General features: G+C 38.2%; 2 long non-coding RNA genes across 5 annotated transcripts; both read right to left on the bottom strand.

The window, feature by feature from the left end:
- Window positions 1–6,346: 6,346 nt before the first annotated feature.
- On the bottom strand, window positions 6,347–7,768 carry LOC122832995. 2 transcript variants are annotated; one of them, XR_006370913.1, is made up of 4 exons: window positions 7,732–7,768; window positions 7,125–7,161; window positions 6,685–6,790; window positions 6,347–6,588 (listed from the first exon to the last, which is right to left on the bottom strand). It is a non-coding gene; the product is annotated as an uncharacterized LOC122832995 (long non-coding RNA). The 2 variants fall into 2 exon arrangements; XR_006370912.1 differs by lacking the exon at window positions 7,125–7,161 and having other exon boundaries at window positions 7,732–7,767.
- A 14,319-nt stretch (window positions 7,769–22,087) lies between these two features.
- LOC122832994 lies at window positions 22,088–40,314 on the bottom strand. 3 transcript variants are annotated; one of them, XR_006370909.1, is made up of 4 exons: window positions 40,209–40,314; window positions 39,699–39,821; window positions 34,965–35,069; window positions 22,088–22,927 (listed from the first exon to the last, which is right to left on the bottom strand). It is a non-coding gene; the product is annotated as an uncharacterized LOC122832994 (long non-coding RNA). The 3 variants fall into 3 exon arrangements; XR_006370911.1 differs by having other exon boundaries at window positions 40,174–40,280; XR_006370910.1 differs by having other exon boundaries at window positions 40,030–40,251.
- Window positions 40,315–60,604: the final 20,290 nt, after the last annotated feature.

Raw genomic sequence — 60,604 nt, 5'->3', positions numbered from 1 at the left:
TTGTAAAATCTTTAGTAGATTTCAAAATATACAAATAAAATATGAAAAATATTTCATAAATAAAGTCCCTTTTACTCTGATAGAAAGTTTCCTTCACAAGGTGCCTAAATTAGTAAATTGGGTCCAACTCTGTGTTATTTAATCTCAGTGTAAATATATGAGGTGAGGCCTCAGAGATTTGTTATAGAACATTAGTGAACAAACAGACCAAGGAACACAGCAGAGAGATTAGGGATTAAGTCACCAAGAAGTTTAAGGCAAAGTTTGGTTATAAATAAATACCCAAGCTTCGGAAAATTACAAGGAACACTGTATGATCGAACATCCAAAAACAAATACCACAAACCTTCCAAAGCACCTATTCTGACAGGTCAGACATAATTAATCAGAGAAGAAGACAAGAGGTTGACAGTAACATTGGAAGAGTTGCAGATATCTGCAGGCCAGGCAAAAATAATTCATTTACAAGACATTGTACATTCGAGACAGCTGTCAATTCAGTACTCTATATATCTGCCTTTATGGAAGAGAAGCAAAAAAGAAAAAGAACCTATAAGAAATCACATTTTCAGTTTGTCCACATGTTTGGACACAACAAACATGTCAAAGAAGGTGTCTTGTTCAGAGGAGTTCAAAACAGAACTTGGTTTGAGCTACATCTGAAACACAATGAGCAGTGGAAAACCAACTATGCATAAACTTAAATACACCCTTCACAAGTTAAAACAAGGCATTGATAGCATCAAGGGGTGACAGTGCTTTTCTTTAGTAGAGACAGGAACACTTGTCAAACTTGATGGAAAGATGGATGGAGATCAAACCTGTTAGAGTCTGCAAAAGACTGAGAGACACTGAGACAAGAACACAAAAGCAGAATCCAAACTATACTGCAAATCAAAGCAGGTATATATATATATGCACCCTGGACAGGCTGCCGGTTCATTGCAAGGCAACATATATACACACAAGATAGTCTGGAATTCGAAAGCAGGTCCTTATGCAAAAGACATCAATGCTACTGTGCACCATGCAGACCTAGACATTGTACATATGAACCTTAAATAGTATAGAGAGACCAGTGGGAAAGCAAAAAATATTAAGGTGAAAAACTTTTTTTTTTTTTCAAAAGTCTAAACAACCAACAGTGATGAAATGACAGCAGGAAGGAAAGACAGGAAATTAGAAAGAAAGACGTCAGGGAAAACAACAGGGAAAGATTTCCAGTGTGAGTGGAAGGAAAGAAAGAACGAAAGAAAGAAAGAAGGAAAGAAAGAAAGAATGAAAGGTGTTGAAGAAGCGGGGAGGATATCTAGGTGTCAGGAGCTGATGCCTGGTCATTGCGTGTCATTGAGAAAAGAGACAGAGAGGTAATGAGAGCTGTGGTGGAGCAGAGAGAGGCCAGAGGGCTGGACGCAAAGGCCAAGTGAGAAATTGAGAGGTTGAGTGTGGAAGGGTGGGAGAGACGGATGGCTGGGAGAGAAGACGACAGTGCAGATGGGTGAGGAGGGGAGAGGAGCATGGTGGAGTGCACAGGAGGGCCTCTCCATCATGAGGAGTAGCTTGAGCCAATGACTCTGTGTCACACCCCAGACGGGTTCTCACGCAGCTGCAAGCAAAAAGAAGAGGTGCGTACCAAGAGATTACACATCAGGCAAAGCTTGGATGAGGATCTGATGACAGCTAACAGGAGGATTAAATTTCACTGGTTGCAAGCAGAGATTCTGACGATCACATGATGTAACAAAGGAAACAGAGGGGGCTGATGAAAGAGAGAAAAGACAGAAAAGAAAGAAGGGGTATTGTAAAAGAAAAAGTGTGATCTATTCTGAAAGAAGAGAAAATTATAGTAAAAAGATCAAAAGCATTTAGATGTCAGGAGTCAGAAACACAACTGCCAAGAAGAGAAGAAGGTTGTTAGAAAAACAAGAATGCAAATGTGGAGTAAACCACAGTCCAAAAGTGGAAAAGGATTATTTGCTAATTCAGGCTTCAAAGCAGCATCTGGCAGCAACAAAGACTAGGTAGACTGAATCAAAACAAAATCATGTCATTCCTTTTTTTAAGCTCAGTTTTACAATATAAAACTCCAGGAAAACATGAGTCTGACAGTAAATGCTGCTGAAATCTGGGTCAGACATGACATTTAATAACCAGGGAACAAGCTGATACTGTTTGATCACATCCTCTTATTGTTTTGTTGTAGATTACAGTGACAAACAATGGCAGGACCACGATTTACCACTTTTCTACCGCTGAAACAATTTTCAGAGATAACACAGGTAGAATTAGTCCACATTACCTTATATATTACTAACCATCTTCATCTCTCTGTTCACACAACCAGTTCTACACAGAGACACAAACATACACATATACATGCGCCGTTGTGAAAGCTCATACCCAATGTTGAACTGTTCCTCCACTGCCATCTGGAGGTTGTGCGTACAGAAAAGAGATCAGAGCCATAAATCCAACACCTTGCACTTGTGATTTTCTACATGGAGGTTTAAGATGGTATGGAAAACAGACATGCATTTAAAACAAACTATGTTTAAGAAAACACCAACAGCAGTCAATTTACTCTATGATCAAGCTAAAACACCAGCTCTTTACATCAGGCAAAGTGGAGCTTCCTCAAGTCATCAGTGTGAACGTGTGTATGAATGGGTCAGTGACTAAATGGAGTGTAAAGCATTTCGAAGTTCTTGAACTAGTGCTGTTCAAATGCAGGCCATTTACCATTTACTCAATATTTGCATGTATGTGTTAGGTATAACAAAATTTTAGTAGGACTACAAACTTTTCATGCACAACTGACAGCCCTTGACCAACTCCATTTTATTTGTATCTGGTTTGTTTATGTACATGTGGCTAAAATAGATTAGTCTTCAGTAGCATTTTACGTAATCTTATGTGACCTGGTATTTAGGAGGATTTTGTCAAACACCTAAATTTTGTATGGTAAATGCTGTTGAACACACAGAAAAATAGAACCATAGAGGAGTCCATAACCCAAATTTGAACCCAGAAGGCTCGAAAGGCTTTAGCTTATAGTGTGACGTTTAATATAAAGACTGAAAGCGGGGAGAAAAAGGATTACCCAGCTGGCGTCAGACTTCCAAAATCCATTAGCTGGTGCCTCTGAAGCTAACAAGTCTGTACATAATGCCTTTTTTCCCCAAGTTTATATATATATATATATATATATATATATATATATATATATATATATATATATATATATATATATATATATATATATATATACACACAAAAAAAAAAAAAATTAAAACAGAACGAATTGCACCCTGGTGCAATTGTTACATTGCTCTTGATCTGGAGAAACCCAGGACTTTCTTGCGACAAGTTCCTTTCTGTATGGTCTGAATATTCTCCCTGGGCGTATTTGGGTTCTCTCTGGGTGCTTCAACATTTCAACTTCATTCCATAGTCCAAAGACATGCACATTTAATTAAATAGTTTTTCTTAAATTATCTTCTATTCATTCATCATTTATTTGTATGTGTTTTAACCTTTGAAGGCACCAGCCTCCCTCAACCCTGCAAAGAATAAGTGGATATAGAAGATGGATAGGAAACATTTACAACTTCATAGGTTAACATGAACCACCTTCAGCACTGGTGGACAGCATGTTGCTTATAGGACCCAAATCAAGCCTATTGGGGTAAAAATTTTTCTACTGTTCCATTATGGGCTTAGGCTGAAACAGATCACCTCCGTTTCAGCCACGTACCATGTGGGACATGGTTACAGCTATGTTTCTGTTGTCCAAAGACAAAGAAGAAAGAGGCAAAATGGCTCAGCAGATAGAGAGAGAAACTGAAAGGCAGAATGTTTTGTTTGATTCTGAAGATTTCAAAGAGTAGATTGAACCTATCCATCCATTATCGAAACATGCTTGCAGGGTTGTGGGGGACTGTCTCTATCTCCAACAGTTAATGAAGCGAGGTACACTTAAGACAGGCTATCAGTCCATCACAGGACAATAAATCTCCCTCACCAAAGTCTGAACTTGTTTTTATTGATCAGATACATGATATGTGGCAAGTAGAGTCCTTGTTTGGACTACATGTCCATGTAACCTCCTGAAATATCTTGGAGACCAACTCTCCATTTTTTATTTTGAAAACATTTTAAGAGCTGCAAAGGGTATCAACTCTGTGGGGAAAAAAAATATCTATAATTGTTCTTGTGGCTGATCAGACCCTATAAATGATTATAAGGACATGAGTGATATTACACCCTCAGTTCTAACTTTCTCAGTATTGAAAGCTTTTGACAACCTGATGCAGACATTTAAATGCATTTATGAAATAATCAACAGGAACAGTAAACTATTCACCTCTGAGTCGCTTTTTGAAGCCTTTTAAATTTTGGCTGGTCCAGAGTGAATGCAGTATGGATAATCATAAGAAAGTGTCTGAAAATTATGAGTTTGAAGCTGAAAAGGTAAATTATCTAAATGTTGTCAGTATGTATGACCAATAAGTTGGAACTCAGAAGAGGAAGAAAAATACTGCAGCAAGCTGGAGAAAATGTTAGTGATGTTCCCAGGGGGCAGAGTGATTGAGGTAAACTTTATTGGACGTGTTGAAAGGCATAGAAGTCATGAGCAAGTGTTAGATAGGCACAGTGCTTAGGACAGAAATGTGAAAGGACAGATGTTGTTGGATTTTGCCAAAGGGGTGTAAGTGGCAGAAAAAGGTACATACTTAAATAAAAAAGAATACTGGAGTGATGCAAAAAAGTGGCGAAAAGGGCACACAGGTAGACTGTATCCTGTGCAGAAGAGGCATTCTAAACAAAATAGGATTTCTTAGGGAGAGTACAGCTGATAGCATTGCATGATGGTGTGTAATGCCACATACACTAGTGATGAAAACTGAGGGAAGGAGCTGGATATCAATAATTTAGATTGTGAAGGCTCTTGAATATAAGGAAAAGCTACTAGATTACTGAAAAAGTTCAGTTGAAATCATGAGGGGAACTTCTATGAAGCTGTTTCATTTGTCCTTTGGGCAGATTATAAAAGACAATCTGACTTGGTGAAGGAAAGCTAAAGTGAAGGCAAATACAGAGAAGTAGTGGAAGAGGCAGATAGATATAGAACTGCTAGGCCTGTTGTGTGGAAAAAAGAGCTATAAATTGCACAGGTTAAATTTTATAGTGAGCTGGATGTAAGGTCGGACATGAGAGAAGGTGAAAAGTAGCAACAGTGAGATAAAGTTAGGGTTGTTGGCAGCAGGTTAGATCTGAAGGATGTAATTAGAAATGTACTAAAAGCAAAAAAAGAAGGTACGCTTTCAAGCGTAATTGAATGAGAAGACTGTTGGAGAAAAGGGAGCAGATAAAAGCAAATTATTGAATCAGGATGTGCAGAGGATTTGTAAGAAAGAATTAGGCCAATAACGAAGAGGCTGTAGAGTAGCAAGGAGTTGGTCAAGATGTACAGTTCGGGTTGTTGAGATGTCAAGGAGAGAAGGAAATGGCCTTTTCAAAAACTTCTGACAGGTTCTGAAAATGTCTAAGTGGAGAAGAAATGTACAGATACCAAGAACAAAAGTGATGTGAAGAGATTGCAGAAAAACACAACTGATGAAAACATATAACCAACAAATAGATAATGTTGCTTACCTTAGAACAGTGAACCAGTCATATGTTTTCTTAAAACATGGTAAAGATGAAATTCTGTTTTGAAACTATTAATAGAGTTCTATAGAGAAGGTGTAAAACAGTGTAGGTGCTTCTTTATGGATGTAAAGGAAGCAGTGGTGATATGTGTGAAAATGCGTTCAAAGTGGAGGTGGATTCAAAAACAATCCACCTTTTTCCAAATTTAAACAAAATTTAAATTTGGCAAAATGAGCAGCCTCCAGCCAGGAAGGACTGACCACAGGAGTCTGTTATGGGAACCATTAATCCCATAATGCACCACATTAACCTACTTTCAACTTCGACAGGAAAAAGAGGTGTTTCACTGGATGAATATGTATAAAATCAAGGTACTAAAAGGAGCTTGTCCAAGGGGTTTGATAGATTTTGGCAAAACAGCTTTTTCCTACCATGCATCATGACTGTGGAAGAATATATATTGACACTAACCCAAGCAACAACTACACCAAATGGAAAACATGTGCAGTGATAAGTTCTTCTTGGTTGTAGAACTACATTACATAGAGGGACTAGGAGGGAAGGTAAGTAGTTATAGTTTGATAATTGGATGGAGTGAAATAATGATCTAACAAGGAGTTGAACATAGAGCTCACTGGTGATGAAGAAAATAGAGTATAGCAGCAGAAGGTTAGTATAAAAACAGAGGCTGTGGTTGGCAGGTGATTAGTGTTTATTGTCTTCCTTTTCTTTCTCTATCAAGACACTGTGGAGATATGGTGACATGTTGGTGGGTGGACATGGAGGTGAGTGAGAAGAACACAATGGTAAGGATTCTGGGCAGCAGTTTCCAGGAGGGCCATCGAGGGATTTGTGAGGAGATTCAAGACAGTAATCTCAAAGAGACTTGCTCAACAAACACAGGGAACGAGGAAGCCATTCACTGGGGTCTAAGTACTAAACATGACAAGAGAAGGAAGCTGCTTTCAAAAAGCGACAACAAAAGGCAAATGTTACAACTCAAAGCACATGACACATGGAGGAGATAAGAACCTGATTACAACTCATCTGACCAAAACAATATGGCATCGACTTCATGGCTCCTGCTAATGGGCCTTAACAAGTTCCAGCTGCAAAAACTCCACCTTCCGGTCACAACCTGTAATGAAAGTACAGCAGGAAAGAGACTAACAACAACCTGCAAACAGCTCTGTGGATATAATATAACTGATTTCTTGATAACTGTAAGTTTGAGTTATTGGCGTTGTGGCCTGTTAATAGGGGTGATCAGACCACGACATGAAAATAATCCATCCACGCCAAATTCAAGCAACTCACAGCATGTAGTTGGACAATTTTACACTAATTTATGTACAAGTTGTTATTTTACTTTAGATTTTGATGATATTAGGGAGCTGGATGTAACTTCAGAATGCACTCGCGCCTTAGACAATAAACAAAAGGAAACCATCAAAACGATTAACCAAACTTACCTATGCAAATGAAGCAAACCCAATGACAATTTACCATCTAAACCAAGACAAACAGGGGAGGATTAAGATGCAAATAAAAGGCAGTCCGCCCATGCAAACTCCTTGACATAACATACATATTTAAAGGTGTGATTCATTAGGATGAGCATAGGATGAATGATGGGCAGCCCATAAACATCTTTTTATGAGTCATCTCCTCTTAGGTGAATGTAATGGAAAATTTTATAATGTGCTCCTCATCCCTCTTCTGCTTTAGGTTATCTGCATAATCTTATCATGAGACTGGTCAAGCTGCTCTCAAGACCTCTGCAGAGTCATATAACAGCTGGAGAGAGGTCCTTGATCCTGGAGACTAAGTGTTACTTCCCCAACCTAAAATGTATCTGCCCTCTTTAGCATCAAAGAACAACCCCCTTTCCTTAACAATAGGCAAATGGCAAGACCATCTGTGTTGGGCTCCAGAGAATCCCTGGTACATAACAATCAGGGATTCACAACTACAGTCCAATCAAATCTCTCTTCTCTGACCAGAACCTATAAAAGGAAGTCAGATCCACTGATAGAGTAGGCTTGACAGACTCCTTTGACTCTGTATTTCTGTTCTCACCTTGCAAGGCTTTAATACATTTATTATTTCTTCTCATCCAGACTCTTGTTAAAGTAATTTCTTCAATGCTTTCTTGTCCATCCTCTGGGTCCACCAATCACGGGGACTCACCTGCACACTCAGATTTACAGATTTAACCAAATACTGCAGTTCTAACAAGTATTATACTTGTTTTATAGAGCTCTGATTCATGTGGCTGCTAACTTAGCTAGGTCTTCCTTGTAAAAGAAATTTAATTACCCCATGAGACTTTCTAGTTAGGCAAGGCTACGAATAATTTTCAAAAAGTGGTATTGTCAGGAGAAGAATGAAAACGCCAAAACAAGAAATGTAGATAAGTTGAAGGATATAGATACAGCGCTTTACTGCACTGGTGCAGTAACAATCGATCCAAAAGGATCCCTGAACAAGTACTGCTTTCCTTTGCTGTACAGCAGATAGACACAGTCTTCAGCAGGTCAACACTTCTGTAGTAAGAATACTGCATTTACGGTTTGCTTGTAAATGTTGTATAAATTAAAATTTTCTTAGAAACTGTTTTTTGAGTTTTCATTAGCTGTGAGCCTTAGTCATCATAAATACCCTAAATAAATATATGTCACTTGGTTTTTAATCAATCTATGACAAGTTTCATTTTCTGAATTAGTAAAATAAATTAACTTCTCAGTTACGGTAATCTACAAACGTTTATAGAGATGCACCTCCATAAGTAAAGCCATTTTACCACCAGCTTCCTTCTTTCAACTCCTCCATTTCAAACCCTGGAGTCTTAACTACAGCAGTCTGATGTGAAATCGTCGGCTGTTTAATTAGCTTTGTTAATCTGTGTTCATTTACTCAACACAGAGAGTAAACAATCCTGATTTTATCCCCTGCATCAGATGACACCGCTCAGATACTGATTATTTATGGATTAATGGGCATCTAAACAAAAACCACACATGCAAGCAAACACCTGGAAAAGTCCAGACACATACATCATTCCTCTTTTATCCACACTCATCATCGAGAACAATATGTACAGACTCACCCAGACATGCATTGTAAAGTGCATGTATGCATACACTGACACAGTACTTGGGATGGGCAGTTTCTGTCATCGCAGCAGTTCCCCAAACAGAGTCCTGATTAAACAGCAGCTTAGAGCGCTTTAATTTCATGGAAGAACAGACAGACTGCAAAAGAGAGAGCAACGAGGAGAGAAAGTGGGGGAACTAGCCGAGGCAACAGATGTGCAGGCAGGAAGAGGGAAAACGGTGGAGGTGAAAGACTGACAGAAACAGACAGAACGAAACAATTTGCTCCAAGAGACCAGATTGAATTGATGGATGGAAGATAAGAGACAAAGAAGGTGACAAATTAAAGAGCGAGATTATTTAAGTGTTGAAAGACAGCTTTGACTGGATGGGATGTGAGGGGGAGTAAAAGGACATGGAGCAGAGGAGAGGAGATGGAAGATAAAGAAAGAAAGAGAGAATTAAATAAAGGACAAATCTAGAACTTTCCAGATTACTGAGGAAGAAATTAAAAAGGAGGTGGAGCAGAAAGGTTGGAAAACATACATGCATTAGGCAGGTGGAGGGTTTCAATATTTTGGTGACATAAAATAATTCAGATTCCGTCTAAAATCTTTGTAAACTGCATATTTCTGATCATCCCTCTCTTCTGCAACAGAGCACCCTCTGTCCTCTCACCTTCATCAGTACACACACACACACACGGACAGATTTAGATATCTACCCATATTAGGAGTATGAATTATCTTTAATTCATTTTAGTAACTGCATGTATGCCTAACCCTGACATTTTATCTAACCCTGACCATTCCTAGTCTGTTCCTAACCCTAATCTTAACCAAAGCTTAATTCACATCGTACCTCTTAACCTAAATTTTAACTCTAAACAAGAAGATCGGCCATATTAGGACTGGGCTTACGTCCCCATAAAGATTGTGGTCTTCAGAATAAAGTAAATATGCCAGAAATGGTGCTAACAACAGTAGCTAAACAAGTACACATATGCACACACGCAAACGCACGCTCACAAAAAAAAAAAAAACATGCAATGCTTTCACAAGACATTGATGCTTCAGTTAACGGTTGAGTGGAAAACTGAGAGAGATTATTAGGGGATATCAGGCACAGGGAATCTTTGAGTTTATTCTAATAATCTTTTTATGACTGATGGAGCTGCTGAAGGACTCTCCACGCCACAAGGGGATTTTTGAATGGATTTGCTTTACAGCCCCCTCAAGGTTGCACTTTTTCCTGATATACTTTTTCCTTCCACTCAACTTTGGATTTGATACTCTGTGAACCACCAGCTTCTTTAGCAATGACCATTTGTGGTCGCCCTCATTGTGAAAGGTGTGGAAGTCTGTCTTCTGGAAGTCTGTCAAGCCAGCAGTCTTCCCCATGATTATGTCGCCGTTCAGAAGCTCAGGAAAACTTTGCAGTTAGTTAATTTGCTGTGACTTTCTACTACTTGACATTTTTTTATAATATTAAAATTTTCTGAGACACTGAATTGTAGGCTTTCATACTCTCTAAACCATAATCATCAAAATTACAAGAGTTAAAGGCTTGACACATCGCCAACTATGTGTAATTTATCTGTTTATATGGGGTTCACTTTCTGAAATGAGGGACAAAAAATTTTAAATTTTGTCCCTCATTAAATCTTTTTAGATGCACTTGTATTTTAATTGTCAATGAACAATGTTGGCAATTCAAAAAATTATTAGAATATCCAGCAGAGACCCTTTTCTCAGTGTTGTCTCTGTCTTTAATACAATATGCACTACGCCTTAAATATCTGTTTATGACTCTCACATTTTGGAGAGTGAATTTCTGTGAAAGCGACAGTCATGACCACTTTACTATTGGTGACTTGCAAATCTGACATGTCACAATTGTTTGATGATTCCACAGTTACTACAAACAACCAACTCCTCCTAAGAACGCCATAAGTGGTATGAGATATAATAATAATCTAAATATCTAGTTTGAATCTCACTGCCTCAAACCTTTTCTCCTCTCTCTCGATGTTTAACTACAATTTCTTCTTTGTTCATCTTTGTCTCACCTCTGCTCTGTCACCTCATCTTTACCTCTGAATTTCTTCCATTTCTATATACCATTGACCTCCTGCCATTTTCATCTCTTCATCTACTAACTTCAACTTCTATCTTCTTTTCATCTCCCCCCTCCACACACTCTCACCCTCTGTTCTCGTCCTGTTTGCCCTTTGTTTCCTCTGTCTTCTTGCTTTTTTTTATTTGTTCCCTTCTACTTTCTAAAAAGCATTTTCTCTCCATGTTTCCTGATCTTTTCCCTCAGAGCTGTGAGGGTATTCTTATGCATACCCTCTGATCAGTGTGTGTGTGTACCCTCTGATCAGAAGCACCTACAGAGAGTGGAAATCAGAACACAGTGTCAAAGTGGATTTATTGACCTACACCTTCCCAGCATTAAGACTCTTTAAAACGGCTGCTTAGCATTCTAATAGCATGCGTCTTTCGGCTTTGAATCAAATGTTTTCTGACTGATTTATACCAGACCCATTAAAAACAGGAACACAAGTATGGACAGAAAGCACTTGCATCCTGCTTCCTTCGGCTGAATTTTATTGCATAAAGATGAATACACTCGATCTCAGTCGTATGTTTTGTGTCACCATCTTTCGATTGCAGCTCTGCTCCAATTTACCACACTAAAAATGATGCATCGACTGATGCGCTGACCACCCACTCTTTCCGGCCGTATCTGCTGCCTTATTGTCCCCTCTTGAGGGAACAATGAGCAGCACAAAGACCTGATTTGAATAATGGTCTTTCATTATGCTGTAGTTCCTCTGTATAACTTGCTAGGATGAGTTGAAATGCCTCTAAAATTGTAAAAGATTCACTGTCCTCCCTTGACTCTGTTGCTCTCATAAAACTTGTAATATGGAGCCATTTTCCAAGTTTACAAGTGCAGCAGTAATCATAATGCAATTAAAAACGCATTCAGGCAGCATCCCCATTAGATGAAATGCTGTGGGAAAACATAGATGGAAAGACAGGAACCAGTTAGTTTGAATTGCTCACATTTTGCATGTGGACAAGCTAATTCGAATCTATACAAAATGATACACGGTTCCTTTTCTGAAAAAATCTGACATTTTCCATTCCTAGAAATATGTAGCAAAAAAATATAGAAAATGGAAAAACTTTTGTGTTCCCACATCTTTTCCTGTCTCAGTGTCAAGAAGTTTTATCCTTCTGTCCGTCCCTCCAGAAATGTGTGCCATGTATTAACTAAAGAACGTTTCTAATAAATAAAATTAAATTCAAAATGGTCTGAAACAACAGGAGGAAAAAAATATAAAACCCTTTATTTTGACATGGAACTATTTTAATAACCCCAAAAAATAAAAGGGCAACCTTTGCATATCATGTTCAACCATCACTAATCCACTGAGGACTTTAGGATTGATTTGATCATTTGTATTTCATTCTGCGTCGCTGTACAATTTCATAGCTGAGAGGTTGTCAGTTCGCATCTGTAGCTTGGATTTCTTCCATTAGCACGTGTGATTTAATCACCTTATTGCCTGCTTCATTAGGAGGTACTTTGCTTATGTGATTAGATCAGCTAATTATTTCCCCAAGTTCTGAAGGCAATTAAAAACATTTGAAACAACAAAAGCATTACGAGACATTAGGCCGATATGGTTGTGTGGCTTGTAGTTTTACCAGTATATGTTCGTGACAGATGAGATGAGGAAGACACGACACCTGGTGTCTCTGGCTGCTAAGGAGGAAAAGTGAGGATAAAAGGATGAAAAGAAGTTTAGAAATACTGTTGTACAAAATAACTAACTGTCCACTATAAATATGGTTTTGTTTACAGCTCTGCAATATAAAAAGCAAATGTCAAGTACTGAATGCAGCTGGATGTTTCTCAGTGGCTCAGCATGGATTAAATATGGAACAAAATATCTTATTAGATTTTTTTATACATAATTTATGCTTAGCATTCTTCGCATTTACTTTAGGTTCAAAGTATTTCAAAATGTTCAGCATTTAAATGTGCGTAGGGACTTTCCATCAGTTAGCAAGGGGGCAAGAACTCATTTTATAAAATGGATTTGCATCAGCCTCTTCCACATCTCACACTTTTTACTAAAAGAAGAAAGTTGTAGTATGAATTAAAGACTTTTGCACTGGGTCTTAAATACAAACATGCTATGCATACATTCATTCTATCATTCAAATTTTTTATGCAGATGACAATTTTTTTTTTATTATTATTATTTAAAGCCATAAAGCAAAAGCAGCCTGAGTGTAGATATTAGCAAGCATTTACATTAGACATGCATGCAATTTTGAAAAAAAGCTTCTAAAATTAGAATAAGAAAGCGGTAACTGCTGCTGCACATCCTTCTGAGAGTTGTTAGGCCATTTCAAACCAGTTTGGATTTTGTGATTTTCTAGAGAAAGTTTAATCAGAAGCCAGGGAGGGATTATTTACAACAGTTGTCAAACATTAATGACCATATGTAATGTATTTCTCTACAGACAAAAGCAAAACACTACATATTAGTTTCAACACATAGCTACTATGCATGGTGGTGGGGGTGTAATGAACTGTTTTCTGTTGTTTTTTTTTGTATACACAGAATCATGTCCTTCAATCACTGAGTTGAATGTCAGACGTTTAACTCAGTGATAAACACTTTGCAGATTCATCTTTAAAGATGATCAAAATGTGGAATTTTACTTCCACTTCACAATTATACCCGATCAAGTTGGTCTACCACATAAAATACATTGAAGTTTTGCAGCTGTAAATGTGTGAATGTTTGTGCAACTTCTGCAAATTATGCAAAAACATCAGGTAATACTTTTTTGCGTCATCAAGTTACATTTACTGTTTTTGGTGAATAATTCCTCATTTTCCAGACCACAGATGAATTAAAGCAGTATATCTGTACCATTCTTTCATTCTAGGCTCCAACACTTTAATTTAAAACTCATATTGCAAAATATACAATAATGTAAGGTTTATTTCCCAAGGGCTTTAGTTCACAGCTGTAATGTTAAAATCTTACCATAGCATTCAATTAGAGATCTAAGTTTAGCTCAAACACTTTAATGTCTCAATTTTTCTCTCTGGGCTGTACCAGAGAGAAGTGTCTTCTTTCTATTGCTGACAGGTATCTCAGTTCAAGCTCTGCAAATAATAAATAAATGAGCAATGTACACAACCTTTCTTCAGCGTTCCAGTCAGGCTGAAGTTATTTAAAGATTTTTAGTTGGTGTTTTGCCCATTTACTGGCTTTGCTTTTAGCTCCACTTCTTCTTGATTTTTTGTTCCATGTGCAGCTTTATAAGCATGTCTCGGTAAACTAGTTTTCTTTTCTCCAAATTGGATTTAAGATGTTTCTGGATTACCTTTACTCAATGCACAAAAGTCCACCCAGTTTATCAGATAATACATATAGATGGGGCAACTCACAATTAACAGTAAAATGTCAAAGTCAGCTCATCTAATTCTAAATGTTTCAAGTCAAATATATACTTTGGATACACTTGAGCAGTTCACCCAACTTTGTTATCAAAGCTATTTGTAATAAATTAGATGTTGATTACAAGGGGGAGAAATGCCTTGAGAAAGCAGTGGCCACAAGAGCAAAAGTGTGAAATATGCGCACACGTTGTGTGTGTGATGACAACCCCCCAGAGATGTTTGTAGGAGGAACCCATGTGTACGTGTGTTTGTGTTATTAATATAAATGACAATAAATCTTGCATGCAGTGGGCACTAAAATTAACCAGGCAATGCCAAGATGAGAACTAAATTATGTGACAAATGTAAATTTGATTTATGGTAATTATGCTGCAATCAGGCAGCTTGGACTGCAGCGTGCATACAGACTAATTCACCTGCCACCAAACTCATACATACAAATGAAGCCGTCTTAAAAAAATATGTGCTGTATGTGTATATATGAAGAACAGAGATTAATACACAATTGAAAGAGATAAAACAATACCATAATCTTGGGTGCTCCAAGCTAATTATTTTCTTCATTATCTATTTACATGGACTTACATATATGTTTATACATACACATGCACACAATATTCTGCAATGTCTACAGCAACCTTAACCTGAATTGTGAGTGTAAATTACCAGCAAGTTAAATTGATTCTTTGGAGGCAATACATGAGAAATCATACAGTGGAGATTTTTTTTTTATTGATTACATAATTTAGTTTGTGCAAAACAGTGTGCAGCACATTCAGAAGGATTTATGGACAGAATAAAGAGGTGTATGCAAAGTTTGAGTCCATACAATATGAAAATGTGAGTTGGACATTATTTTTTACAATGAACCCAAATGACTGAAACTGGAAAATTGAAATGAACTGCGGCATGCACATTCTCTGAGCGCACCAAGAGACACATATAGAGCACTTTAATCACAGAGTTAATTTCCTTTTCTCTCCTCTTTCCTTTATCACAGGCTTGGTTCTTATTCATCTTCATATATGGAACAAAGAGAAGAAAAAAAATCACCCCTCCTCTGCCCCCGAAAAAAAAAAGTCTGATTAACATGATTAGAGTTCAGCACCATAGATAAAAGTTCTGGAAAAAAAGAGCTGAGAACGTACATGCACCGCTAGCGTACCTTCAGACACTTTCTAAGCATGCACATTCAGAAATAGCATTTGTTTTTATACTCATATGACAAGGAATCTAAATCAAATTTCACACACATGCAGTGAAAACAGTCTCTGCGCTTCTTCTCTACCTGTGTGCTAATAACGTTACGGTATTTAAATATGGCAAATTTTGGCAAATATTTATACCTGTGTTCTTTCCTCGAACAAACACACCTGCACCACAGGCTTCAGAAGAAAAAGACACTAGAGAGCAGAGGGAGACCATGTCACAGTCAGAGGAACGGTGAAATACGTGAGTCCCAATTTGTCCTACTGTACTTCCTATTGATGACTAAAATGATTATTTTACTCTAGTTATTTGTAAGAAGGCGTTCTATTTGTTAAAAAGATGCTGTAGAGTATTTAATTATACTGTGTAATAATTGTAAAAAGATAAATATAACTACTTCACGGATTTCGCCAATCACGGTTATTTTTGGAACCTAACCCCCGCGAAAAACGAGGGTTCACTGTACACAGATTTCCTGTGAAAACAAACTTTAGAAAGAACAAACAAGGCAGGCCCTGCAATAAACAGATGAGTTAGCACTCACGTGGCGCTCTGCTTGTTTAGCGTGTAACTCAATTTGAAATGCTAACACGGCCGTGCGCTCAGGGGCATGCAGCGGCAGGCCGACACCGTCAGCCCACGTCCTCATAATTCAACTCCAGTCTTCCAACACCGTGGCGCTGAGCAGCAGTGCCCCTCCACCATATTTTACACACGGTGAGTAAAATTAATTGGGAATTTCTGGGCACACATCATTTGCACGATGGACTTACTTTGCATTGCAGATGAAAAGAGGGGTGGGGGGCGACTAAATGTAGCATGTGCAAAATGTGTGGCCGTGTTCCTTTTTCTGTTGCTGGGTGTTTAAAACGGATGTCTGCCTATGTGCTTACAAGAGTGATTATAACCTGTAGATCCATCATTGGAATTCATCTTCATATAGTGCCAGTCACATTTATTGGCCACCTTAGTAAAGATGTGCAAAAAGTCTTAAAGTTAATATTTTTTTATGGCAGCAGTATGGTCTACTAAAAACTGTTTTTCACACAGAAAAAAAAAAAATTGTAGGTGGAACAATTGTTACCTCTGCTGCTCATTTGTCATACAGCCGTCTTTTTCCAATAAAGTTGGGGACTCACCTCAAATTCTTTTTTCTTATTCTACAGTTGTTTCTTGGCCAATAAAGCTCGCACCAGCCTGCACTTGTTGGAGACAGTCGGTGAGTTGTCAGGAAAATCTATCAGGGTGAGAGAGGGTGGAGACCGGAGCCTGCAGGTGCGTGAAGAAAGCCGACCCAACCTCAGTAGTAGTCAGTTATACAATTTTGGAGTTGGCTCTGGACATAGTTGGGTGGTTTGACCTGATCACTGATCCAACTACAAACGTATATTGCACACACCTTTAAAAATTACATATTGGGACACAGCATTCATTGCAGGTTACTGCTTTTTGTAAACATCACAAACAAAAATATGAGTCACTGAAGGAAATTTAAACTAAATAGTTAATTACATTGCTATGAGAGTGAGCAGAAGACTTGTTAATTAAAATAAAATCTCAACATGAGTAACACAACTCACATTCATCCATCCATACATTATCATACATGCTTATCCCATGAGGGGCCGCCAGGGGTGCTGATGCTTATCTCTAGTGGTCAAGGGGCGAGAGGTGGGATAAACTCCCATCCAACACAATCTAAGTCAAATTTTAACTTAACCTTAACACTAACGAGTATAAATACCTTTTACCAGTCAAGAGTTTAATGGCTTCAAGTAGCTTTAGTGTTTTTTGACCAATCCTGTAGTCTGCGATCCCTCAGCAGGAACACTTGTTAAGTATGTGATCCTACACACTTCTTTCAATCATAAATCAAACATCAACAGAAAACCTGTCAGTGTGAATTTCAAGCTCTTCTAAAATCTGTGAAGGCTGTCAAAATTGTGTGGTGTGCTTATAGATTTATAATCACTTGTCCTGTTAGATATTTCTCTAGGTTGGAATACAGAGGCAGAGATGTTTGACCATGCCTCTTTGCACGTTCTGTCTAGATGACCCAGAGTCCAGGATTCTTTCTTCTCTTCAGTTTATGCCACATATTTTTTGGTAGTCTGGAAAGAGGTATAGTCACAGAGTAAGGATGTGGTATTTGTGACCACAGGTTTTCAATCAGTATCCTACTTGTTTTGAGTTATCTTCTGGAGGGCAAAATATTTTAATTTATAGTGTCTTGGTATTTTGAAGACCTCCTGATGCCGTTTGTTCCAACAAGGTTTACTCTTTGAAGACAAACAAATCTGCAACAACACAGTTCCTAAACCACAGTAGGCATGCTTTCTCCACACACTGTAGTCGTTTTGCACTACATCCATCTGGAGTGTTCTTTGCTATATATAAAAAAAATTCAAAACAAAACCAAAAGTACAATAAAACATTCTAGTTTTATGTATGTTAAAGGGATTTTTCCTGGTTCCAGTAATGACTGTTTGCAATTATGTTTGTAATGATTATTTTTTCCTACACTAAATAAATCTAATTATGCTCAAAATAAATCAATGATTTTTCAAAAAATCTTCAGTGTCGCATTATTCAACTGCAATACAAGACGGATTAATGTTAAGGCTTTTTACACGTCTTTTGCAGGAACAATGCATGTAGCTGGAACTGCATACATACCAACTGAGATCTGGCACAAAAAAACAAAACTAAAAATAATGTAATGTAATGTATAATGTAATGTAATGTAATAATTTCCTTCACACAAAGCACACTGGGTTCATTTTTTCTGCTAACACCCACAACCACAAGATGTCTTTATATACAGTAAGTAGTACCCATTTATAAGGGAAGCTACATATCTGAAGCTCCTGCTACACCTGAATTTCCCCTCTGTGGGACAATAAAGGCTATTTCTATTTCTAGTATTGTAGAGTAGAGTAAGAGTAAAGGTTTTGTATGACGTGCCTTTTACGCCTTAATGACTTTTACTAAGTACTGCTTATAAGCACCTTGCACTATTGCCGTTCATGTAATTTATTAGCAGAGCTGGGGTGGGGGTGGGACTGGTGATTAGGCTACAGGAATTTCGATTAAGCGGAGTGAAGACATTCTGCAGAACTGTCAGCCCCACATTTATGTTTGCTGGCTGTCGACTATAACAGGTGGAACTCGCAGCGAGGGCTCCAATTAAAATCAAAATCAACCTGCCTGCTTGTAATTGCTTTTTCCATCTCTGCATTCTCTGTGTGTGAAGACGGTACTAAATATAATGACATTAAGATTTCACAGATTGCTTTGCCTATTAGACACTTTACCCCTTTCACTCTTTAAATCTTGTTTGTTACAATCTCAAATGATTTTTATAGTCATATAAAATATGCAAAGAGTAAATCTTGTCTGCATGGGTGTGTGTGTGTGTGTGTGTGTTTTAGGATATTTCACCTTGTGAGGTCCATTTTCCAACAAATACTACAATGTGAAGACCCTCTCCTCCTCACAGCATAAAATGGTTAGTTTTAGGGTCGGGGTCAGAGTTAAAATGAATGAAAAGTGAATAGAAGTCAATGCAAAGTTCTTGTGAAGACACAAATACATACACATTGTGATCCTCCATCGCAGAAGGCCCGGGTCTTTCAGTTGACCTCAACAGTGTTGAAATACCAGGATTTTGAATTGTGAAAAAGTGGAGACATTGGTGAATAATTTCAAAACATGTTACATATTATGTAGTAATCCTCTTGTACAATTCAAATTTAAAATAAACAAATGTGTTGGAAGAAAAAGAAGTACAAACAGGTGGAATAATGTGTTTGAATCAGTGTGTATATTATTTTTTAGAACATTTTGGTATTTGGGTAGGAATTTTGACTTGGTAATATTTGCTTACCCTGCCTTAAAATTAAGATTACTTAATCTGGTCCCTTTCAAGGGACTGTAAAGATTTTCTGTCAGACTTAGTTCTGGGCTTTGGTTAGGACATTCTAAAGCAAGGTGGGCACTCCTGGTCCTCAAGGGCCGGTGTCCCGCAACTCCTAGATGTCTCCCTGGTCCAACACACCTGAATCCAACAGCTGAATCACCTCCCAAGTGCAGTCAGGTTCTCCAGAGTCTTGCTAATGACCTCATTATTTGATCTAAAAGTTGCAGGATACCGGCCCTCGAGGACCAGGAGTGCCCACCCATGTCTAAAGCATCTATTTTCTTCTCTTGAACTCATTTTCTATAATATGTCTAACTGGACTCTGATGCTGGAAGATAAAATCTCTCATCGTTAGTCTTCCAGTGAACAAATGAAGATATTAGGGGAGGCATTTATTTGCCATACTCTGTAAATCTTGCTTTGGAATATTTTAATATCCTTTTCTTCACTGATACATTTGCCCAAGGACATAATTTATTACTTTGTAACCATTATGTAAATTATTTAGCTAAATCACAGGTGTCAAACTCCAGTCCTCAAGGGCCGGTGTCCTGCAGTTTTTAGATGTGCCACAGATACAAAACCCTGGAATGAGATGGCTTAATTACCTCATCCTTGTGTAGATCAGCTCTCCAGAGCCTTAATTACCTAATTATTCTATCCAGGTATGGTGCAGCAGAGGCACATCTAAATGTTGCAGGACACCGGCCCTTGAGGACTGGAGTTTGACACCCCTGAACTAAATCATGCAAATGAGCACATGTCTGGAAAATCATACAAAAGCATCTTAACCTTAAGTACAATCAGACAGATTCTCTGTAATTGGTGTGAGCCTGAATGCTACAACTGAATCAAAGAAGTGTTTCATATATCTTACTTAGTTGTCTTTCCCAACAAATTTGTTTTTCACTTGAATTTTTCAGGATATATGCCACATCATGCTTGGTGAAAAGGTTTAAATTATTTATCAAAGTCGCCTTTTCTACATAACTAAGCATTCCATTTCAACAAGGGTGTGTACACATTTAAGATTTCTCCTGCCGGCGCCAGGGTACTTTGTGTTGCAGCAGAAATTAGGCTGAGCACCCAGACCCATCAATATCCATAACTCTTGCGTTTCTCACAAACACACACTCATGCACTGTGATGGAGAGAGCGGAAAAAGCTGACACTTTCACTCACGAGTGAATTGCTGCTCTGATGTAGTGAGGCTATTCACACACATACACACACTAAGCTGGTGATGGAGTGAAACCATTCCCTCTCCTCACCTCATACCCAGTAGCTGGCTAGCAGCCAAGTCAAGACTTGCTTATTGGCGGCTCCACCAAAGCAGCCGCAGAAACTTTTTTTTTTTTTTCTGATAAGCTCACTACAGCTTACACACTCTCACTCACACATAGAGAGAGATTAACACAGTCCGTATTGACTCCCCCCTGCAGAGACCCGGTGGTCCCACTCCCCACAGTTCCTTCCTTCCTTCTTCCTTCCATGCATTTCAAAAACTGATCACCAATTTAAAACACAGAGTCCTTTGTAGTTTTACTTGCCCTTGGGTTTACAGTGACAGTTAAGTTTCCTGTCGTCCCCACATCTATCATTTTCATTATCATTCTAAAGCTGTTCTCCTCTGGAGTATTATTGCATTGTCTCTCATTTCTTGTATTTTTGCAGTTACGTTATAAAAATCTTAACTGTTAGACAAGAGAGAAAAAAGCAATTTTTTCTACTGTTCTAAGGGATTTATTATTCCAACCCCAGCCTTTCCACCTACTACCAGTTAAACAGATTTTAGTATTATCCCTCATCTCTTGCTAACATTTTATTACATGCACCCGAGGTATTGTGTTTTAAGAACTTATTGTCAGTGTTGAAATACGGATGATGATTCCTCGGTTAAATCATCCTTTTCAGGGTCATAGAGAAGGCAAAGCCCAATTCATTTGTCAACAGAAAGAAGTGTTGATTATGGCGAGAACCTGCCTCAAGTACAATTCCAATCAGAAATTAGCCACAAAAAGCAGTATGTAACTTTTATAAAAACTATATTGTTTGCATATTTCTTAAAATTGCCACAGATAATATGCAAAAAAAAAACAAAAAACTAACTCTTTTGCCTTCTTCTATGGTCCTGCTGTAATCTACAGGAAAAACATTGCTCAGAATCAACCAATCATAGCAAAGAGCTGCTCAAACCTTCTCCTTTATCTCTGCTATACTACAATTAATTCACCACAACAGTCTGTAATGAATGCTCAAGCTAGTTAGCATGGCCACCAATGTGCTATTAACGCATTTTATGAGTGCATACACAAGGATGATTGACAACGCTAAGACCTTCCTCTGGGCTCTTACATGTTGTTTTAGACACAGAAGAGGTGCATTTCTTACTGGGAGGTGGAGGAGCTGGATCTTTTTACAGATTATATGTTTTATATTACGCTGTCGCGACATCTTGACACATTCACAAGTAACATTTTTCTAAAAGTTAAGGATTGCGCAGTTTTAACTGTCACCCTCAGAACATTTACATGTTAGTCAATGGTTCGATGAGAAGACCCATCATGACATGACATGAAGATGTCATCATGACAGTTACGGTATTAATCAAATGTACATGGTCAAAGAAAGAAAGCCGCGCATCCAGTACCTTGGAAAAATGTTATTTTTTAAAAACTTTTTTACATTTTGGAGAACACAAATTTCAGGACAACACTAGTTTTCATAGTTTTATTTGCGTAAACTTTTGAAAGCCATGCATCATTTGCCTTCCACTTTAAAGCAATGCACTGCTTTGCGTTGGTCTGACTGCTAAATTCTCAATAAAATACAATGAATATGGCAAGCTAACTTTGAGGGAACAAATAACAAGGGAAAGTAATGGCGGTTAAAACTTATGAACCATTCTGAATCTCGAAGGGCAATTGAGAACAATTTCTGCTACAATGCACATCAAGCTCTTAAGTTACAGAAATAAAATTTGCACTTTTTTGTTCTGTCCTTGACAGAAAAGTCAGTTCAATTCATGCAAATATTAACAATTTAACAAAATTAAAAATTTTATTTTATTTTTCCCCTCTTTGCTCTCTAGCGACTGACAGATCAGAGCTCCAAACTGCTCTTACACTGACCCCAACATTTTAATACCTCGCTGACTGTAGACAATAAAATGATGCATAAACAAAACAAAAGGTGCTGTAAAAGTTAATACTTCTATAAACACTGTAAGGGTAAATGTTTCAGTTGTTCCCTTTCAAAACATTGCTGCAAGCATTAAAGGCATTAAAATAAAAGGTAATGTAGAACACAATCATATTTACTGTACAACAATTAATTTATGTAGATACAGATTTCTGAGCCGATGCATCTCTTTTTCCTGCAGCTTGTCCTCATTATAAGATTATATTTCCACTTCCCCTTCCTCTGCTGCAGGATTGTGCACAGTTCTAGCGTTGGTCTCTTGTGTCACATCTCCTCTTATCTTCTCTCTTTAATGTTCCCCTCGGTTTCCTGTCCCACATGTATTCTTTCCAAAGTCCACTGGTTCTTCTGCAGACTATGAAAGTGAACGGCAATAAAAACAACAACATTTAAGTGCTGATGAGAGAGACGACCTTGCAGCCCCTTAAGGTTCCTACTGAAACACACAGATTAAGTGTTTATGTGGATTTGGAGACATGAAGCTGCAGCTTAGCCTCAATGATAATTACTACACTAATTAAATACTAGTGGAAAGCTCTTTAATGTGAACAACGGTGTCTGTGTTGGTGTCCTTGCCTTAATAATTAACATCTGACAACCTGGTTTGCTGGATATGCATGCAGTACGTTTTCTGTTTAGGCTAACATGAGTAATTCAAAAGCATAAAACGAGACAGAACAAAATAATTAAACATGGCATAAAACCTTTAAAGAAAATCAGTTGGAATGTATTGCACATACATGCCATGCTGTAGGTCCTGCACGCTCTTCTCTGGGCTGGGGTAAGCTAATTTGAATTAATTTGTTTCACTGTGTGTTTGGGGGAGCCTAAGGCAAGCTGAAATAAAGAAACACTCAGCAGCCACCGCCGCAGGCTACCTTAATGTGGTCCCCCTTTGAGACAAGCACACAAACCTCTAACTGGGCTGACGCTGGGTTTCACACTTGTTTCATCAACAGGATGCTGCCACCCACCAACATGCTGCAGAGCGGAGGGTCAGTCTTTGTCAAAGCCGAAATTTACAACTGTACTACTGAACTGTAAGCATCTAAGGCCATTACTTTGGCAGCGTGATGCTGTAAAGAACAAGTCATTGGGAGCATTAGGGTTACATTTTGTCATTTAAGCTACTGTGGTGCAGCTAAATGTGATGCGTTTGTTCACTTGTCCAAGCAAGACAACTGTCTCTCCAGGGAGGAGAGATGTGGGTGAGCCTCACTGCAGTCAGAGGATGATGAGAGGAGCAGAAGCCGTGGTTTTTGACATTAATCAATCAATCACCGTGCATAAATATATCCAAATGAGTTGCATGATCAAGGTGTTGAGAATTCCTTGGCTACTTTTTTAATTGATTGTCTGGAGACAGTAAAACAAAGGGATAGAAAAAACAACACTTAGGGAAAAAATGTCACGTGTACAAAAGCATGCAGTGATGACGCACCGTAAAATAATTTATATCTCAAACTTTTTCATATACAAACCGTGTTTTAAACTTCTGCACAGCTTTATCTTTGTAGTGTCTGCTATTGTCCAAGGCCTTAGGAGAACGGCTGAATATACTGATTAATTTACACACAGGTGGACACTATTTACTATCTGTTCTCATATGAAGACAATTTTTGCTCTGGATTAGATTCAGGGGTATATGAGTAAAAGTAAAAGAGAAGTAAAGCCACACCTTTTATTTTTTTTACCTGCAAATAATTGGACAGGACAGTTTCCATTCTTTCACTACTTTGTTTTGGTCCATCACATAAAATCTCAATAAAATGATTCAAGTGATGTTCACTTTTCAAGACAACCCCAAAGTTTCTTTTTCTATTTTATATTGATATCGTCTCTATAAAGTTCTCAAGGTTTTGTCTTTCTAATGGTGAATTTTTCCATCTCAATTTAATAAACTCATAATAATGACATTATTGTATTATCTGCAGAAATTTGAAATGAAATGGATGGATATTGCTTACAAAATATTTTCAGATTATAACAACAGAGGTGCTGAAATTGTAGACTGTCTTCTTTATTTTAGCAAAATTTGGTATGAAATGCCGCAGGCAAAGTTCGTACTGACATAAAACTGACCTTTCAGTCCGACAGGAAGGTAACAAAGCTGCAAAGAATCCATCTTAAAACTCCTTTGGCTTAACACTTTACTGAGAGTTCCGACCCGACTGCCATTAGAATATAAAGACCAGATGGCATCTTCCAAAGACCTACAAAGTACTGCTAAATCTTTTCTTTGATGTGTGAAATCTTGGTTTAATCATGCGCTTCCTTTTTGTAAATTCAAAAAAGTGTTAACTGAAACTTTTGCAGCTACACTTCTCTTTAATATTTTCAGCAAAGAGAAATAACCCAAAAGAAAATAAATGTGACATGGGTGCTGATAGTCCTAGACCGAGTTCTTTGTTTTCACAAACTATAAGATGCATAATTGAAGGGTCAAAGCCTGTGTCTAAATTGAGAGCTGCTATGCTTGAGCACGCAAAACCATACGCTGCAAAATGATGTTAGTCATCCATCCGATTCAAAAGCATGCTCCACACTTGCCACAGGACAGGATTTCGACTAGAGCACACGGAGTTCGCCCCAACTTCTTCAACTCTGCTACATATATACATAAATCTCCATAAATTAAACTGGAAGCCAAATGAGACATAGCCATCTGAATTCATCCCCTTTTATAAACTGTGACAAGGAGCTGAGCTGGGTATATTGTGGCAATAATACCCAAGAGGGTCTTCTTTTACTGTGATTATGAGCATGACAGTGATGCAGCTCCACCTCACACCAATGGCACAATCCCCGAGTCTCAGTAATCCAAGTCAAAAAGTCAAAAGTTCTCTCTGGGTTATCAGAATCATTTAAATATGTGAGTTGGATAAAGTGAGCACTAGCAGATGGCAGTAATATTAGTAGTAATAAATACACATTAAAACATTTCGTAATTTATCAGCTTCTGGCGACTTTTGGAACATTTTAGTGTCTTCATTTAGAAAATACATGTTGCTTCTTTCAGTATTTCAAATTGAAATGAAAGTCTAAATAAGATTGGTGAATTGCTTTCATCTGCTAATAAATCTGGGGGGAATTTTCTAAATGATTCACTGCCCTAGTTGCACTCCAGCAGCTGAGGCCTTAGAATGACAGCCAATGTGAACAACATGTCTGATCTAATCTACTCTATCCTCACTGTTCATTACACTACTTGTCTCAATCTGTGTCACTCCCCTTGACTCCACAAACTCCATCACTGTCTTTCTTTGCTCTTGCTGCTCTCCCTCCAAAACTCAGAAAAGCTGCGGATTTAGTGTGAACTATGACGTCGTCTGCTCCAATGCATGTGTCACAAAAACTCTTACCTCAATGTTTCTCTTCTTGATTGCTCTTTTTCTATGACTAAATACTTTTCACACGGGCTGACAGACTTGACAATGGATCCCAAATCTCTGTTGTGGAACTGTTCCAGAGTCTGACCAAACCCAAATCACAGCAAGAAGCCAAATCCGCCCCACCTAATTGAAATTGAGAGACTGTTATTCCTGATTGGTCTCATTTTGCTAAGACAAAGTCCAGTCAAATAAAAAACAAACAAAACAATATATTTCATTGTACAAACAGTAAAAAAGTGTTTGCACAGAACTGGTATCACACAAACGTTTAGTAAAGTAAAAAAAAAAGAGAGCAAAATGTATGATTTCAGAGATTTTTCTGGCTTTGATTTAGTATATAGTCTTATATTGTTCAGTTGAAAAACAAACCAATGCAATAACCCAACTGCAAGCTTGTGAGCACCCTTAAACTAATACAGTTAATACGGTACATTTGTCCTAGAAGAATTTTTCTTAATATTTTAATTTTGTTGAAGCCCCTTGTGTGGAGATGTTCTAAACTATCATATCCCCATTTTGGCCCCACTGAACCAAAACATTTAACAAACAGCATAAAGTTTTACTTTGAATCATGAACAAGCTGCCTTATTGGCGCTTTCCCCTCAGAGGCTATGAAATCATTATTAGATCAAATATACACTTATATTTATAGTAAATAATTAACATTTTCACTTGAGGCATACCCATTTTGTTTTATGATTAAGCATTAAACCACTTTAAAACATCCATGTGTTCCTGAGCTGTCATTCGTTCCAGCACTTAACCTTTAACTAACACCTCAAGGTAAAAAGGGCTTTTCCTGTAATCTGCATTGTATCTGTAGGATTACGTGAGCTTGTCAGTGTGCGCTTGTGAGTGAGGATTCTCATCGGTTGTCCTGATAGTCAAATGGTCTAAGAGAAAAAGATTTATGAGAAGTGTTGAGGCTATGTGTGAGGAAGGGGGGTGTAAAGTTTATGAGAGGGTGTAGGTCATCTACATTATTCATGAAGCCCAGGGCCAGCATCGGTATTTCAGGCAAGTTTTATCATGTTGTGTGAGAATGTGTGTCTGTGTGTGTTTGCAATGCTGTGATGGATATTGAGAATGAGAGTGTAAATTTCTGCAGCAGCTATACAAGGTTAAGCTTAATTTGCCTCATTAAGTCTCAAAAGTGCCCTAATGTACAAAGCACTGGCGATTGCGGTGAGAAATATACCTCGCATATTAAAGTGCAGAGGATCATTTACACAATCCAACAAATATGCAAATCCTGTTGGAGCTCAAAGCAGAAGTGTTACGGGCAAGGATATAGACTTTTTTTTTATTCAGCAGCTTCTTCCCCTCATAACCTGGGGACATCTGCATAAAACTGTGAGTAGTTTTATGTTTGAATTCATGTTTGTGCAAAACCAGCAGGGGAAAAAAAATTTATGTGGATCTTGGATTATTGGGCTAGTTGAATGGTTCCAATTATCATTAACATGATATTATACATACAAGCCCAAACTAACTTTCTGTGGATGGTTTTAATCATAAATCTGTGAAAAAACTCCACTGAACAAGGATTTGTGAGTATGACACTATCCAGTGGTGTATTTGTTTTATGTATATTGACTATAAAACACAGCTGGATAATGAAACGTAAATTTCTACTGGAAGATTTCATAAAATAAGAAGCCTTTTGGAAGTGCCTAAAGAAAAATAATCCTAATTGTGCTTTTTGTTTATTTAGATGGATGCCATCAAAAGTGGCAAATTTTTATCTTTCTATCTGATTAGTTTTTTTTATTTTCATAAGTTGTATAAAGAGCAACTGCTGTACTGTGTTTCCATTGCCTCATACGCGTCATGATATGCTGGTACAGTGACTGAGGTGATTCTATTTTGCTGTAACTAACTAAATTATTGCCCACCTCCTAAATGCCCAATGATGGTATTTTCTTGTACTTCTGTTATCTGATGTGAAATGGAAGGATGTCTCTGAGTGCCACCGTCCTGCAACTTTTGGATGCTTGCCTCAATTCTCCAACACACCTGAAAGGATGAATGACCTCCTTTACATGTCAAGCAGTCTTTGCAAGACTGGCTGAACTGAATTCACAAGTATGACTGCATGAAATTTTTTACAGGAAGTTGCAGTTGATGCAACAATTCGTTTTGAAGCTGCGTATCTGCTGTAAATGTAGCATCTCTAAGCAACAACATTCAGGCTGGGGAATTCTTAAAGGTAAAATTTATAGCTCTGGCAGTCTAACCTTAACTTGACACCAAATGCTATAGCATCAAAGAAAAAAGCAATGGCAAAACATTTTTTGAGCGTATTGAAATGGACTGCAGGTAGGTCATAGTGTGAACAGTAACCAATCACTATGAAACAGCCCCACTGATTTTAGCTTCATTTTAATTTGGTCACATTTCTATGTTACCATACTAAGTTCAAATTTTCACTGGAATGCATGTGTGCAGGCTCTCTATAAAGGAATTCTAAAGTGTGCACATTTTAAACTCAGAAATCTTTCCTCATGAATAACAGTTTGCATGCACAAATACATCTTTCAGGCTTTTGAATGCATACATTGTTTATTCATTTGCCCCCTGGATTTGTTCATTACCCACAATTGCAAATCAACCAGTAAGAGTTTAGCCTGAGATATGAGTTTGCTGTGCCAAGAGTAGTTTCTACAGCCTGGAGGCCAACAGATGTAAGCTGACACCATCTCCAGAAAAATTACCCCGGGTAATTTATTGGATTTCATGGACCTCGATGTGGGAATGCTAAAAACTTTGTTCAACTCTTTTCATACATGCCCAAATACTCTCCAAGGTCACATTCACTGCTTACAAACAGAAATAATTGTTGCCAAAATATTTGGACCAAATTACTTGCCATACCATTTGCGCAACATTTTGGCCATCAGTCAAAGTTCAGATCAGCTGGTGCCTGTTTGCTTCAAAGTTATTCAGCCACAAAGGATTAAGGGATCTGAGGAAAGTCATAAAAGCTGGGTTGTGACTAAAGTAGGTGCACAGTACCCCTGTGTACATGCACCCTGATGTGTATGTGTGCGCCAGATAGTGTCTGTGAGTGAGAAGTCAAGCAGAACCTTGCAGAGACTGAATATAAATGAGAAGGCTTGGTCCCAAATAAAGCAAATGTTCCTGCAGCAGCTGAAGACACCAAACAAACAGATACACATTTGAGCGAGCACACACACGCACACACACACACACACACACACACATATGAGCACAAACTTCTTGAGCATGGGAGAGTCCAAACAGAACTTGAAATTGACTTTTGTCACTAGTGGCCACGATGCCACCACTGTTTTCGCTTGGCAGCATTAATGCATGACTTTGCACAACATGTGCTCCCATGTCGAAACCATACGCAGCCCTGAAGAAACATGGTGCCAAAGCCAACTAATGGACTATTGCTTTTATTTTGGTCAGGCTGGGTGGATTTGTGAGGAAAAAAATCTGGAAAAAACATATAATAAAGGACATTGTGTGAGCAAAAAAGAAGTGTACCACAAAAGACAAGGATATGAGATTGATTTATCTCATACAAAAATTAAGATCATTCTTTTTGGACCTAAAGAGGATAATTAAGAGTCAGCACACAGATTCAGTTGTTGCATTGCCAACCAAGGTCATCTGTTTTCAGGAGCTTAGAGAATCATGTTAAGTTTATAAAAAGTGTGGCCAGGCTTTGTTATGACTAAGCCAAAAATGACAACATTTATTGTGCTCATCTTCAGGTGAAAAAAGTCAAGAAGCTGTCCAACATATTTACATTGAACATTCAGCAATACCTCCATCACGACTATCTGGATCTATTGGTGGACATTCAATGACACATAAAGACAAGTACAAAGTTGGCCTTCGATTCCCTGAAGAACATTTTTTATGATTGAAGGACTAATGTCTCAACAAGATATTGAGAAACTCATCCATGCACTTTGTTTTTAGCCCAACTGCATTACTGCAACATTTTCTTCCACAGGTCTGCTTAAATAGTGAATCAGACAAGTGCAGTTGATCCACGACACAGTTGCTCATGTTCACACTAAGACCAGGAAATTACCGTAGAGTACATCATCCTAGATCCAAAGTCTTCACACTGTTCCCTATAGCTCAGGGAATAGACTTTGAAATACTTTTGTCAGGTTATAAATAACTGAATGTTGTAGCACCAAAATTTGCTTTAAAGGTCTGTTGCTGTTCTATCAACTTTTCAGACACTTAGGTCTTTGTTTCAAGTCTGCTCTGCATCCCTTATGCAGAGCAGAACCATTATGTTTTTATGCTCCACTAATCTGGTGCAAACTTCCAGAAAACTGCAAAACTGCTGAAACTTATTTCTTTTCTATTATGGGTCCTCAAATCCAAGTTTTGTCCTGCAACTTTTAGATTTGTCCAATGTCCAACACACTTGAATCAAATGACTGAATTTCCCCCAATCAAGTTCTCCAGAGTCCTGCTAATGACCTCATTATTTTATGTAGGTGTGTTGAAGCAGAGACACATCTAAAATATTAATAACACCGGCCCTTGAGGCATGGATTTGAAGACCTCTGCTTCAAACTATTTTGTTCAGAATTGCCTCTGATTAATAATAACTAGAAAATGGATTTATTCTAGTCCGGAGAACAATCTTGCTATTAACTCTCCGGAGTTTTCCACTGTAATGTAATGCTTTTTTTGTCTGTCTTTATTGTGTCATGTCCTTTATTATTTAAAACACTTTGAACTGTGTTGTTCCTAAGATGTGCTATGCAAATGAAGTTGACTTAAAAGATATCGCTTTAAATTAAAGCTGGAATAATGTAACTGATGCCTATTAAGTGCTGCTAGTACAGGTGTGAACAGGTTGAAAAAAAACGGTGGAACTGCAGTCTCCTTCCTGTGTACCTGTACTCCTGAGCAATCTGCTAAACACAGTTTGAGGTAGTCAGTTTTATGAGGATTGCTGGGGGCATTCACTTTTTTATTCACAAATTGTGTTTAATAAAGTACTGAAAACATAAAATGGTCCCACCAGTCCTGCCTACTTTGACTACAGTGGATTCTAAAATGTTTTATTTGCCTATTTGGGAGAGTCTATTACTGCACATCCAGGACCTTCTTAATGTAGAATGCTGGAGCAAATGTGTTGTAGTCATTCGAGCCAGATGGGGGGAAAGTTACTTGAATGAGAAAAGAAGTCTTTCACAGCAGTAGATCCTTCTAATCCAGGTTGACCTTAAAGAGGCCTTGAAGAAAAGTCGAGCCATTTGTGGCACTCAAGAGCCCACGGCTGGCATTATCTGATCCTGAAGCTTTGCTTTGATTCACCTGGAAAAAAATAAAGATGTGGGCAATATGACGATGTCATACTGAGAAAGGATTGTTGACAATATACTAAAGTAGAGACAGCATGTAATGCAATTCAGATTTTCTCCTTTAGCATTATGAAATAGCTTAATGGGATATTAATAAAAATGTTACTGGTTTTTCTAATTGTCCTGGTAAGTGGTTCCCAAAGTGTGGGGGCGTCGTGCCATTGCATGGGGGCCGGGGAAGCGGTATGGATGAATGAAAAAAAATTAAAAATTAAAAACAGTTACACAAAAGTGTTTCACTGTAAAGATGGTTTGTAGTGTGTTTTGTTGCAACCTGCAGTGTGAAATAAACTACAGTAGAGTTTGAAAACAAAATATGTTTATAGGTTTATGTCTGGTTGAACCATGTGTGTGCCCAGTTGATTTTTTTTTTCCTTTTGAGGGGAATTTTATTGTAAACCATAGGGGAACCCAGAAAATCTTTGGGAGCCACTGGCCCTGGTAAAATTTAGAATTAGTTATTTATGTTGCCATGAGGGATTTTGAGTTCACTTAGTCACTTTTGTTGTGAGTTTGCTTATCATATGCTATTTTGCATTTCCACGAATTCTTGCTTTGCATTGTCGGTTGCTTTAGTGCAGGGGTCTCAAACTCCAGGCCTCGAGGGCCGCAGTCCTGCAGTTTTTAGATGTGCCACAGGTACAAAACACTGGAATGAAATGGCTTAATTACCTCCACCTTGTGTAGATCAGTTCTCCAGAGCCTTAATTATTCTATTCAGGTGTGGTACAGCAGAGGCACATCTAAAAGTTGCAGGACTGCGGCCCTCGAGGCCTGGAGTTTGAGACCCCTGCTTTAGTGCATGTTTTATTAGTCACTGTTTCACTTATCTATGTGTTCACTATTGCATAAACCACCTCTCAGCAGAGACCTTTTTTTTCCCTCAACCTCCCTGTTTTCCCTACAGCCAGTTAATCAGACTCATGATTTACATCCAGTAATGATCCTTACCGGGATTTAGCAAGGAGCTAAATCCTTTCCATCCAGCAACTGTTTCACTCCTGAGGTTTCATGCATTGTTTCCAGTTTTTATGCTTTTTCTGTTTTGACTCTGAAATTCTGTAGTCATAAACTCAATTAATAACAAGGTGTTAATCCCAAAAATGATTATTCATTCGGCTTCCAAACCACAAAAGGGAAAATAAACTCCTCCCAGCAAAGCGTTTGAATGACATTTCCTGAGTAGAGCTACTGCAACACGAGCCCCATTCAATCAGATGTTCAATTATAAAATAAACTACAATTTATGTTTAGTTTAAATACACAAACCTACCTTGTAGTTGAACAAAATGCACATGAAGAGGAAAGGAAAAGCAAATGCATATTAATTTTTTCCTATTTTTACAAGTTTTGTAAATTTGACTTAAACTGGGCATTTGAATGAAACTGGAGAGAGAAGAGGATGCATGTGCACATGTGTCTGTGTGTGCAGATGGAGAAATGAAAGTAGGCTAACCTTCTGGGATGGCAACATGAAAAAGTAGAAGAGGAGTGCCAATCTGAACTATGGGGAAGAAGAATCAAATGCTGGAAGAAAGGAGCTGAAAACACTGACAAGAAAGTTTCAAGAAGTTTACAAGTTCTGAAAGTAGCTCCTGAACTCTGCTTTTATTCCAGCTACCACTTTTTCCATTTCCTTCCGAGCCACTTCCTCACTTTGGCTTTGAGAACGCTCTCATCTGCTTTGCTACATTCATCTCTCACTCTATTGCTTTCAGAGCTTACCTCTGGGGTTGATCTGTTGTGGAAAGCCAGAGAAGGTCTGCAGTTGTTTTGCTCTCTGACTTGTGAAATGAATCAGTGTTTTTGGTATTTAAACCAAAGTGATGCAATTGCACAAACAAGGAAAGAAAAACATTCCAGGTCACATGGGGCACAGAGTGTTTGAGGGTAATAAAAGAGGACCAGTGACTGGAAGATTGGCAGTTGTACCACCAGATCCTGGGAAATCTAAGAAAGTAATGAGTGCTGAGGGGTCTGTTGGATTTTTAGAGTACACTCGCCTTTTGTGGAAAAGTCTTTAAAAGTCCCCCGTATTTTACACGTGTTTGTAGGACACTCATTTTCATAAATTCATTAGATTTTTGGTCAATAATATCCAACAGTCCTGATTTGCTAAGACGGGTGCAAAAGCCTCTGCAAGACCCATATAAACGAAAAAAGTTTTACAATAAAACAGACAAACTTTGGATATATGAGTCTAAAAAAAAAATCCACATAAGTTTAAAGAAGCTGAATAAAAAGCAGAATGATTGGAAGAGACACGCTGGCGCCATTAGCCAGAGGCACACAGTGTGTCTGCATTTTAATATGTGCTGCTGTGATTTTAGTCCTCTTCTCTGATTTTCAAAAAAAAAAGAAAAGTGTCAAGCATTTCCATTTCATACCATTGAATCTATGCACTTATCAGCCGCCTGATCCTTGTGATTGTAACACCAAATAGTTTTGTCCGTATTATAATTCTGTTAGGTATTTTTTATACCCTATGTAAGACTTTTGCTACAAAAAGAACATGCAGAGGTTCACACTGATTTCTTGTTCTGTTAACTATAATGTTAACGGAACCCCAAAATGACTGCCTCCTTTGATAAAGAAGTGTAAAAAGACTTCAAATGAAACTCCCCCTTTTTTGCAGAAGCACATCCGACACTGAAACATTTGCTGCAGTTCGCTAACAGTTGGAAAGTTTCTTTTTCATACCAACTCTATTAGCAAGATAAACTGTTACTGTGCAGTTATTTTCACCACTTTAAATTCTTGCTATATTGATATGAGCAATAAAGGATCAAACTATTATTTAAACTACATCCTGACCTATGAAGATCAATGCCCATCTGCCTTTGTTAGTTGGCATGTTTTCTTGTCAGTAATAATTTTAAAAAAACTAATATTTGAGTTTTTTTAAATATTTATTTTGTTTGTGTTTCGTTGGGACATTTATTTATTTGATGGAGTACAAACATTGTTTATTTGACTTTGAATGAAAAAGCTGAAAATAACTTAACTTGGTCACTGTTTTCAGTAAGTGAAACCAGAGATGAGACTTAATATCTCGTTCATTTAATAGATTTCTTTTGGAGACTCATTTTTATGTTGCTGGCCATGGATATCTAACGATTTCACATAAGTTCAGATGATTTTAAGACACCATTTTAGGGGTGTATAGTGCGCTTGCAAGCAGTTATTCTTTCAAATGTGGCTTCTGAAAAATATTTCTTCCCTTTCTGCCTACATGTGTAGGCAGATACTCAAAACACAGAGCTATTTCAAGCTGAGAGAAAAGTGCGGTGCTCGGTTTCCTTTGATAACAACACCACTTGGTATAATCAGCAGATAACTGCTCCAAGTTATTTTTTCATCTCACTGAAGTTTCTTTTTAAAAATTCCTTTTAATTCCTTGCCTTTGTTTATTTTTCTCATTCTATGCATCTCTCTTATTCTGAGCTAGCATTCTGCTCCCTTTTCTTCTACGCAGCGAAAGAAAAAAGGAGCACATGAAAATGTAAGCTTGCGCGGGTTTGGTTATGAATCGCTGCACACTTTAGTTTGAATGCAAGTGGAAAATGATTTTTTTTTTTTAAGTTTATAAAGCTACTTTTTGAGGTAAAGAATTAATGACCACAAAATCACTCACCTGTGACAAGAATGAGTGCAGACTGAAGGACATCACCTTTATGAAATCCAGACGTCCACGCAGAGGGCTCAACATTAGCAGGGCAGAGGAAAATTTGTTAACATCCTGTAGAGATAAACACAAAGAGAAGACAGTGGGAAGAAATGCCAGCAATCATAAAATACAACCCTTATTTTTTATTACTAAAATATACAGTCATGCTTAGCAGTCGTGGCAAATGATGCAGGTTATTGTCAATGTTTATTTGTCATCTTGTGCGTTTATTGTTTATGAATTTGTACGGCACTCTGAGCTGCTTTCAGTATGACGGGTGCTCTACAAATAAACATTCATTAATTGATTGAATTAGTAGCAGATTTGTTTTCATGAATAAGAATAAAAAATTAAACAATGTGTTGGAATGGAGAATTAAGAGCTGCTGTAAATGGGTTACTTAGAACACCAAAATCAATCAATCAATCAAGTTGATCTGAATAGCCATTTCAGCAACAAGGCAGTTCAAAGTGCTGTGCATCATAAACACAAAAATACAAAGTCATAAAACACAAGCAGCAGTAATAGTGCTGGTAAAAATACTGATGGAAATATAACCTTTAAGGAATTAGGTTATATTTCCTTATTCCTTAATGTGGTTCAGTCAAATAAAGATCATGTCGTATTTGTGTGCATTCCTTTCTCTGCACCATGTTTACCATTTTTTTTGTGATGGGAAGACGGTCGTTGTAATGAGCAAAAGTGCTTCCTCTTTTCTACAAATGACTGTGAGATGAGGGGTTATGCATATGCAACACTTTAATATTCACTTTTTCTGGAGGCCATTCACTGCACCTGAAAAGATCTTTTTTTATTATTATTATTTACTTACGCTTTTTTCTCATCACAGCACTTCTGCCCCTGGCTGCTGTGAGTATAAGAAAAAAAAATTATGATGCACCGTTTCTTCAAACTGCGAAGAGAATCTGGCTGTGCGATGTGGATATTTCAACCTACAGGAGATCTTTTGGGGCAGCAAAGGGCAGAGGGAGTTTAAATCAGACACCATGCAGGACATGGCTGCGTGGGAGCTGAAGTCTGCTCTGCACATAAACCTGGGAGCCAGGTTTATGTGAAGTAGCAGAAAATTAAATGAGTGATGAAAGTCACAATGACACTATTTTCTTTTACTGCTGCTGCTGATCTGTCGCCTCTGCTTTTTTTTTTTTAACCGCTGTGACACCCCTGAGAGCATGTAATTGCAAGTGAGGGAGTAAGCAGGGGGTGGGGATTACTCATGATGCGGGGGCCTAAATTTGTTTACACAATCATGTTACGAGGAATTTGGCTTTCTCTTGAGACAGGAGGGCAAGTTCAAATAATGGTAAAGACATCTTTTGAGATTACAGTAAACGTTTTGGTTAAGGTTAAAGTTAGAAATGGGCATGTGAGTTCCATAAAACGAACCCACTGTAAGTCACTGTGATGTCCTCTGAAGACATGGAAATACAGCGGTATGTGCGCTACCATGTGCATGTGTGGAGACGGGAGGGAGAGACAGAAAGAGTGAAAGTCGTATAACTTGATGATAGCGCACCACTGAGTCCAGCTCACTGGGTGTGAAATGATGATGATGATGAAGAGCAGATGTGATGCGATTATACAAAAAAAGTGCGCGCACACATCCTCTCAAATCCGTAGCAGCGATAGTAAAGTGAATGTGAGAGCCCTGGAGCGTTCTGACTTGTTAGGGTCCAGATGTCTGGTTGGCTCCGAGTTGTTGGCAGGCAGACGCAGCAGGAAAGGACAGACAGAAACACACACACACTCCTTTGTTACTCTACCGCTGTGAGGACAATCTCTGAACGGCTACCACTGAAAATAATACACACTCTAACCTGGTTGCCTTTTCGATGCTTGCACCATTAAACACCTCCTAATGTGCTAACTTTTTACGTATATTTTCGACTGCAAGGTCACTGGAAAACACAGATTTCAGGGACCATAAAGATCGTGTTTATGTTCTATCTTTCAATACAAAAAAACTAGAGCTATACACATAGCTGCTGTACTTTCCACCCCATTGCCAGTAGTTTCTTCCTCAGCAAAAAGACCTGCGAATTAGCCAATAAGCATGACACCACAAACTTGCATGGTTATTATTGGCAGTCTTGGGTTAAAATCAAAAGTTAAAAGTTGTAGCTCATATTATTCAAGGATCTTCAAAGGGTTGCTGTAGATATGCTGATGGGAGAGAAACAATTTACTCTTACGGGAAAATTGTTTTTCTCCCCTCACCATTGTCTGTGCTAGTTAGTTTGAGCATTCACAAGAGCTTTCAGGAAGAAGCTGTAGTGTAGAGAGCAAGGGTGAGGGTGGTGAACAGCACGTACACAAGTGAGATTGACAGTACTTACATCGTCTTCCAAAAATACACTGCTGACCAAGCCGTGTATTTTTGCAGATGGGAAAAATACCATCTGACCTTAGAGAGAAGGCAAAGGAGCTCAATTTTTTTCCACAAGTTATCTGCCATTGCATGGCAACAGCTTTAACAATATGTGGAAAACATCTTTATTATAAAAGTTACATACCGCAGTGTAAACTAAATTCTACCATATCTGAAAGAAAGAGTGACCAAGTATTTTTTCAGACCTCGATGGCTAAAAATGTTTGCTGTTTCTCATGAACTCACAAAAGAACATTAGATCAAATATCAGTGGCTGTATGTATATATTTCTACTTGGGTGGACTAGAATTATCCACACCACTTTCATAACAATTAGCTTATTTAGAATTTAGAAAAATCTGTAAAATTGTGTGTTGTACAGTCAATCAAAAACACAGCTTCTGTATTGTTAAAAACAAAAAGGAATGTTTTTCATTGTCTTGATGACTGCAGCTCAACCTCATACTACAGTATGTTTAATCTCTGATTTACAGTTGAAGGATACAGGTGCTCAGATTTTTAATGAGTGATGAAAATAGATGAAAGTTTGGTGAAATCATTCTTCAGTATATTAATCCAGGGTGAAAGCTCAGTTGGTGTCTCTCCCTGTCTTGCAACAACTTTGCATGATGACGCAGTTTGTGCCCGTGTTTATGGGATTTGACAAAGGAGCACTGATTGGCTCAATGGGAACACTGTAATTAAAAGGTCAGAATTTTAAATTCTGACTTGCATTAACAGCTACACCATGGGCTCGGTGTTGATGAAAATTGGAGAGAAGATGCTTTTTGCTGCTAATTGGCCCAAGGGGTGCCAGCTCTTTCGCAGACAATGACATAAGGAGCTGTTTCAAATGGCAGCGTGAGTGTATCTGACGCCGCACGCACATGTGCTCAATGCACACGTCGGTGCTCTTATGAGAGCTCATGGGGACAGAGCTGATGTGGTTGATTATATTGATTAATTACAAAATGCATAATTATTCTATTTATTTGTTAAGGCTGGAGTCATTATGCAGAGCTGCAATTTGTAAAACAATAGAGCATTTGTACATTTATACCAAACAAATTGAAGATGCAAAGAACAAAAATGATTTGCAAAATGTAATTTTTGTACAAAGAAATCACATGTTCCACTAGAAGGTATATTAGCCCCATCAATGTAAAACACCTCTATAGACAGACATCTCTTTAAAAAAAAGCAAGGAGTATTCTTGCTGATCAAAAGCAGCCACTCTTTACTGCCTTAGTACTGTCGGGTAGAATGTACTGCTTCCCAGCCCCTTTCAAGATTTATGCTGCAAAATTACTTCACACTCCCCACTGTCACAAATCACCCTACACTTTTTACAACCCACTTATATGAAATTATTTTTACGACCTACTTAAATAAAATTAGCCAGTGTGAATTTTATGAATTCTATCCCGTTTGAGTCTATTTGTAGAACTCAATTGAATGGAATAAACAGAACACAGATCTTTAAACAGACAGTGATCAGTTTATTAAACAAATGTATAAAAAAACTTTCTTTTTATAATCAGCAGGTTGGAACAGACCTATTTCTTTTACCACGACATGTTTAAATTGATTCTGTATTTTATTTTATCTTCAGAATCTGGAAAACCCTTGTGCATTAATGGGTTGCATCCCCAGAAGCCATGAGTTGCAGAGGGTGTTGTTTTTAATTGTCTCTTAGCATGGTCTGCTGTTACTTGTGTCTTGGTGGAGATCATAAGTTTTATTCATTAATTTTTTCCTTTGTTTGTTTGTCTACGGCCAGTGCCATATTTCATTCACTAAGCAAAACTTCCTCATGTGTACTTGGAGGGTCACAGTGCCTACATCCAAAGGTCATAGGACAAAAGGCTGCACTCTCTCTGGTCTGGCCTTCAGTCCATACCATAACCTTGATAAACAAACATGAGCAAACGCACACGCACACTCATGCCTAAGAGCAATTAAGAGTAATCAATTCACCTGTCATATTTTTGGGCCGTGGGAAAAAGCCAGAGAACTCACAGGCTGAACATACAAACTCCATGCAGAAAGGACCCAGGCCAATACTCAAACTCTGCAGCTTTTTTCTGTCAGGTCCACAGTGCCAAAAACTGAACCACCATGAGCTGCTTGGCATCAAACATCAAGATGCCAAGCATCTTGATGTCAGAATCATGAAGAGGAAAAGTAAAAAAATTATTCTTTGCCATAGCTATAAATATTTTTCTCCCCTTTTATCAATTCATAATATTTGTGTTTTCTGCTTTGGTTCACAGGCAGTGTGTGTATGCAAGTGTGGGTGAGAGTTCACCTACTTTGACTTGTCTATCAGTGTCTGCAGTAAACAGCTGGGTTTGTGTACTGTCCAAACTCATGGTGGAGATCTCTGCATTGTCATGGCAACGGCTGAACTGTTAGACTTTTTGGCCTGTGTCATCCTGCCAGAAGATCACAGAGGAGACAGTCACAGATGACTACCTGCAAAGAGCGGCTTGGCATCAAACGTCAAGAGTTTGATGTCATTCTTTTAAGATTAAAGAACTTAATAGTGCTAATTATACCAACAAATCCTGCTGCTGAAGGGAAATGAAAACTAGAACAAAAATCACATTTACAGTTGAAACCAGATATTTATGTTACAGTTACCGGTATCCTGGAACTTTCCCAGCGGGGGCTGGCATACTGACAACTTTACCCTCGCCTGATAAAACTGGCAACTACTGGCAAAATGGTGCACAAAAACCGCAACGCACTGCTATATACTTGTCAACTAAGAGGTAAACATCTTACGGAGTAGTTTTGGTGTATTTTCACCGTGTGCTGACCTGAAAGATAATAAAATAGACATCAGCAAGGACGACCGAAGCGCTGCCGTTAGCCTCTAGATTGCGTTTGAGGGAAACCTGAACTCCGCCCGAAAACCAACCCGGAAGCAACGCCCCACCCAAAAAGGTTCCGCTTCGCCGCTACTCCTCCCAATGCCAACCTCAGGAAAGCACTATAGATGCAGGCAGATTAATATGCCGAAATGCAAACAAAATATAAATTGTTCATTTTTGTTTAAAAATAGGATAAATTCTGCATGAAAATATTTCAAAATTATAAAGCAACTAAAATAGTGTGGTGGCATTTTTAGGTACACCACATTTACGTAGACTGAGTAAAAAGACATCTTTTTCTCACTGTCTGAAGTTAAATCTGACCAAACTTTTCTTGTTTTAGCTTTGTTAGAATTACCCAAATGATTTCTAAATGCCACAAAACTTTAGTTTGAACAATGTCATGAAGTCTAAAAGACAGTTCGCCCGAATAAATGTATGTAAACTTTTGAATTTAAGGAAGCTTAAAAACGAAACAAAAAAAATTGTCACCAAGTTGCCTGGTATTTAGCAAAGAGAAATAATATTTGTTATAGCAACTTAGCTAAACCAAGAAACGTTTGGTCTAATTTAACTTCAGACAGTGAGAAAAGTGTGTTTGTGTCTTTTTATTCAGTGAATGTAAATATCTTGTTCCTCTTACATATGTATGCTTTAAAACAGACATCCCTACTAAGATCTCATGATTCTGTGTCATCAGCACTTCCAAATATAAACAGGAAGCACTGTACATTATTAATGAAGGACTGCAAAAACAAATTTAAAAACAATGAGTGTTACGTTGCATCTTATTTGATCTTGGATGCTTTCAATTCAGAAATGATCTAAATTGATTTAACTATTTTCTGTGGCTGACTCAAACATAAGAACAATAATACCTATGGAATAAAATAAACCATCTTTTATTGGGTTTGAAAAGGTCACTTTCAAACCATGCTATTCTTTGATAACTGGTTGTTGTATCGCTTGAATCTGTTGCTGCACGTCACAGAACTGTTTGAATCCACATCTGTTGTTATTGGCCTGCATGGTTTATAGAGTTGGTTTATAGAGTTCCTTTATTTGTAGTCAACATAAACTCTACTGTATCTGGAGCATTCTTTCAAAGAAAATGTAAGGCAGAATCATTTTACAAACACACTAGGTTAAACTGACTATTGCAGAGCACACACATAAAAAGTTGTTTGTCCTTCTCCTCCTTTGTCTCCAGCAGGAGAAGCTGGGTGTTGAATGTAAACAGAAGTTGATTTTGCTACTCTTGTGGAAACAGGAGTGTTTCCAGTGTGTCCGTTTGCATGTCAGGGAAGACACCAGTTAGATGATGAACGTACATCCGACTAGACACATCCCATAAGCATAATGTAAAAGGAACTTTTAAATTATGCCACAAAAGTGGTGTGAGCACAAAAGTGATATGCAGTTTATGGTCCAATCATTTGGCACCACAATAATTTCAGTAGTAATAGCATAATTTGCACATCTATACAGTCATGGCCATTAAGAGTTCTGTTTTCAGCTATGCTAAATGTTAGTCAGAGGAACTCTGCCATATTTCTTTATTGTGCAAAACAAGACAACTGCTGCTGTTTTATGAACTTTTCCTCATAAATTGGAGGTAAAGCCTTTGGTTTCTTGCTTTAGCAGATGGTGTTTGAGGAAAGGGCAGATGGAGCATAAATCACCTCTAAAATATTCATTCTCTTCAGAGAAACCAAAGAGTAGGGAAGCATGCAGACTGCTACAACAGCAAGAGGAGGAAACGCACAGGCACCAACATCATCCCCACATCAGTCAGAACAACGATTTAAAGGAACATCTGAGCTCAGAGAAACTCCTGTTCCCTTCTTTGGCAGCACTGAGGAAACCAGAAGGTCCTCTGAATAAGCTAATATTCAGGATTGGAAATCCAGGATTGCTCATCTTTGAAAGACTCCTACCTTGCTGATCAGCTGTTGTTTGTTTTGCATGAAATTAATTGCGGTGACAGGGCTTGAGTGGTCGATAAGTGCACTGTCTGGCTTAGAGGTCACACAGGGGTTACACCGTAAGACACGATGTTCCAAACATAACCAATACCAGGAAATAACAAGAAAATTACCTCTCCCATCCTCCCATCTCATAAAACAACAATTTAGTACTCAATGAGGCATTTGACAGCTTTGTCCATTTAATTTAGATTGATTGAGAACTATGGTGACAACCAGGTGCTAAAAAAGGTAAACAATTATGACACTTTTAAAGTCAAAATACCATTTAGAAAATTTTAACTTTGAATTTTACCTCAGGGGGTGTTTCTTTTTGCTTAATTGTTAGCAGAGAACAGCAGATTATCACTGGGAGTAAACATATTTAAGAAATTAGCTAAAATAACTCTGAAGTTTAGAAGTCCTTCAATAAAATAACCCTTAAATGCTGGAAGAAAACAAAAGGTCAGATCGATGGGAAATGCATGATTTATGAAGTCAATACATGACAAAAATATTATGACAGCAGTACAACTGGTGCATTAACAGCTAATCTGGACGTCACAGAACAGTTTTTCACTGGTTTGATCCAGATATAACGTCTACCATTCATACCCTCTGAACCTTTTCACATTCTGTTATGCGACCCACACAAACTTTAATGCATGCTTTGGGTATTCTTATGAAATAGGCTTAATAAAATGTGTGACACGTGTGCCTCCTGGGGTATGTCTCCAACTTTAAATTATAATTCTGAAGTGTTGCGTCTGTCATGATTTGTGGTATGGACCCAAACGCAGAGAGACAGAGGCAGCATCTGAGTCTGAAGATTTAATGAAAATCTCAAGTGAGTACAAAAGTCCAGGCAGCACACGTGAGCAAAAGGCTAGGAGCTCAAACACTGGTAGCAACTAGCAAAACCTGACAAGACAACGACACGACATACAACAGCTAAGACAAGAATCCGACGGGGAAACAGACACAGGTGAGTGTAAATACAAGAGGAGACAATCAGGGGAACACAGCTGGAAACAATGAAGGGCAAGACATGCAGACACGGGGGCTAAACACACTCAGGAATCCACATCCTCACAGCATCAGTTTCTGAGTTAGATTTAGACCTGCAATGTTACTGGGACATTCTCACACATAGACATCCTTTCTTTTACACCGTACCATTGTAGCTCTTGGTCCATGTTTAGGCCCTCTGTTCTGCTGGTAGGCCCCCTACTCTCAAGTTTTTTGAAGAATCTAACAAGTTTTCCTTAAATACTCCTCTGTATTTACATCACTATTGACGTGGGGTTGAGTTCAAGGTGATGTTCAGTGGTAACTTTCTGAAACACAGCAATTTGAAAGTAAGCAAGAAAGTTAATTTGGGTGTGAGCTGACCAGGCATCTTCTACATATTTTTTGTGTACCCCACATGAGATGTCACAAACTGTACCCAGTGTTTTTCATTGTTTTCTTTCAACACCAGCTTTCTTCTTGCCACTTGTTCAGCATGTCACTAATAGTTGTCATGCAACAGATTCTCTCAGAGGATTTGTGGATCTAAGTAGATCCTCCAGGGCTTCCATGGGACTTTTAGCGGCTTCTTTGATTGTAGTTTTCCCTGAACTAGAGTCAGCACACCTGGACCACATGTCCAGTTATGGTTTACAGTTGTGCCATTTTCAGAGAAGCTTGGAATACTGCTTACAACTCAACACAGCTTTAAACCATGACTTTCTTCCCAGCCTGCTTCCTGTTATTTGATTTGTGTCATGCTGTTTATTTCACTTACATTCTCTAAAAAACTTCGAGACTTTCTGGGATACATTTTTCCTTCCACCTGTCAGACCAACTCCATAACCCACATCCCACACATTACTCTTTGTTGCAAAGGAAATGACTCGCCATCCTTCTCCTTCCAGCCAATCACCGTGCTGCTGTTTGGTCTGGTGCTGCAGGATACAAAGGCTTCAAGTGAGGCCAGGGAGCGCACTGCAGGCCACAGTCAGGGACAAAAATAGGATCTAGACTGGTGTACGAAGAAAATCTTTTGTAACACGCAGCAAGATAGTGTATTTAGAAGACAGATTTAGTCTGAAATAATAGCTAATCTACAGAATATACATTATATGGGCCAAATAAACTGGATTTATGCTAAGGGGTTTCCTTTTACTTCTTTGAAATACTTCATATGTTAAGCATTACATGTAAAATATCCCACTGACACATTAATTTAGGCCTTTTTAGACACTATTTTCAAACACCTGGTTCAAATAGATGGATGATTGACAGGCTTCTGTAGCACTTTGCTGTTAGTAATGGTATTCTTTGAATCAGATCTGCTGGGGCAGAGACACAACCAAAACATAAAGGACGGTGGATTAGGCTTGAGAACCGCTGTTCTGCAGAGACTTTCATTTATCTTTCAGAGAGGAATTATTTCTGTCTGAGCTTTCAACTATGGTGGCTTGATTGCTAAGCTAGTTTCTTTGATCTAATGCTTTGTGAGTTACTTTGATTGTTGGGTGTTTGTCCTTAATCTCAGACTGTTGACTATGTATAACCTCTATCTCCTTATATTTTTATATAAGAGCAAATGTTAATGTACAAAAGAAAATGACACAAAGCCTAGAGGTGGCCTGACTGATCCAAAATATCAATACAGTTTATATTAAGTCAGTATCAGTGCTGGATCAATACTAGTGTGGTGAAATGTTTTAGTTTCATATTCTCTCCTGAATTTTTATTTTTGTATCAAAGCTTCTCAACTCTACTCCAAAAAATATTGTTTTGAAATTGTAATTTTTCTATATGAAAAAATACATACAAATTTCTTTTGTTTTTCTACCGCTTTATCATGCTTATTTGTTATTAAAGTATTTTGCTAACCCTTATAAACTTTGTCCAAATTCTCTCCAAATACACAATTGTTGTATGAATTGTGGTATTTTTTTCTCTAAGGTTGATTTTAGCATGCTTCAGTTTCATTGGTGTGAAATATGGTCTATGCAGTGATAGAGAAAAACTATGAAAACACTGAATCCATGCATTTATTATCAAGATCTCATTTCAACTGTATTTATAAACTCATTGTAAGACTATAGGTGAGGAAACAACAAGGAAATGCTAGACTGGTTTCAGCTTTAACCAGTCGAATGTAAATGAACTCTGCTCAATTTTCTTTGATGTCTTTAATAGACACCTTTCACCTCATGAAAAAGGTGAAAGGAAGGCGGGCCAGCCACTTTATAGAAGAGCTGTTTTCAATGTGCAATGACCGCAGCCCTGGTGTAGGGCAAAAACGAACCAATTTGCTGGCGCTCAGCACAGCATAGAATTAGGCAGCTTTCATTTGCTCACTGCCATTACAAAAGATGTAATGGATCTCGCATCACCATCTATCTCAATTAACATGTTGATTGAGAAGAGTTAAATTGGATGCCAGCGTGTCTCTATCAGAAGCTGCTAAGCTTTCAAAGAGGGTGAAAAAAGGGCTGCTTGTGAGACGACATGTGACAGTCTCATGTCAAAGATCAGCCGCATAGCTGGGGCAAATAATTATGTCTGATTAGACTTCATACATCTGGACTATTCTCATTCATATACATCAAAATATCAGGGGCAGTGATGAGACTTACTTTCTGCTTTGCTTACATTCACAAATCAAACTGGAACACAAAGACTGGTTAATAACATTTGCCTTCTTTAGTCACTGTTCCAACTAATCCCTCACTATAGCTGCTAAGTTCAGTTGACATTGGAGCTGAACCAGATATCTACATCAAAGAGAGTCCTTTAGGTTTTGGTATCTACCTAGATGCTCATTTTTACTGTTCATTTAAGACTATTTGGTTGGATCATACAAACACACACACATACACACATGACTACTTCCTGCAGCTCTCCTCCTTTGTCCTTGCAGCCTCGTGTCCATCCTAATTTCCTTCTAATTTCTTCTCATTCCCCCCAGATTCCATCAGCCTCTCCATTTCTCCTTTCCTTGCTTTTGTGTCCTGGGAGCCCCAAGGTTTGTAAGTCTGGACAACCAGCCATGTCTAATGGTACACAGCCCACTCATACTGAAAGGCAGAAACTTCAAAAGAATAGCACCAGCACCCCAGAGGTATGGTAGCACACATATATACACTCTCACTGGCACCTAGTTTTTTGTACTTACACTCCAAACGCCACACACAGACACGCACACCCACACACAAAATACCCTTTGCTTATGCTTGCCGTTGCACATGTACACGCCGTCTGTGAGATTACATTCAGCCTAGACTTTGTTTTGTCTCCTTGGTTTTCCCTTTCATTTGTTACCCCTTGGTCTCCCAATTTGTTGTGTTCTATCTACAGTATATGCACACAATTTTTTTTCCCATTTTATCGAGATTTCAGCCAAGCCGGTCTCAAAACGAAGCCTCGGCTGGATCATTATCAAACAGCCCAATTACTCTTCAGAGAAGCTTTATTCCAATGATGCAATTGAGATAAAACCGAGCATCCTCTTTGCTGCACACACAGAGCTGAAAGGGGTAATCTCAGTGGGCCAAGCCTCATGTCTGCAACTTTATTTCAACAGTAAAAAATGTGCCTCTGAAGAAGGTGACTCAATGTGAATACAATAAGAGACTGAGGCTGCTCCATAGCTCATTCCAGGTGTCAAGGAAGGTGAAAGGTGGGAGGTGTGCCATAAGCATCCCTGACACCCAGAGTGTTGATTTTAGCAGGCAGAACTACTACTGCCTTTGAGTGGTATCTATTTTTATTATTATTATTCTTTTCTGATAAATACGGGGCTTTTTTCGGTTTGAGATTTGGGATGAATGTGAACGTGCACAAAAATATGATAGACTGCATTTGTATCTCCATAGAGAAATTTACAGTAACAGTTGAGTGCTCACTGTTTGTCATCATTAGTAAATTAAAGCTGTTGTATGTACTTTTTTATAATATATATGTATATATTTTTTTGAAGCTGTCAGTATGTCATGACAGTATGGTATGTAAATACAAAACACTGACCTGGGGTAACACACAGGGATGTACCGTATACATGATGGATAACATAATAATGAACACAAACAGATCATGCAAGGAAATGGGAGGCCATGACAGTTTCCTACATTTCTTTGTGTTCTTAGTCCTCTTCCTGTCCCCCAATATCTCCTAAACTCACCACGGCCTGATCGCAATGAAACAGATTCAGAAACCACGGGTAAATCTTAATTCCTAAAGAATTTATTATTGAAAGTATGCATGAATACTGCATGCATACTTTTTTTGGAAAATATGAAAACTAGCAGTTGCACTGAACAAATCTTACCCCACTACTAACAGGCCACAGTTTCAGTATTCTTGGGATTACATGTTGAAAACACCAAGGATTTTTTTTAATAGAGTTCAAGCCAGGTGACTACTCTGAAGTTTCAAAACAACTTCCATGTTGTTTTGAAACTTCTATGAGGCTCATGCTTCATCTTCCTCACAAACGTCTCACTGTATTCCCAGGAACCTCAAGAGCTTTTCCTATTTGTTTGCATAATTTTGCGTGACAGCAGTCATTTCTCTTGACTTAGCCATATTTCTAACATGCACTCAAACATGTTAGAAATACCCCTCAACATCTGAATTTTGAAAATAAAACTGAACTATAGTGGGGTTTGAATCATTTTAAGTGCAACTGTACACAATAGTTACCTTTGGTTTAAATTTTCAGAAAAGGAGGGTAACAATGAACAGACTGACAGAGCACTTCAGATTGTGAAATTATATTTATCACTATGATTTCACAATTTAACAGGCTGGTAATCAATAATAATCAGAAAATATTTTTCCATGAAACTGAATACAGCAAGGCGTAAACAAAACTGTACGGTAGATTAAAGAGCTGCTAATTAGGGATAATAATAAATAATTGATGGTCTTACAACAGACAAATGAATGTTTACTTTCTGAACATTATGCAAGAGCTTCTTGTCTGAAACACTGTTACACAGACCACAAATCAATAATTAATCACCTCACTGAAGTATTTGTCTGCCTTTGTAAATTACAATATCTGCCCCAGTAATTCTGACTATTTATCTTTTAATAATTCATTGAATCATCTCTGTGGACGTGAACAAGAACTGGCTTTTTGAGCCGGAATGTGTCGCTGCTGCAGAGCACTACAGCACTGAAATGCAATGTTTACAGCAGGATCAAATAACTTGTGCATGCTTGGCATGGAGCACCATGTCTGTCACCCAGAGTGCCTTTGGGTGTGACCGTGTTCTGCAGACGTTGCATGTGTTGAATGGACATGTCCTCTCTGTCCCACAGCACCACCGTTCCTCCTTTGCTCACAGTCAGGTACTGATCTCAGCTCTGAATGTACAACACCTGGTGGGACCAGCGGATATCGCAGAACAACAGCGCAGCCGAGGGAAACACTATTCTTAACTCGCAGTGATGAAACAGCAACCTTCATGACTCTTGTAATAGAGTCATGTGTCTTTTTAAACCAGAGAAGGAAGTTAACTAGTTAAAATGTGGGTTTTTAAAATTGAATTTTAAATATTTAGTATATCCTGTTCTTCTCCTCTCACTAGCTCCTCAATTACAAAAGAACTATGCTTGAATAAGCCTATTAAGCATGATCTCCTCTCTAAATCTTCCTCTTCCTGGGTCCAGGAAAAAGAAACTGAGCCACCCATTTTCTGTGCTGCAGTCGATAAAACAAATCTGAATTAATGAGTTGCAGGATTTTATTGGCTGAGGTGCAAGAGAAAAACCTAGGTCTGCAAAATAAAATTTAATAGTTAAGATGTCCATTTGTTACTCAAAAGCAGCATTTAATTAAACCACGACAATTCAAATCAATTTGTTCTTTCAGTGCAAAAGTATTTATACAGTTTGGTCTTTTTCACAACTTGTCAAGTTGCGACCACAAACGTCAATATGTTTTGACGGGACATAATAACACAGCATATTGCATAGTTATAAAGTGGAAAGAAAACAATACATGAATTGATTCTTTTTTTAACAAATGCATTATCTGAAAATGTTCCATGTATTTATATTCTACCCCCCTATTACTTCTAAATAAAACCCAATGCAATAAATTGCATTCATGTTTCACAGAACCATATACAGAGTTCAAGTGTGCTTAATTTATTTTTTGTACAAATTGAGATATTCTGTGAAGGTCTTAGAGGTTTCATAGTGAACATTGGTGAACAAACAGCATAACAAAAACTCATAGTAAACAGGTGATGGATAAAATGCGAAAAGATGTGAAAATGTTAAAAACAGGGTGAGGTTATTAAACCATGTCTCAAGCTGGGAACATCTCGAACAATACTGGTTAATCTATCATGTAAAAACTGGAGAGAATATTGTGTATTTCAAATCTATCATGATATACCCACCAACTGTACGACAACAAATCAGCTTCTTTTGCTGTTTGGTTGAGTCAGAGTGATGTCGCTTCTTTTCCACACAGCACCACTCAGTGTGACAGCCTGGATGTCCCTTAAGGTCCTTATATTTAATGGGAATTAGTCAAAAGTTATTCATTCTGGTCCCTGTATTATTTTTTTGTTGTTTCATTGCATTTCGCTAATAATGCAACAATAATGCAACATTACTGCAATAATGCAATATGACTTTCACTGTCAGTAATTAAGGATGCACTCAGCTAGAAACAGAAATGTTATTGTTTTTGTTTGTTCCAGCTGACAATATCAAAACAAAAATAATTTCTTTAAGCTGTGAGCTATAAACCACAGTTGTATACGCCTTATGCCTTCACCACTGGTCTTCACATGTTGCAGACGTTAGTGAGAACTCTCAGTTATTTCCAGTAGCAAATGCAGCAGCTGGACTCATTACTGGAGCCACAGCGGCAGAAAAAAGCATTACCCCAACGTGTGCCTCCCTTTTAGACTCTGTATCGATTTTAAAATCGATGCAGAATCCTTTCTGCTGGAGCACTGTGTAATTTCTTAAGAATAATGCAATAAAATATATGTTTTATTTTGCCATTAGGTTTGATTAATACATGTTTTAAAATATTTTTAATTCATCTATGTCCCTACATCTCTACTAAAAAGGTCACAGAAATTTTGACTGGAATGAAAACCTGCCTCTTTAGAGTTTCAAAACCTTCCAGGCTTGTGGAAAACAACTGACACAACATTTTGACATTTTGACATCCTGAGGATTGAAAGATTAAAGTGGTGAGCCTTCACTTTATCCACAGCAGTAGGCACTTTATACTGGCGCCTCTATTTGCATATTAATTGATAGATGTAAAAGCAGTCTGGAGCCATTTATCTCAAAAGAGGTGTGCCATTTTGATGAGCAAGACTCTTAATACTTTCCTGGTGCAATGTTTAATAATGTGAATTTCCTCCCCAGTCAGCAGAGTTTCACATTTTAAACTCACTGAATGTCTTCCCTCCATAACACGTGGGCCATGAGTTTAAAATGAACCATATGTTCAGGTCATTGTAACAAACTCCACCTCTAATGAGATGCTGAGACCTTTCACCTTCTGAATGGTTTCCCGATGAGGACAAGTCAAGGTGCGTGATGCCTTCCAGCAAGGAGCACTAATTGCCCTGTTGTTCCAAAGTGTATCAGAAAGCTTCAGCGGCAGAAAGGAGCTCAGTCCTCTCCAGCTGACACGCCCACATGCCTTCACACCATCTTTGCCCAGGAGCCTTACAGTCTGCTGGGAGACAACGTCGGCGTCAAACAGCAGGCCATATTCCTCCCTGGATCGATGTCCAGCTGCCACTGAGGCGAGAACAAGGAACTCAGTTCTAGACAAGGAGCAGGCTTCGCTGGAGGAGTCCTGCATGCAAGATAAACAGCGTCATAAAATGTATTGCATTTGTTATCTTGTCTGTACAGCATTTCTTGAGAAACCTTCTGTAAATCGGTGCTTTTAATGAACTGACAGGCTAAATCAGACTTACAAGGAAGAGGCTTTGTAATTTTTTTTTAATAATCCTCAGAGTTCATCCTGTCTTCAAGCTGCGCCACCTCCATCTTTGTTCCCATGGTTACCCCTCAGGCCTGTCAATCCGTCACCCCCTAACATAGCAGACAAGGTCAGAGACTTAAAAACCTATGTTCTATTTGAGCGTCAGGCCCGGTCAGAAAATACATCCCAGCCTTTGTGAGTGTTGCATGACAAAAACAGGATGTCCCCAGCTTGAGTAATCCTTTAGTAACCTTCGAAATCTATTTCACAGCAGGTTGTCATGTCATAATGGTCGTAAAGCAGGATCACAGCAGTAGGCTTTTTTTTCATTGGGTCCTTTCACTTAATCCATATGGGCCTGTGTTGAACAGCATGCAAACGTCTTTCATTCCCACCCAGGTGGATAGCTTTTGGAGACGGGTGAAAAGGTCTCTGAATCGGGTCTCAGCAGGTTGTAAACATCAGTCAAGCCTCTGATTATGTTGGCTAACAGCAAACAGAAGGACATCACATAGACAAAAATTAGACTAAAGTTTCAAATGAACAGATTTGTTCAATAAGACTTCCATTCAAAAGGATTTCTGAATCCTATTTTTCAATCCCTTACTTGAAATGCCTTCAAAATATCTGGTTTTACTGTTTCCTGGAATGCGCATATATTTTTAATCTAATTTTAATTTAAAAACATTTGCTAATATATGTGGAGAGGAAAAAAAATGGCTTTCTCTGGAAAAAAAATGAAGTTAATAACGACATGAATTGAAAAAATGTTTAAAGTGATGCGGGAAGTTTTTCTGAGAACTGTGTATCTCTGTGTTTCCATCATGTCCCATAAGGAAATTTGAAGAAAATAACAAATAAATAATTTTTGTCATGACCAAAAAACACAAATGAAGTAAAAACACAAATTGAAGGAACCCAATAGGGTTAAAAGAGCAGTAAAGTTCTTAATTTCACGTTTAACCTGACCAAAACGTTCTGGTGGCAAAATTTATTGAATCAAACTGATCCAAGATTCAGATGGCACAGGGAAAGCAAAAAGAAAAAACAAAAGAGCAAATCAATGTGAAGCCAAGGCCATTACTGTGCCACCTGATGTTGATCTGATTCTTTAGCCACCATTTGTTTCCATCCCTGTAAACAAGCAGGATGCAACAGATGTGCTTCTGCAGCTGCAATAAATAAAAAGAATGGTGATAATCTGGTGATAATCTTCATTCCTCTTTTGTTTATAATCATGATGGCGTTTAATAAACTTCACCCTGACTTGTTGTTGGAGCCAGCTGCTGGATTCAATCACATGGGGGCAGGTCTCCTCAGATGAAACAGCTGATGATCCATCCAACCTGGTTTTGGAGTAAAAGAAAGAAATATTGTAAAAGCTCTGTTTAGTGTCAAAATTTCAGTTATAATCTAAAAAGGATCCAAATGGCTCAGAGTGTGAATCCAGTTGCCATTTTCACAGTTTAGTTCCAGTGAGAAGTTTGCTTACATGCAAAGTCGTTATAAGTGACATTAATTCTCTTTCCAAGATGGAATAATTAAACTTTGTGTACCATAATATTCTCCATGTACAAAGTCCAGGATATGAAACATAAGTTTTCACCCTATCTACTCAAGAAGCTGACACCTTTCCATGAGAGCCTGGCAGCCTAACTGAACCAAATGCTGAAGGACGGGTCACTCCCAGATGGGCTGACTAAGTGCTAAACCATCTTGATAATGAAAGACTCCCAGAAATACCCAATAAATAACCTGTCTTTCCACAACATGTAAGCTGCTGTCAGGCGTCATAGCACCAACAAGCAGGCGTATGGAGCAATCCATGACAGAGTCACTAAAAGGCTTTGTTAAAAATGCCAAAGAAGCCAAACACCACCACCATCTGAACACACAACAATGTGTTAATTTCATCATTCCGAATTTCCACGTTATCAGATTATAATACACAGACTTCTCCTATCGCGGGAAAACCTTTGGATGGAACGTTCTCTGTTATCTCTCACCCTTAAAGACACAGGCTAAGTTTCCTGGCAACCAAGTAGAGAAAAAGTGTTGTGTTTGTTAGTCTGGGTGATATTGTCTATATGTGGCACTGCCTGACTGTGTGCGTGGGCATTAGTTCTATTCACAGATTAGGCACAAAAGAGAAGATAATCTATTTGAAATACAATAACTCCACATCAACCTACACACATTCAGTAGCAGAAGCAACAACATCATTTATAGTAGGTTTTTTTTTTTTTACATCTAAGTTTAAATGCAATAAAAGCCTGAACTTTTCTAGGAAAAACTAAACAAATAAACACAACAAAAGTTGTCCAGTGCCAATCGCAAGCCTTTCATAAAGTATCCTGAAGGTTACTCACAGCAGCATGCACACTAAGAGAAGGGAAAAAAGAAAAATTTAGAGACTTGTTACAATCAAACCAAAAAATGATAGCCAGCATGACAACAAACAAAAATGCACACAAAGATCCTCACACTCCTCTATCCTTCTCCCACCTCAGCAGCCATGACCAATCCCTGCTTGTGACTTAATGGTCTGGAATAACTTGAATTGGATGATTATGGCGGCCTTCAACAGTGACAGGATCAGAAAATTAGGTCTCAGCAATTTCAATAATAAAGCTTTAAAAATTAACACTATCACAATTGGATTATAGCGGCACATGCAGGAGCCAGTGCAGAACCCCGAAATAGCCCCACACAAATCCACCATGGAGAATCCACTATTATACAGGGAGAAGAATGAAGTTGCTGGAATGGGGCGAAAAAAAAAAATAGCGAGAAGCAAAGGAGTGCAGTCGAAGAAAAGAGAATGCAAGGGCAACTGAGCAAAAACGAAGTACTTTCAGTCCACAATGCAAATCCAAAGGGAGACCCACTTTGGGAATCCTTTTCAGAACTATTTCATTTACGAAAGAAAGAACAGAGCCTCCACTCTCTATTACTCTGTTAAATGACTACAGTGGGGGAAAATCTTAGAATAGGAGAAAGTAAAAAAGCATAAACATTATAGAATGTGTTCATTGTTCCATAGTGGTAAACTTAGACTGACTCATTTCATTTTTACTGCTTCAGATTTCTTCAGAGCTACATTTTTTATTTTATTTTAGCTTAAGCATCCTTTTTGTTTGTGATGCAAACAAAAGTCTGCTAATAGTTGTTTCGTGGAATAAAATGTTTCAACATCACAAAGAAGTTTTTCCAAACTGTAACTGTTATCTTAGTGAAGTTGTAAAAACCAAAATGTGTCTATAATTTCTTCCCTGTGTGAGACTGAGAAGCAAACTGGACTCTTAACTAGCAGAAGCTCTTTGATATCAACAGACTGAAAAGTGGTCGGGGGGGAATGGAGAGGTTGTTCCTAAAAATTCAAATAAAAAAACACATTGGTGCAATAACCATGTTTGAAATCCAAAGGAGAAGAGAGAAATGTCAGCAATAATTAGAGCTTGACTTATGATTTTAAAGCAGAAGTGAAGAAAAAAAAAACACAGCGAAGCTGATGAGTTACTGCTCCCCTAAGTGGTTAATGCTTTTACTGCAGTGCGGTGAAACAGTGCAGAAAGGGGTTAAAAAGGGACCGCAAGAGTCCATATTTATGAGCCATAGTGCCTTCTAATGTTTCTTGACATGTTCGAACGAATCTGCTTCAGGCTGTGTGAAGATTTATCTCAACCCATATTCCTAAAAATTTGGTCTTGAAGTGTTTGCTTTATGCCATAAATATTTTTGATCAGATTGAACAGAAAATTTAAGAATGTTCCAGGAGAAGCTTCAGTCTCTGCAATGAAAAATGCCTATTTTGAAAAAAAAAAAAAACATAAAATAGAAATATGTATCACAACTTCACAGTGGAAAATAGATAAAATTTATAAATTAATAAGTTAATTTCACAATGGAAGAATTGTTTTTCTTGTCACCGGTGGAATGAAAATTAAAATGAAACTGAAGAATTTGTTATTTCTATTTTTTTAGCTGATTGGTGTAGCTGGGAAAATCTCTTAACTAATGCATGACTTTCGGTTTCCCTGGCTTAGAAATATGACCTGACCAAGAGGCACTTTTTTCTGAGGGCCAATGTAATGGACAAGAAAACAAGTTTATCTTATCACGATGCACAGCAGGCAAGGGCATAAAGGAGACGGGAATATATTTCAACACCTTACTGGAGGAGCTTTGCAGTGAGGTTGGGCATCTTAAGATTTGGGGTCCGCAATTCCTATTAGTAAATGACCTACCAACTAGTTATTTGGCAGTAATATAATGTCTCCTCCCCTAACAAGCAAATAAGTTGAGCTTTCTAAACTTTATGTTGGCTTTAAATTAAATCAAGTGAATTCTGAATGATGGTTTATGTGAAGCAGCACTTTATGCTTCTTTTTAAATATGGTGGATGATCTGTGGGCCTATTTTTCTGCATGACATTTTGAAATACATGGCCCTTTTAAAGAACACTGTCCATCCATCCGTCATCTATATCTGTTTATCCTTGCAGGGTCGCAGCGGGGTTGGTGCCTATCTCCAGCAGTCATTAGGCAAGAGGCAGGGTACAACTTGCTAGTCTATCACAGGGCAACACAGAGACACACAAGACAAACCCTCATGCACACACACAAATACACTCAGCTAAAGACAAATAGAGAATCAATTAAGCTAATAGTCAGGGTGTTTTTGTTGTTTAAGGAAGGAACATAGTAGGAACTTGCAAACTACTATGTGAAAAGACCCCAGCCCAGGATTCAAACCCCAAGACCTTCTTGCTTCAAGGCAACAGTGCGACTAACTACTCTATTGTGAAGCTAGACTAAACCAGTAAGCTAAAAATGGGTCATGTTTGGGTTTTGCAACTTGAAAACACCTTAAAACATGCAGCCAAATACTCAAGAAAAAAACTATTTGCCAGACGCAAAATCAATCTCAACCTAAGACAAAATGAGACCCAGGAAACTGAATGATCTTGAGAGAAATCTTAAACTTCGGGTGTTTTGAATTTATAGACAAACCATCAGTTTTACTTCCTTTGAAGTTCCACAAGACTTTTCTTTCTTTAAAGCTCTGACTTAGCAAGCAGAAAATTGGAAAATGTCTTTGAAGACCACGGTAATACCTCAACACCTCCTTTCACCTAGTCCATGCAAAACACATTCCTGTGTAGAAGTGAGCTACTTTTGGACAGCCTTGAAGACCTGCGATATCTTGTTGATCTGGTGATCTGAGCCGGATTGCGCTGACAAACACGTTTATCGCTCAGGAAACAGCCATGACTGAGACACGAGGACATGCATGTCAATCACGCAGCAAAGGAACCGTGGCAACGATATGAGGATTGATCCTGGAAACACTTTGATCTGCCTAGAATGGAGAATGTCGGGCTTCACAGAATACAAGTCGGCATGAATCCACAGGAAGTGGGTCAAGGGAATTATTCAGCAATGGTGGATTTGATAGCAGCGGGACTGTGATCAAACAGCCACCATTTACATGGCAGTGACACAAGTGTGCACTGGAATGTGTGCATAAGCTGTGTGGGTGCTCAAGACGAGGAAGATACAGAACAAGTGATTAAGAAGAAGAAAAATTAGAAAATAAAAGAGAATAACCTAAAGACCACTATCATGCTCTACATCTCTGCAGGAGGTCTTAAGGATGTTTCACAAACTCAAACAAACACAGACAGCCTTTCAGCTCTACATGTTTTTCAGCGCAAGGTTTTACTCTTGCTGTATCCATCTGTTGTGACACCATTTTTTCCTGAAAACAGCATTAACTATGTCTAACATGTCTGTCATGGCCGTGGCCACTTCTCTGAAGATGATACAAGTAAGCAAATGACTTCCTAACAATCACTCTTTTTTGTCTTGATTTTGTCCTCTTTTTTTTTTAATCAGGGACTGATATCCTAAATCTACACTCCTTTGATCCAGCTCATTTTTACCCCACTTTCTCAAAGACATACTTGCGAGTTTTTTCTCAAATGTATATGACATCTGCTGTTTCGGAACATTAATTTCTCAGCATCGCATTTGAATTCCTCCTAAGCCCTCCGCTGAGTATGTTACCTCTGATGTAACTCACTAAAAGCGTTGAATTTCATTAGAATATGGGTAAATCTGGGCACACATGACCTATATTGGTAATCCTGGGAATGTGAGTCCTGTTAAAGGACATAATACATATACTACTACACTGTGCAAACTAGTTTAACATTTCATTAAAGATGTCATGGCACCATTACTACTACATATTTCCAGTGCATGTTTAAAATGTTTTGGTGTTAAACATTATGGGCCATCACAGCCTGACAGATGGCTTGAACAGTACTTAAAGACGCATTCATGGGGATTTTACGTTTGACACGTCCTCCAGAGGTTTGCGCAGCAGACAAATGTGCTGAGAAGAGTTAAGTGAGTGGAAGATTACATGGTTTCAAATACCACACACAATGTGGCAGAACATTATGACCAGTGACAGGTGAAGTAAATACCTGGGTTTTTTTTTTTTTCCATCATGCCACTTGTTGGTAGGTGGGATATACTGTGTTAGGCAGCAAAGGCATAATTTATCCTGTTGTCTTCATATTAAAGACAATGTGCAGGTAGAGTAAAGAACGGTCTCTGCGAAATATCAGCAGTTTCAGGAGGCAACTTCAAACAATCTGTAGAGCAGCTGAAAATGAAAGGAAGATCAGCTTCACAACACGAATGGCAACCCTGAAAAGGCAGATGCTTTCACTGTTGTCTGTGGCTGCCTGGCCTAGTAAAGGCAAAGGTCATGAAAACAAAGGCTGTAATTCGTAGTTCATTGTTCCTAGAAGGACTTTTTCAATCATTAAAAAGGAAAATTACTCTCAATTTGAATAATCCTACCGGAATTTAAAATACAATATTATGGATGTATAAAGTAAATATAATAAACTGAAACAATTCTCCAGACTTTAGCCTGAAAGGAACAGACTCAAAGAACTGTCTAACTTATATTTTGCAGCCTCCTCTGCCACTGATCTCATCTGGTATTGTGCTGAGGATATTTTCCAGAGATCAGACCCTCTGGTTCACCTCCTGGAACTCGGGCTCTTCCGTCTGTCAATCACCGAAAATGCCAGGAGGAAGAGAAAAATGCATATCTCAAAATGCTCAGTGATCAGAGCGTCCACACACATGCACATCACCCTGTGGGATGTCAGAGCAGAAGCAATTAATACCAGTGGCGTGTGTTAAAAGCAAAGGTTTTCATTACAAATGTGAAACGTGCATAGAGGATTGGTATGTATGAGGGTGTGAGTGGCGGGCGTGCAGGCAGATTAAACCAAGAGTTTGGGAAGTAAAGGCGAGATTAGGGTGTAGTTGAGGATGTGCCATGCTGGAGGTACATTAAAAATTCAGCCAAACTATTATATATATTTTGTAATATATATATATATATATATGTGTGTGTGTGTGTGTGTGTGTGTGTGTGTGTGTGTGGGCGTGGGCGTGCATGTGTGTGTGTGAATTCATTACTACCATCAATCACTGTGGTCGGCAAAAAGGAATTCAATTACAGACAGAAACAAGGGAGAATCTGAACACAGGGGAAGATGGTCAATTTGTGGGGAAACAGTGCCTCCCAGTGGATTACTGCATGACAGAGTAGCAGCAGAGTTTCAGAAACCAAAGCAAGAATAGACTGAAAACGCTAAAGCTTTCTAAGTAGATCCTTATACTGCACCTCTCACACAGGTTCTATGGCATAATAATCCTCTGTGGTCTCATATTATGTTTATACTCTACTATGTCACTCACTCATCCTAGCCTGCATACTATGTGGAGAAGACTTGCAATAGGTCGTTTTTAGCTTTCCATCTCCAACATCTCCATAGGGTTGTTATAAATCAGACTCGCAGCGTGTTTTTCAGCCTACAGAAACACAAATATGCCATACTGAGAATTCGCTGTCAGCTTGGGCGTTTTTGGAAACACTTATCAAAGGAACAACCCACTGAGCTGCTTCATCTGATCATTTCTGAAGTAGATGACATCAGGAGAGCTATCGCAGGAAAGATGTAAGTTGACATGAAATGTAAACAAACAGCAAACAGAAAGTTTGCCTTTCTAACACCGGCTCTCAAGGTGCATGTTGCAGATAAATTGATTCTTTTGCAGGTGTGAGCTGTAATACACAGAATCACAATGATAAGCCGCCAGCACAACACATGACATACACAGCTTAGCTCACACAGAGGGCCTGGATCTCTATGGGGAAAAAAACCAAAAGAACGAGTTTGCAGTCCAAAAATCGAAACACATCAAAGATTTATTACTGAAGTATTGAATTGTGAAAAGCTCTGTCAAGTCCTTTCACCTGTGTTTTCTTTTGTAAACTTCAAGAGAAGTCAAATTGAATTCCTCTGAGCTGATACTTTGGTAATACATCACTCCTCTGGAGATCAGCTTTAAAATTCTGCTGTTTGCTCACTGCTAATACCGTTCAACAAATATTATAATATTATACCAATTACATATGAATGCTCCAAAGCAATTGAAGCAATTCTGACACTGGCTTATAACAACTGGCAATATGTTTTACATTAGGTAAGGAATGCATTTCATTAGGGGGTTCGGAAGTACTATAACTAGAGATAAACTAAATATAAAACTCAGTATAATACAAATATTCCCAAGTAAATGGTTAATATTAAATTGGAAATATGTAAATAGTTCAAAAAAGATACATGAACCATGTTTATAGTATATCAGAAACGATCCATACACCTTGAAATATTTTTGCATTTTGTGATGTCATGTTGCGATCATAAACTTAAATGTATTTTAGGAGGAATGCAGGTAACATACCAGCACAAAGAAGTGTTGTAATCTTTTCAATTGTGATTGTAAGGTAGAAGGAAAATGATACATGATTTTTAAATTTGAGAAAAGTGTGACATGCATTTGTATTCAGTTCAGGAGACCTGTGTGCTGCAGAGACCCATTTTGGTCCAATTGCTGTTACATTTTGGCTTTGCAATGTGTCTCAAAGCTTTGCATATCTACAGATTAAAAGTCTTTCCCATCTTTATGTAAAAAAACAGCTCCATTTCAATAAGTCTGATTAAACAGTGTCTGTGATCATATTTTTCATAAATAAATTAGATTCAAGTATAGACTTTGACAGAACTTTTCTACGCTGATATGAATTATGTTGTCTTACAAAATTCAAATACATCCTTTCCTGGATGATTAGTGCTGCTGCTGCTGCTGCTGCTGCTGCTGTTGCTGTTGCTGTTGCTGTTGCTGTTGCTGTTGCTGTTGCTGCTGCTGCTGCTGTTGCTGCTGCTGCTGCTGTTGCTGCTGCTGCTACTGCTACTGCAGCAGCAGCAGCCTCTAATCAGGACTGCCTTGTTTTTAAAACCACTTTTTCTC

Source organism: Gambusia affinis, linkage group LG06, assembly GCF_019740435.1.
Source record: "Gambusia affinis linkage group LG06, SWU_Gaff_1.0, whole genome shotgun sequence".
Taxonomy (NCBI): Eukaryota; Metazoa; Chordata; class Actinopteri; order Cyprinodontiformes; family Poeciliidae; genus Gambusia; species Gambusia affinis.
This window is presented reverse-complemented; position numbering and strand designations above follow the sequence as displayed.